At 38.0% G+C, this 72089-nt stretch overlaps 2 protein-coding genes and 4 long non-coding RNA genes across 7 annotated transcripts; 4 read left to right on the top strand and 2 right to left on the bottom strand.

Annotated features, from left to right (window-relative positions):
- Positions 1-8506: 8506 nt before the first annotated feature.
- LOC141629050 (uncharacterized) lies at positions 8507-17065 on the top strand. 2 transcript variants are annotated; one of them, XR_012537216.1, is made up of 4 exons: positions 8507-8722; positions 8820-8928; positions 14907-15015; positions 16798-17065. It is a non-coding gene; the product is annotated as an uncharacterized LOC141629050 (long non-coding RNA). The 2 variants fall into 2 exon arrangements; XR_012537217.1 differs by lacking the exons at positions 8507-8722; positions 8820-8928 and adding an exon at positions 14653-14809.
- A 22175-nt stretch (positions 17066-39240) lies between these two features.
- LOC141629047 (uncharacterized) lies at positions 39241-39645 on the top strand. The gene is made up of 3 exons (XR_012537215.1): positions 39241-39298; positions 39405-39518; positions 39607-39645. It is a non-coding gene; the product is annotated as an uncharacterized LOC141629047 (long non-coding RNA).
- A 1042-nt stretch (positions 39646-40687) lies between these two features.
- On the top strand, positions 40688-41259 carry LOC141629045 (uncharacterized). Its single transcript, XR_012537214.1, has 3 exons — positions 40688-40796; positions 40901-40981; positions 41082-41259. It is a non-coding gene; the product is annotated as an uncharacterized LOC141629045 (long non-coding RNA).
- A 479-nt stretch (positions 41260-41738) lies between these two features.
- On the top strand, positions 41739-42252 carry LOC141629042 (uncharacterized). Its single transcript, XR_012537213.1, has 3 exons — positions 41739-41833; positions 41957-42041; positions 42163-42252. It is a non-coding gene; the product is annotated as an uncharacterized LOC141629042 (long non-coding RNA).
- Positions 42253-45405: 3153 nt separating this feature from the next.
- On the bottom strand, positions 45406-58159 carry LOC141642539 (glycosyltransferase BC10-like). The gene is made up of 11 exons (XM_074451376.1): positions 57971-58159; positions 57569-57865; positions 54905-55021; positions 54700-54800; positions 54528-54599; positions 54313-54394; positions 52315-52395; positions 52131-52172; positions 47158-47217; positions 46485-46631; positions 45406-45973 (listed from the first exon to the last, which is right to left on the bottom strand). The coding sequence occupies exons 2-11, from the start codon at positions 57848-57850 to the stop codon at positions 45818-45820; spliced, it is 1140 nt and encodes a 379-aa protein (XP_074307477.1). The 5' UTR covers positions 57851-57865; positions 57971-58159; the 3' UTR covers positions 45406-45817.
- Positions 58160-61915: 3756 nt separating this feature from the next.
- LOC141642537 (leucine--tRNA ligase, chloroplastic/mitochondrial) lies at positions 61916-71019 on the bottom strand. Its single transcript, XM_074451375.1, has 19 exons — positions 70542-71019; positions 69430-69574; positions 69279-69335; positions 68788-69012; positions 68427-68650; positions 68262-68328; positions 68025-68179; positions 67510-67774; positions 67202-67396; positions 66658-66737; positions 65457-65519; positions 65231-65312; positions 64524-64601; positions 64342-64443; positions 64051-64223; positions 63777-63954; positions 63194-63271; positions 62739-62870; positions 61916-62502 (listed from the first exon to the last, which is right to left on the bottom strand). Exons 1-19 carry the CDS (start codon positions 70922-70924, stop codon positions 62260-62262), a joined length of 2925 nt encoding a protein of 974 aa, XP_074307476.1. The 5' UTR covers positions 70925-71019; the 3' UTR covers positions 61916-62259.
- Positions 71020-72089: the final 1070 nt, after the last annotated feature.

Here is a 72089-nt window from a genome sequence, read left to right as displayed (position 1 = left end):
CTTTACTCAAACTTTAATATGAATAAATCAGGTTCTGCTTACTCTTTGTGTTATCTTGAGTGCAATTCTGTTTACGATGATACTGAGGATGACCAAGACCCAGACTCGATCGAAATACCTCCCTACGTAGCCAAAGAAATACTACAGGAAGGGGAAGGGGGACCAGTAATAGAGGACACTGAACCTATCAATGTAGGAACCGAACTAGAACCTCAAGAACTTAGGATAGGGACTACCTTGAGCTCTACCGAAAGGGCCTATTTTCTAGACCTCCTAAACGAATTCAAAGATGTTTTCGCTTGGTCCTACAAAGACATGCCAGGGATCGACAGGGATATCGCCGAACATAGAATCCCGATTAAGCCAGGTTTCAAACCTGTAAAACAGAAGCTTCGACGAATGAGAACAGAATGGGCTCTCAAGATTAAGGAAGAAGTTGACAAGCAATTCAAAGCCGGGTTCATCAAAGTTTCCGAGTATTCTGACTGGGTAGCCAACATAGTACCCGTACCCAAAAAGGATGGGAGAATCCGTGTTTGTGTTGATTTCAGGGACTTAAACAAAGCAAGTCCTAAAGATGACTTCCCTCTACCGCACATTGACATATTGGTAGACAATACTGCAGACCACGCATTTCTATCCTTCATGGATGGGTATGCAGGTTATAATCAAATTAAGATGGCCATAGAAGACATGCATAAGACCGCCTTTGTCACTCAATGGGGAACCTATTGCTATACGGTCATGCCATTCGGATTGATCAACGCCGGAGCTACATATCAACGCACCGCAACTACACTCTTACATGACATGATGCACAAAGAAGTTGAGGAATACGTAGACGACATGATTGTCAAATCCAAAGATAGAGAAGGGCATATTGCGAACCTTCGCAAATTTTTCACAAGGCTACGAAAGTACAACATGAGGCTCAATCCTCAGAAATGCACATTCGGAGTAACATCTGGCAAACTCCTGGGATACGTCGTTAGCCAACGAGGTATAGAAATAGACCCTTCCAAGATCAAGGCTCTGATCGAAATGCCACAACCTCAAACAGAAAAAGAAGTCAGAGGATTCCTGGGAAAAGTGCAATATATAAGTCGATTCATATCGAAACTCACAATGATTTGCGAGCCTATCTTCAAGAAACTCAAGAAAACGGATCACACCATGTGGGATGATGATTGTCAGAAGGCATTTGATCAAATCAAAGAGATATTGGCTAAACCACCAGTGCTCATGCCACCACAACGAGATCAACCTCTTGGTTTATATCTCACAGTAACCGAAACAGCCATGGGTGCCATGCTAGCTCAAAGCGTAGGAAGTGAAGAAAGAGCTATCTACTACCTTAGTAAAAAGTTCTTGGAGTACGAGTGCAAATACACACAGCTCGAAAAGACATGCCTCGCTCTTGTGTGGGCAACGAAGAAGCTACGCCATTACATGCTTAGCTACTCCGTCAAAATATACTCCAAAATGGATCCAGTCAAATACCTCTTCGAGAAGCCCGACCTCAATGGACGCCTAGCAAGATGGACTTTGATGCTCTCAGAATTTGACCTCAAATACGTGCCTCTGAAAGTAATAAAAGGACGCACCGTTGCCGAATTCTTCGCAGAAAATCCCATCAATGACGCACAAAGGATAGACACTTGGTCATTTCCAGACGAGGATATACTCCAAACTGATGTAGACTCCTGGGACCTTTATTTTGATAGAGCATCAAACTTAAGAGGATTTGGAATAGGAGTGTTGCTCATTTCTCCTGAAGGCGAGCATACACCAATTGCTGTTAAACTCGACTTCGAGGTGACAAATAACGCTGCAGAATACGAAGCTTGTCTCATTGGACTACAAGCGGCAGTGAGCTTAGGCATTAAAAATATCCGAGTACATGGATATTCATCCCTGATCATCAACCAAGTTACGGGATCTTGGAAAATTCGAAGCGAAAGCCTAGCACCTTATCAAGCCAGAATAGACCAAGTTGCCCAATTCTTTGATCACGTGACGTATCTACACCTACCTCGGGAAGAAAATCAAGTCGCAGAGGCTCTCGCGAAACTTGCGTCTTTGATTAATATGCCAGATCACATGGTGGAAATGCCTTTGTGCACCGAACGACGGTCAGAGCCGGCTTATGTGCACCAAATCACCGACGAAGAGGAAATCGCACAGGAACCCTGGTTCCAAGCAATCCTGAATTTTAAGCTCAATAGTACATATCCACCCGATATGGACAAGAGGGGACAACGTGATATACGCCTACTAGCTTCCCAATACGTTCTCATGCAAGGAGAATTATACAAAAGAACACCTCTTGGTGTAATCTTACGTTGCCTTGATCATTCACAGGCGCGGAAAGTGATGGAAGAGGTCCATGATGGAGAATGAGGTCCTCACATGAGTGGGCCCATGATGGCAAAGAAAATCACACGTTTGGGGTATTTTGGACCACAATGGAATCCGATTACATCAAATACGTAAGACATTGCCACAATTGCCAAATCCTCGGGAATGTACAACATGTCCCTCCTTCATTACTCTATACGATGACATCTCCTTGGCCATTTTCTGCTTGGGGAATTGACATAATCGGGAAGATAACCCCAGCCGGAATAGGAGGTCACTGCTTCATCCTAGTGGAAATCGACTATTTCACCAAGTGGGTAGAAGCGGCTTCCTACACCAGTCTCACGGCTAAAAATGTAGCAAAGTTCATACAAAAAAACATCATCTGTCGATACGGTTGCCCACATGAGATCATTAGTGATAATGGATCACATTTCCAAGCTGAGACTGAGCAATTGCTAGCCAAGTATAAAATTAGGCATCACCACTCTTCGCCCTATAGACCACAGACTAATGGCGCGGTAGAGGCGGCAAACAAGAATGTTGTCACGATTCTCAAGAAAATGATTGACAACTATCGAGATTGGCCAAGTAAGATACCCTTTGCTTTTTGGGGGTATCGTACATCTGTTAGGACGCCCACTGGGGCTACTCCTTTCTATTTGACTTACGGCATGGCAGCCATACAACCAGTCGAGCTAGAGATACCATCCTTGCGTATCCTACTCGAAAGTCAAATCCCAGAAGCCGATTGGAAGAGGGATAGATATGAAGAACTCATCCTCCTGGATGAACGTAGGCTACGCGCCTTGCATAATGTCCAAACATATCAAGCACGTATCAAACGAGCTTTCAACAAAAGGGTTAGGCCAAGGAACATCAAAGAAGGAGACTTAGTACTTAAATCGGTTAGAGCTCTTCTACCTATCGACCGACGGGAAAAATTCAAACCTAATTGGGCCGGACCATTTCTAGTCAAATCCATACTTCCACGGGGTGCGGTTAGAATCACAGACCTAGACGGTAATGAGTTTTCAAACCCAACAAACCTTGACCAACTAAAGCGGTACTATGCCTAGATTAGGAACAAAAATGCGCCTCGCGTAACCCTACGTGTCGCTCTTGTGGCACTAAATAAACGGCCCCTGGCCAAGCTGAAATAAGCTAATGGCACTGTGCTCTTGCATTTTGACAAAATTTTCATCCTCATGTCATCAAATAAACTAAATTTGCACCTTCAGAGTAAGCAAAAAGCTCATGCTTATTTTCTAAGTTCATTACAAGCTCTTGCTTAGAACAATTATTCTTTTACATTTACTCGAACTACGCGCAAGGGTTTGATTTCATTTTTTTAAGTGAATACATAGGCAATCCTTCACAGGATACAACCCACTATTTTTAAAATGTGAATAGAAGGACATTTGCATTGCATTTGGAATTCGACAAGGATAATAAATAGAAAATCACAACGGTTTCATAATCATTTAACCTTTTTATTTCATTCATTCTCTAATAATAATAGTATGCTACATAATAAAAATAGAATAGGCTAGGATTCACTCGGGCTATTCCTCCATCTTCCCTTTGCCCTTGTCATTCTTGTCATATTTCTTGTCACGACCTCGAGCCGGACGCTCTTGCGCCACTTCGGACCTAATCACCAAAGGTCTTTCTCGAGGCCTAGACTTTCCATTCTTGCCAATCACCATATCTGCGACAGGAGAGGTCTTCGGTTTTTTCGAAGGATGAACGACTCGAAACCCGGCTTCTTCCTCTCCCTCAGTCAAATGCTTCTCTTTTTCTTTCTCTACCTCGCGCACCTTGTAGTCAACGGGTTCGCGCTTCCTCAATCTCTCGCGCTCTTCCGGAGTAGTAGCTCTCCTCCATCGCAGATAAGAATCCGACACCCACAAGGCATTTGCAGAAGAGCTCAAGAACCATACATTTCTTTGAGCCCATTTAATGGTCCACTCTCTTCGGCTTTCTGTAGTAAGCGCCACAGCAGTCTGCGGGACAGTATTAAGTTTAGGGATTGTCTGTTTCAGTCCCACTTGTCTCATCAGCCTCTCCGGGAGGATGCACACCATAAACTCCAAGCCAGGAATGCGCACGGACCGAGTAGGATCCAAAGAAGACACCCCAGTGACAGATTTGAGATGTCACCACGGCACAATCCACCTAATCAAGGGACCATCATCGCTCTTCAGTTTGTTCTCCCAATAATTGAAGACTCGGGTGAAATCCACCATGTAAAGCCTTGTCCTCATTGAAATGGAACGAGCATGATAGGAAGGAACATGAACTGGGGGCTCGATCAATCGGAGCCGTTCCATAAGTCAAACCTACCAAAAGCGGGTATTAGACATCAAAAAACGAAAAAAAAAAAAAAAAAAAAAAAAAAAAAAAAAAAAAAAAAAAGAGACGAAAACCAAAAAAAAAAGAAGAAAAAATGTGTCTTTTACCTGCAGAATGACGGGACTTCCCAAATACGGTAGGTCACGATTGGCTTTCCTGTTATCCAAGCCCAACAGGATCTCTCCTAAGCATAAATAAGCTGGGCTCCTGCGTAGCTCCATTTACTTAACAAGGCCCAGAAGACGGGGATCACCTCTCAAGTCTTCATCAACATGCCCTTGGAAGACATACACATGCAACAAGCAAAAACCAAATGCCCTCCGCCTAGCAACATAAGAAACGGTGGGGTCAGCCCTGTTGATGAATCGATCTATAAAGTCCAACATTCGCACTCCCTTCGAAGTCACTAGACAGTCCACCTCAAGTCTAGTCAACCCAAGCAAGTCTCTAAATTTGCTCTTGTACCCTTGTGAAGTAGAAGGAATGGCAGACAAGTGTTCAGGGTCCCACCCACCAATAGCGGCAATTTCTTCAGGAAATGGGCAAATATCGTCTCCAGGAAACGCAAAAACATAGTAATTCGGGTCCCAATAGTCAAGACAAGCATCCAAGAACGGTTTGACAACCTTGATGAGTTTTAAACTCAACAACGACCCAAGATTATAGGCACCCATATCATATTTCTCCATGTTCGAAAATTCGTTGGTCCATTCCTTCAAGCGAGTCTCTAAAGTATTCATGATGAAGAGTTTATTTTGAGAATTTTATGTAATAAGACGAAGAAGAGACAGAAGAATTGTATGAATAAAAGCTCCATCGACGTTTCTATTTATACTAATTTCTGTTTCCAAAAATCTGCCAGAACAGAACCACCTGGGAACAGGCGCAGCACATGCTGCGCCGCTTCAAAGGGACGCAGCTCATGTTGCGCCTCTTCCTCAGCTCAACTTCTGTGATTTTCTGCGTTGGATCTTTCCTAATTCCATGACGAATAATTTCCTATTCCTACGGGTTATTGTTTTGGTCAATACGCGAAAATTACCATGTTTCAAGTTTCCTAATCTCGCGGGCACGCATTTCGAGGCGACACCGACATTTTTGTCATTTTACCACACTTGCACATTTTCATTTTAGGAAATAATTTTCATTTTCTTAATTCATTTTAGGAAATAATTCTCATTTCGATTTACATTTATTTCATTTCTTCTAACTTATAGATTTCTGTTTTTTCTTTTTTTTAGGGGGTAACCCTCCCTACCGTCCGGTCATTTTCGGCAAATTTTTGCAAATTTTTGCATTTTTTTTTTGAATCTTTCGTTTTGCGCTAATTAAAGCCATATGTATATACAAATGTATGTTTTGGGTGATTTCTATGTAAATTTCAGCGGCATGACGGCATAAACCGTCATCTACCAAACCTGTTCAAAGCTAACCTTCAGGCACAAGCGACGCAACCCAGCAGCAAAGGCACTCAGGCCATCGTATATACAACCAAAAAGGGAAATGTACAACAAACTGGGGGCTCGAGCCCCGTACAAAGTCCAACATGTTCAAAATAAAGGTCCAAATGTACAAATGTGCAAAATACGGCCAACAAACAAACAAAAACTGCACAAAACTACTGTTGGTCGCCCTCCATCTCTGCAACCCTTGCCGCAAGAGCAGCAATCTCGGCGTCTCAAACCTCGAGCTCCCTCAACAAGCGAGTTGTCTCCTCCCGAGACTGGGTCAACTCTCGCTCCAGCTCGCGGTCACCCTGTAAACAACAAAATTGGCTCATGTCAATCGTTTCAAGAAAAATCGGAAAATCAAAATTCAAAAATAGAACAGTCACAAGGTTCATACCTGACGGCCTCGACCGCTGATAAGTGCCTCGACGGCAGTAGCTCGCAGCCGGTTGGCCACCCTCCATAACGCCACGAACCGAGACGGCGCGACCTACATTTTCAAAAAGAAGTTCTCAATAATTGAACAAACTCAATCAAATGTGTTCTTACACAAAAAGTTATGCAAAATTAGAGGCTTACCCTCCGAATCAGATGCTGCCAATCGTCCAGGCCAGCATCCCTCACAGCCACGTCAAAGTCACGCAGCTCGGAGATCGTAGTCCTCCAGGTCGCGTCAGTGTACTCGAGGGTCTCGGGGTACTATGGGGGCTCGATGCCCGCCGCCTCAACCTCCTGCAAAGCCAAATGTTTCTCATTAACCGATGATCTTTCATCATAGTTCTCAAAAAATCAAGTAAAGAGAAAGGGCAAAAAATGCTCACCACTACCGGCCAGTACGCCAGCCTCCCGTAGAGGAACGCCGAGTAGTCCTCGCCAGGAAGAAGGAGGGCGTCACCACTAGCGCCAGCCAAGTCCGCCTCCCTCTCTGCCTCAGAAGGCTCCCTGAACATTGTCCTAGGAGGATCGATGGGAACCGTCAACACGTCCCGAGAGCACTGACGAGCCAAGCGCTCGCCCAAGTACCACACAGGACCCATCGACGTCCTCAACAGCAACCGGCTCGAGCTCCTAGGTCGAAGGACCTCAGCCACAAAAGGAGGCGCTCCAGCGTACTCCGCCCAAGGCCTAGTCACCCACTGGGACAAGATAAACAAAGGAATCATTCTTATGATCAATTTATAAGCAATATAGAAGCAAATGAATATAAGTGAGATGCTTACGCTGTTTAGCTGGAGAGCGTTCACGTCCCGCTGGTAGACACCGTGAGAAGAATGCTTGCTCTTCGTCCTGCACATCACCCAATCCCTCACCACGGGATAGGCCTTCTCCAGCGGCTCCGTCCTCTTGGGCGCGAGGCCCGGGAAGTAGGAGTACACCCACGCCTGCGAGGCAAGATAGTCAATGATGATCTTTCGTAATTTGGTAAGGAAAGGAATTGATTTTGATCTAAATGAAGGTTCATACCTCCAACAGTAGTCCAGGTCCGACAGCGCCAGGAGAAGTCCTTCTCTCCATCAACTCCGGACGAACCATGGCCCTCATGAAGCGGATGAGGACTGCAAAACCAGCAGTGACCCAGTCCCAACGCCCTAGGGAGCTCAGGTCAGAAAGGAAAGGAAGAAGCTTCGTCGACAGCCTCTCGCCCTTGTCTCCGAGGTAAATCGAAGACAGAAACCACCAGAGCCACAAACGAGCCCTCTGCTCAGCTGTACAGGGAGGAGGAGCCGTCTCCCTCCCGTCAATCGTCACCAGCGCCGGGATCTTTCCCGCAAAGTAGTCTCGAACTTAGGAGCTGGGCACCAAACCCGCTCTTGTGACCCCTCAGCGACAAGTTCCAGCCGATCAACCCCCTAGCCTCGGCCGAGTCCACCCTCATGGCAGTCTCCGGCCACTCCACAGCCTCAGTCCCACACGGCAGGCCAGAAATCATGCCGTAGTCCTCCAGAGTGTAACGCCCCGTAAATTTCGGACCGTTAATATATTTCGAAAATAATTAATTAATCAAGTAAAATTTGACAATAATGTATTTAAAGTAAAAATAATTCAAAGAAATATAATTTTATTATATTTTGAAGAAAAGTATTTATTTTGATAGTTTTGAAATGTTTAAAAATAGTTTAAACCGTGTAAAATCTTTTATTTCGAAATAAGGGCGTATCGGGGGGAGAATGACAGTTCGTTTGAACGTTGGGTAAACGAATTTGAAAATGGGTCGTATGAATACTCAATTTTATTGTAATCTCGTGTTTAAAGACTTTGGACTTGACGGAATTTGCGTTTGACTTACGGATTTAATTATTATTGAAACGAGTCAAAACCGACTCGTAAAAATCCCGACTAAAAATCCCGCACTTCCTTTTTCCTCCTTTCTTTTCCTCTTACACGGCTTCCCCTTCCTTTTCTTTCTTTTTTTCTGGTTTCTCCTATCTCCATCATCTCACAAAGACCAAAACACCATTTTTGGTAAAATCAAGCTCAAATTCACCATATCTCCTTCGTTTCTTGTCCGTTTTTCGTGAAATTTACCTTTCCGGAATCCCCTCGCCGAGATCTACGACTTAGTATGTTCTAATTTCAATTTTGATTAAGTTATTTTAAGACCAATTTTCGGAAATTCGGTATTTTTGATTAATTATTGTGTTTTAATTGTTTATTTAGGTGAAGGATTGGAAGACGAGTTCGGGGGCTCGTATATTGTAGAGGATAGCGGCTAGTGTCGTTAGGGTTTGGGTTTTCAAGGTGCTAATTGCTCATTTTCTAGCTTAAGGTAACATATTTCGAGTTACTCGACGAAAGATCGTCACATGTTTTTGTTTTTTGTATGTTTGGTGAATTTTTGTTTGGGTAGTAATTTTCACATGTTAAACTTAGTTGCATGCAAGCTTAATTTGTGCCTTTTGGTAGTTTAAATTATCAAAGTTGAATTGGGGACAATTAATTAATTTTCAGACGGTCTTATAATGTATAAAAATGAAAAAAAAAAGAGGAGAAATGGTGCGCCAGCGGGCCCGGTAGCAGCCGGCAGGCCCACGGCAGCCCCGGCCGGTCTTGGGGTTGGCCCGGGTTGGTCCGTGCTTGTTTTGCGGTTTTTCGTACAATATTGGTCATTTCGGGTTAATTAATATTAGAATAGTATAAGTAACAAAAAGAGTAGTAATTTGAATTGAAGTATACTAGTAACAAAAATTATGTTAATGGAAAAATTGTGCTTATATTAATAGTTATCACATGTTAGGGTAGTTTACAAAAGGAAATTTGTAATTAATAGGCTCAAAATGAATTTTATAGATATAATTGTAATGTTTTGTTGATTGTGCCGAAAACTGAGCCTTAGTCCCTTTGACTGATGCGATGTCAGTTAATTGAGTGATTGGTCAGCCGCAATTTGACCCGTACCTGTCGCAGGGCTGGGGTTGCGGGTAAAAATTCGGTTGAATGAATTAGATAATCGGCCTTTTCTTGTTTTAGGCCATTTATTATATCTCTATTTCACATGTGTAGTTAATTGAATTTAAATAGCTTCTTATTTAGTTAGTTGAAATTTTAATAGCTTCTTATTTTGTAGAAATGGCCCTAGTTTCCCCTAAAGCCTTTTATATTGTTATAATTGCTAGGATTGGAAATTAGTATTGAATACTTATTGAGGAACTGTTGGGATTGTATGCTGTAAATAGACATTTATATAGCCTTTCACATGATAGAATATTAGATTTTATGTTGGTAAGTAGGACTTTTTGCCCTCTTAAGGTTAAGTGGGTGTCTTACTTGACTTGTGTGGTGAGTTTTGTGTGGTGTGGGCTAAAATATTCAAGCTGGGACTAGCTGTGACTAGGTCCTAGGTGAGTATTTCGGCCTTCATCATAGATAGGTCTTTATAGTCTTTGACGAGTATATGTTCACTGCTTGATAGCCTTTGTGTTCCTGACTAGTGGATGTTTATCCAAGTTGGGGCATGACCTCAGGTACTTATTTTGATAGTATGGGGTCAGCTTAAGTACTAGCCGACCCTTCGGTGGTGTCCTTAGGGTACTCACTTCACTTTGTTTTAAAAACGATTGTGAGTCTTGGGTGCGGTGGTGTGTATCCGCATGTCTAGGTCTCGTGATTTTAGGCTAGGGTTGTGTTGTCTCTTGGCCATGTTTTCTTAATAGTAACCGCTGAGCCAAGATACCGGTTCGATTACCTTCCCTACCTCGTGGTATAGACTTGAGTTACAAAGTGACTATTGACGGTGCTAAGAACTTATGCCTGACTTTGATATATTGCCCTTTCTTGTTTGATGATTCTATGAATCATAGAAGGTGAGATGCAAGCCGGCTATGGTTGATAGAGTTTGGATTACAATTTGTTATATGATTCACATGATAGTTAGTTGGGTCAGTTTAGGGGTCATTTGTTAGAATACATGATAAGTAAATGGTTTATCAAATTTTTTACATGTTACACTACATGTTACATTAATTTTGACGATTCGTGGCTGGGAGGACTCGAAGTTACTCCCCACTGAATTGTGGCTTTCGTGTTTGTATAAAATGCGATTGACAGGTTGTTGATGCTTAGTTGGGGTCACAGACGGCTAGTGAGCAAGGAACCTTGGACCTAGTTTTGGCTATTTTATTAGTCAACCTTTTACACTTTTGGTTTGTATATAATTTGAAGGGACATATGTCTCCCTTTTTATTTTTGGTTTGTATCCATATATTCCCGCGTCTTTAGTTATATATGTAAGTTAGTTTATCAGCTGTTGCAGGGTTATGACACTCTTCTTGAGTTGGAATTGGTTGTGAATGGTTTAGTTAGAAAAATTTTTGAAATTGTAGGTTTTTTGGACTAGTTGAACCATTTACAAACATATCCTACCAGTTTTTCTGTAGAATTTACGTATATAATTAAGGCTAGATTTAAGGGTGTCATAGTTGGTATCAGAGCCTATTGCTCCCGATGCACGTTTATGCACCCCACTTAGAATCATTTGACCTTTAAATAATAAACTTGAGAGAAGGGTAGGATGGGTAGAATTAAGATTTTATGTGGTAGTCTGTTTGTGATTGCTAATTGTTAGGTTTGTTGATTGTTAGTTATTAGTTTTGGTGCCACTAAAGGTTGGTTATGCCAAATGTAGAATGCTTCCACTTTATTGATATTTCTTTTCGTATTCAGTGTATCTTACCTTAATCTTCCATTTTCGTTGGTCATTCGTCTTTCAAATTCCTCTTATCTCGCCTAGGTAACTACCTTTCAATTCTTTCTCCCGTTTCATCTTAGGTTCGTCTTCTTCTTATAATAAAGTCCATGTGGACACGTTCCTTTTATACCGCAGGATAGTTCCCTTGTCCAAGAGAACCCAGTTTTGAGAGAATGTAACTTTGGAGGGCGTGAACGAGTTGAGAAATTGATTGGTTAAGGTTTGAGTGGTATAGGAGAATATAACTTGGGATCCTTTGGTTAATCTTGTTAGTTGTGCTTAATGTGAGAGTTTAGTGAGTTGAGAAAATACCTTGGGATTTATGTCTATAGAGAGCTTGTTTGTTATAGATGATTCAGTATGGGTACTAACTTAGAACATAGGATGGAATGAACCTAAGCTACTCCATTTGAGAGTCTCGATATTTCTTGTGGAGAATTAAAGGTATGATAGTTAGCCCTAATCCTTGTGGGCCTTGAAAGGAATACAATAGGACATTGATGTTGCTTAATGGATTGGTATTGTACTTTTGAATTAGTTAGTTTGTTAAACCTTTTAAGTTGACCAAATCTAGTATAGAGTAGCCCTTGTTGACCTTATAAAACATATCTGAAGTTGGGAATTTTGGTGGAATGTTGTTCGATATAGTTCGTGAGTTCAAGGATGTGATTCCAATTTATGGTATCGGAAACTAGAAGTATTAAGTGGTGAGATGATGGAGTAAACAAGCCAGGGTACTTGGAGATGACATAGTAAGTGAAGTTCAATGACGAGAATTGTAAAGGAGATACTTTGGGACATGGATGATAACAAATGAATTTGTGTGGTGAATTGATTTTGGCTCTTAGAATCAATTGAGTTGAGGAATACTTACCATTGTGGAGTCCTTGTTAGTCTTATAATTTGGTAGACTGTTGGGGCTTGGTTGAGCACCTTAGTGATGTAACCTTATCATATCGATCATAAACTTTGATGAGTGTTTGGTAAGCGGTAACCCTTTCATTGTGCCACTTCTATTCTCCTTTCCTTCTCCCTAACGTTCGTTGAACCTTGTTTTTTATGCCGAATTTTACTTATCTTCTTCTTACCCGAGGTATCTTCTTAACTTGAATACCTCTTATTTATGTCAACCGTTATCTTTACGGACCGACTCCTTAGTTTCCTAATTTATCGGATTCATGCACCCTTCGGAAATGTTTTACCGTTTCTCTATCACTCCTTATCTCCTTAGTATAGTTGGTACCTTGTTGACCATGTTTGTGGAGTTAGTGAGAAATGTTAAAGGTGGGATTATTAGTTAGTTTTAGTGAGTGATATTGATTACTACTTGAGGTATGGCATGAGAGTGAGAGTAAGCTACATTATTGGGAGGTTTTAGCACTTGTTTTGGTAACTAGAAAGGGTAATGGTATGGATGACACCAATTGTTAGGCTAAGGAACATAATTTCAATTTATGGTTTTAGGAATTCTGAGGTGATAAAGTGTTGTTACAATTATGACCTTGTACCTTGAGAATTTGATGGTAAGTAAGTTTAGGATATCAAATTTGAAAGAATACACCTTGGGGATGTTGATGACCAGAATGGATTGGTGATGTGATGTGGTATTAGTTGGCTCTTGAGAGTTCTTGAGTTGAGAGAGACTTAGTATTGAGAAGAATTTGCTAATCCTATAGTTTTATAGACCTTGAGGTCGCATTGAGTACTTGAGATGATGGGATGATATTGTAGCTGAGTGTAGATCCGCTTTTGGCAATCCTTAATAAGTAAAAGGATAGAGAAACTTGAGATCCTATTGATTTTTCATAATTTGAGGTTGGTATGTTACTACCTTGTTTTGAAATGAGAACCTTGTGGAATATTTGAGGAACCTTCTCTTGGAGTTTAGAGCATGGTATTGGGACTCTTGATTGAAGGTTTACTTTTTGAGGAACCCATAGTTGACACTAGTGAGATACAAATACAGCTTTGTTGGAAGTCTTGACCTTAGGCTTGTGAAAGTTGTTTCGGGATGTTTGAGAATTTGGAGCGAAGAGATCACACTTATAGTGAAATATCTTGTTCCAGGGAATATGTTAGGAAGAAGTAACATAAGCGATTGGGGAGACTCTTGGGAGTGATGTTGTTATTGGAGATATGAGTGTCCGGCGTTTCCTTGGTGTCTAATCTCCCTTCTTCCTTGATCATGAGCGTTACCGCTCATATCTCTCTTCCTTACATCATCATACTCCTCTCGTAAGTTTGATGTTGGTAACCTATGAAACTCTATCGTTGACATCCTTGTAATTATGACTTCAATTCTTACCCCATAAAATTCATCATAGCTCTTTTTGATTAGTTAAGGTTGAATCATCTTAATATACTTTGTTTTATATGCTATCTAGGTTATTTTCCATGTTGTACAACTTCTAAATTTTCAAGCCACCAGTTTTGATTCATTCATAAAAGTTTATGTTACTTCTGCAAACCTAACCTATTTTTAAAGATTTGAAAATGAAATTTTGATTTATTTCCATAAGGTATTCCTTTTCTTACTTTTTTTTCCGAGTTACTAAGCCTTGTATAATCATAATTAGTAAAGATAGTATTCTTACTATAGAATTTTAAACTAAAAGTTTGAAAATGCTTTTATGATTTTCAATGGCTTTAACATTAGTGAATGTTAAATCTCGTTGTTGGAGACGTCCCAATAATGGATTTTCTCATTTATTGGTGTAGAAATATTTTTATATCTTGATATGAATATGGATGTTCTTGTCTGATGAACAAGAGTATCACCGTTTCATTGAAAAGATACCTATATTTTCTTATAACTATAATTTCTCCTTCTAAGTTTCGAGGGCGAAACTTTTTGAAAGGAGGGGTGATTGTAACGCCCCGTAAATTTCGGACCGTTAATATATTTCGAAAATAATTAATTAATCAAGTAAAATTTGACAATAATGTATTTAAAGTAAAAATAAGTCAAAGAAATATAATTTTATTATATTTTGATAGTTTTGAAATGTTTAAAAATAGTTTAAACCGTGTAAAATCTTTTATTTCGAAATAAGGGCGCATCGGGGGGAGAATGACAGTTCGTTTGAACGTTGGGTAAACGAATTTGAAAATGGGTCGTATGAATACTCAATTTTATTGTAATCTCGTGTTTAAAGACTTTGGACTTGACGGAATTTGCGTTTGACTTACGGATTTAATTATTATTGAAACGAGTCAAAACCGACTCGTAAAAATCCCGACTAAAAATCCCGCACTTCCTTTTTCCTCCTTTCTTTTCTTCTTACACGGCTTCCCCTTCCTTTTCTTTCTTTTTTTCTGGTTTCTCCTATCTCCATCATCTCACAAAGACCAAAACACCATTTTTGGTAAAATCAAGCTCAAATTCACCATATCTCCTTCGTTTCTTGTCCGTTTTTCACGAAATTTACCTTTCCGGAATCCCCTCGCCGAGATCTACGACTTAGTATGTTCTAATTTCAATTTTCATTAAGTTATTTTAAGACCAATTTTCGGAAATTCGGTATTTTTGATTAATTATTGTGTTTTAATTGTTTATTTAGGTGAAGGATTGGAAGACGAGTTCGGGGACTCGTATATTGTAGAGGATAGCGGCTAGTGTCGTTAGGGTTTGGGTTTTCAAGGTGCTAATTGCTCATTTTCTAGCTTAAGGTAACATATTTCGAGTTACTCGACGAAAGATCGTCACATGTTTTTGATTTTTGTATGTTTGGTGAATTTTTGTTTGGGTAGTAATTTTCACATGTTAAACTTAGTTGCATGCAAGCTTAATTTGTGCCTTTTGGTAGTTTAAATTATCAAAGTTGAATTGGGGACGATTAATTAATTTCCAGACGGTCTTATAATGTATAAAAATGAAAAAAAAAAAAAAGAGAGAAAAATGGTGCGCCAATGGGGCCCGGCAGAAGCAGCCGGCAGGCCCACGGCCCCCCCGGTCTTGGGGTTGGCCCGGGTTGGTCCGTGCTTGTTTTGCGGTTTTTCGTACAATATTGGTCATTTCGGGTTAATTAATATTAGAATAGTATAAGTAACAAAAAGAGTAGTAATTTGAATTGAAGTATACTAGTAACAAAAATTATGTTAATGGAAAAATTGTGCTTATATTAATAGTTATCACATGTTAGGGTAGTTTACAAAAGGAAATTTGTAATTAATAGGCTCAAAATGAATTTTATAGCTATAATTGTAATGTTTTGTTGATTGTGCCGAAAACTGAGCCTTAGTCCCTTTGACTGATGCGATGTCAGTTAATTGAGTGATTGGTCAGCCGCAATTTGACCCGTACCTGTCGCAGGGCTGGGGTTGCGGGTAAAAATTCGGTTGAATGAATTAGATAATCGGTCTTTTCTTGTTTTAGGCCATTTATTATATCTCTATTTCACATGTGTAGTTAATTGAATTTAAGTAGCTTCTTATTTAGTTAGTTGAAATTTTAATAGCTTCTTATTTTGTAGAAATGGCCCTAGTTTCCCCTAAAGCCTTTTATATTGTTATAATTGCTAGGATTGGAAATTAGTATTGAATACTTATTGAGGAACTGTTGGGATTGTATGTTGTAAATAGACATTTATATAGCCTTTCACATGATAGAATATTAGATTTTATGTTGGTAAGTAGGACTTTTTGCCCTCTTAAGGTTAAGTGGGTGTCTTACTTGACTTGTGTGGTGAGTTTTGTGTGGTGTGGGCTAAAATATTCAAGCTGGGACTAGCTGTGACTAGGTCCTAGGTGAGTATTTCGGCCTTCATCATAGATAGGTCTTTATAGTCTTTGACGAGTATATGTTCACTGCTTGATAGCCTTTGTGTTCCTGACTAGTGGATGTTTATCCAAGTTGGGGCATGACCTCAGGTACTTATTTTGATAGTATGGGGTCAGCTTAAGTACTAGCCGACCCTTCGGTGGTGTCCTTAGGGTACTCACTTCACTTTGTTTTAAAAAAAGTTGTGAGTCTTGGGTGCGGTGGTGTGTATCCGCATGTCTAGGTCTCATGATTTTAGGCTAGGGTTGTGTTGTCTCTTGGCCATGTTTTCTTAATAGTAACCGCTGAGCCAAGATACCGGTTCGATTACCTTCCCTACCTCGTGGTATAGACTTGAGTTACAAAGTACTATTGACGGTGCTAAGCACTTATGCCTGTCTTTGATATATTGCCCTTTCTTGTTTGATGATTCTATGAATCATAGAAGGTGAGATGCAAGCCGGCTATGGTTGATAGAGTTTGGATTACAATTTGTTATATGATTCACATGATAGTTAGTTGGGTCAGTTTAGGGGTCATTTGTTAGAATACATGATAAGTAAATGGTTTATCAAATTGTTTACATGTTACACTACATGTTACATTAATTTTGACGATTCGTGGCTGGGAGGACTCGAAGTTACTCCTCACTGAATTGTGGCTTTCGTGTTTGTATAAAATGCGATTGACAGGTTGTTGATGCTTAGTTGGGGTCACAGACGGCTAGTGAGCAAGGAACCTTGGACCTAGTTTTGGCTATTTTATTAGTCAACCTTTTACACTTTTGGTTTGTATATAATTTGAAGGGACATATGTCTCCCTTTTTATTTTTGGTTTGTATCCATATATTCCCGCGTCTTTAGTTATATATGTAAGTTAGTTTATCAGCTGTTGCAGGGTTATGATACTCTTCTTGAGTTGGAATTGGTTGTGAATGGTTTAGTTAGAAAAATTTTTGAAATTGCAGGTTTTTTGGACTAGTTGAACCATTTACAAACATATCCTACCAGTTTTTCTGTAGAATTTACGTATATAATTAAGGCTAGATTTAAGGGTGTCATACAGAGTGACTCCCACCTCACCAAAAGGCATGTGAAACGTGGAAGTCGTATCCCAGAATCGGTCCAAGAAAGCGCGGACCAGGCTAAGGTTAGCTCGCAGCTTCCTCTTCGCGATACCCCTGCAGGCCTGCACCAAAGAACCGAACGCTCCGCGCTCGATCATGGCGCGCTCCTCCGCCGACAGCTGCTCGTAGTACTCCATCGCTGTCGTGTAGCCCGAGAACGACCTAATGTTCTCGGCCTCCTATTATGATTTGAAACAAAAGTTATCTTTAGTTTTGAATGAAAATAGGGAGAGATATGAACAAATGAATGAAAGAAGATGGGTGATGAGTAGTGAGTTCCTATTTACCAAACTCTTCACCGTCCTGTAGGACAGGTGACCCTCTGCAGCCCACAGCAAGTGCCTACTCTCCCAGGTCTCAGCCCACGCAGGAACTCCTCTCAGCTGACGACCTCCTCGTCCAACATTGGCCTGTCTCGGGGCCTCCTCCTCCTCGACAGCCTCCTCCTCATGGACCTCGTCTCCAGCAGCCATCACCGCGGCGGTGAAGGCATGCTCTAAAGCCTCCTCGACAGCAGCAACGTCTATCTCCATGGGAGTCCTCCCAGAAGTAGAAGCCTCATCACCTGTAACATTAAAGCAAATTTAGGTCGCGTCACGTGACGACAAGCCTTAGTTAAGGGATTTTCGAGCCTTCGGAAGCCCTGAAATCGCTCTTTTCTCGCCATCTTTGGCCGTATTCTCACAAACCCGATCACTCATGTGGTGATTTGGGTCAATTCAAGCCTAATTTGAAGCCTAGTTTTGGGTTCGAGTCGAAATTTCGGCAGCATTTCGTTATAACGGCGATTATGCCCTAAGAAAAGTGTCTTGAAAAAGCTGTCACAAACCAAAATTCCGAGATGGTAGGAAGTTTACCCATCATCCAAGGATCCCAAATATCAAGTTTCATCACAAATGGGCAATCCTAAGGCTATTTTCGAAGCAATTTACGGTTTAGCTGTGAAACCGTCTCAAAATTTCACTCAAAGGCTCAAAACTCAACGAAAATTCGAGACAAATACATGGTTATGTTCCTTATATTACCAATTATCCATTTCTAATGACAATTTGACAAGACAAATGCATTTGGGGGAAAAGCCCCAAATTTTCGATCAATTGGGTCATAAACCCTAATTTTTTCGTTCCAAAATTGGACGAATACCGAAGATTAATGCAAGAATGAGACACATACCTCGATTAGTCATGATTAATGCAAGCTTTTGGATCAAACCTTGGCGGAGATGGTGAAGATTTGAGAGATAAATGTGTGAATTATGTTTCGAAATAATGAACATAACCCCTTCTGATTATCGCGTTTTTACGCAGGAAATACACTTTGGGGAATAGACGCATCAGGCGCTGGGCCTCTTCCAAGAGACGCAGCTCTTGCTGCGCCTCTTCCTTGTGTTCCCTCCATACGAATTTTCAAAAATTCGTTATGAGTTCGTTATTTGTGGGCCCATCTTTGTTGCGCCTCTTCCTCGATGCTATTTTATACTTTTGGTCCGTTTGACGATTTTCTTTCGTTCCGGCCCGCATTTTTCAAGCCAGCGGCAGGCTGTTGCATATTATTTATTGCTTCCAAGACCTTTGCTTGTCGCAACAAGCATTTATTCCTTCACAGGTGTTTCGACACGCCTTCGTTATAACGAGAGTAAGTGGATATACTTTCCCTCTCACGACATGGAGATTAATTCCCGATCATGTTCCCCAACGAGAGTAAGCGGATACACTTCCCTCTCAAGACATGGAGATCAACATTGTTTCCTCTCAGCAGTTCCCGCCTGTGTCCTGCCACTCGCAATTATTTCTCGAAGACTACCCAAGCAGTCTTCTCTCAGCAGTTCCCGCCTGTGTCCTGCCACTCGCAATTATTTCTCGAAGACTACCCAAGCAGTCTTCTCTCGGCAGTTCCCGCCTGTGTCCTGCTACTCACCTTATTTAGCTCCCACGCTTGACCTTAACTCAATAGCTCCCATGCACCTCCGGAAGCATCTCGAGAAGAAGTTTCAGGTATGGTTTCTTCTTATGGTCGGCGAGCCTCCTTACGTAGTCTAATGGACTTTAAACGACCCTCCCCGATAGTCGACAGACTCTAAAATGTTCCCGACGACAGGTCCTTGGCTCAGACCCCTTGAGACGCCTCGCGTCGCCATAATCGTCAGGTTATAATCTTCGATTGACCTGATGGCTATACTTTGACTTTCGCCTTGTCCAAGCCTCAGTCAAAGTGGGGGCTCTGTAGATACCTCATTTCTGCACCTCTCGCAAACCACCCGGTGATGATTGGGCCGCATGTTTGCTACGCGGAATGATTTGTGACAGTTCATAAGTTTATCGTCAAGTGATTGCTCAAATATTAATGTCTACCTCTTAGTTGTCACCTACGTGCCGATACGGTCGTTTTGACAATAATTAGAGTACATTTGGAGTCCGGACCTAAAACCGTCTTCATTTTCTGATAACCGTTAAAATCCGAGTCAGAATGTTCCAGAATGTTCCGGATATTTCTATTCCATATTTTACAAATATTTCACAATCTTTATCCTTTGGTAAACAATTTCCCGTAATATTCACATAAAATATTAAGGAAAACCAAATTATTCCGTCCTACCATAACTTAAACACGGAAATCTTTCTTCCGTAGGAGGAAATCACTTGGGAACAAACGCAGCAGGTGCTGCGCCTCTTCCAAGAGACGCAGTGGATGCTAAGCCTCTTCCCATGTCCTATTCTGCATAATTTTCGTATTTTTTTATATCTTTCCGAGATTCACTTCCAAAGACTCTCCGAAACCCTAATTCCTTCACGTGAATAGTATAAATAGGAGCCTTCGCTCCTCATATTTCTCACGCGAGTGTCCGCCCTTCTCTTCTCCCTTTGCATTCTAGACCTTTGTTCTTACTTTTTGGCGTCTACGTGCTTGAACATTCGACCACGTAAGCTCGGATCCTTTTGAGTACCAGCCTCGTTTGCATGACCGACCAATTTGACCAACTCCACATCAATCAACTTAATTAATCTTAATCGTTTTCCTCTTACGAGGGCACTTTCGTTACATTCGCGTCGAGCATCACTAATCGATATCTTAGTCCTTCGGTTTCGTCAAACATGTAAGTCTGAGGGTGTAAATCTCTCTTTTATTATTGTATTTACTTTTTTGTATCACTAATGTAAGGTTTACGTCGAAAATACCAATTAAAACCGATTTCTAATGCTTTGTTTAAAACCCTTTTTTCGGATTACCAGAAGACAAACCGTCGAGAAAGGACGCAGCAACTGCTGCGCCTCTTCGAAGGAGCGCAGTTCCTGCTGCGCCTCTTCGTGAGGCTGCCGCAGTTCCTGCTTCCTTTCTTCTTCCTTCGTCCTCTGTAATTCGTCAAACTTTTATTTGTTTCGTTTGTTTTCTTTAATTCTTCGATACAATAACATAATAATTTCATATGTATATTATTTATCATTAATTAACACGTTTAATCCATCATTAAAATTCGACTTAAATCCCTTATAATCTCATATTTGCGGGTTTTCGTCATTAAATTCAATCCGGGTTGTAGGAATTCAATTTGTTCATATTGAGTTTCTGGAATTCGATCTTTGATATATTTTCATCTGTCTATTATGTTATTCGTCATTAATTTGTCATCAGTTCATCTTGTTTAACCTATTTTATTCACCTATGTCACTAATCAATCATTCATTCATGTAATTAATCCGTCTTAATTCCGTCTTTTCCGTGTTTTATTGTTTTATGACCCTTAATCACATGTAATTAACCCACTAATCACTTTCATCCGAGTAAATAATTTAATCAATTATTAAATTTACCAACGAGTATTAACAACACGCAATTCCGGCTTCACAGCCAGAATTCAGGTCAGGAACAGACGCAGCTCTGTTCCGGGTTGAATTCTGTCCCTGAACTCCGTTTTTGCCTTGACTTAGTTATTTAGTTTACGTATAATTGACTAATAATCGTATTATCATCTTATGTTTTGTTCGTTAATTCTTTTGATTCTTCTTTTTTTTTTCTCAAATTATCCGTTTTAAAGGTATTTTCGACATAAATCGCCTAATCCTTTGTAATTATTGTAATTTTCTTTATTGTATTTATCATTATTTCTTGTATCATTTGTGTGTTTTCACATGTAATCGAACATTAAATCCTATTTCGACCCAATTGTTTGCTAATTACGTGTCAACCGACTTAGTTAATTTTCACATGTTAGGATTAAAACTTGGATGTTGCATTGCATGCATTTAAACCGACGATATATCAAGTATAAATGATGTCCCTAATCATTAGTAGAGGCCGCTATCGAGGCGGGCGGGGTTAGGTGTTCGATCAAAAGAGCTTCCTAATACGTACCCTCACCCCTTACTCCAGATCTCCGTGAACACCCGTGTTCATTGGCATCCAGGAGAGTCATTCTAGACATAGAATGCTAAGGGAACGATTGCTTAGTGTTCATGTCTTTACTTTGTGTCTTGGCATGACACGAGGTATTCGAACGGTTCCAATTTCCCATAAAATTGGTGGCGACTCCAACAAAAATGCAAACGCTTGTTCTCTTCCTCCCAAGCGCCCCCGTGGGCCCCCGCTGTCCACACATAAATATTGAACATAAAACCAATAACTGAATATCTAAACAATGTAATACAGCGGAAGTCTTTAATACAGATAAACTAGTGATGGTTAGACTAGACTCAGTCTGTTCTTTCTTACGTCAGGCCCCATGTCTGTCAGCCCTAGCATCCAACTTACATATTATTACCTGCTAAGATAACTGCTCCCCATTTGAACGGAAATAACAAATGGATCATAACAGGTCGCCAAGTTAAAAAGTTTAGGTGACGATTTGCACAACACACACACACACACACACACAGGTCAACCAAAGGTTGAGTAGTGACAATCTAAGATAACACGGTTACAGAAATACAATTATAATCATATCAAACAGAACCACCAATACTCATCGTACCACCAATGCAACTCGTACCACCAATGCAATTCGTACCACCAATGTAACTCGACCACCAATGTAATTCGTACCACCAATGTTACTCGTACCACCGATACTCAATATAACCAACACACCAAACTTCATCACCCCGCTCACCCTTCATTCTCCATGTTATAATTCACAAACAAATACATACATACATACATACATACATACATACATACATACATACATACATACATAGATTCGTCTTGTAATACAACTACTGTCAACAATAAGAGCAATATATTAAAAACCAATGACAACCAACCAACAATAACATGAGCATTACATAAATTGCATTCAAATAACATGAGTTGAGTAGAACAATCCCTACCTTTTCGCTAGTCTTCACGTGCCAATACACACAAGTCAAATTATAATGGTCTTCTACAAAATCAATGCCTACAACATATAATATCATACAATCATCAACCAATTCAAATAATTCAATCGTACTTATCTTATTCCCTCAATCCCAAATCTTGGGTTAGTCTTAAATCAATCTAGGTCGATAATAAGGAATCTACTACCTTGATTAATGATTAGAAATATGAACTAGAGAAGTTACTATGAAAAAGATGTAAACTTTCTTGTTAAATCAAAGATCCCCAATTTCAATTGCAATCTCTCGTTCAATCTTACTAATTTATGAAATATTGTGTGAAAATTCATAAAATAATCTTAAAGGGTTTTAATCTGGTCCTTAGAGAGTATTTATAGAGTCTAGGAATATTAGAGTCGGTCTAGGAAAAAATAAATTAATAATATAAAAGAACTAGAAAAGTCGGAAATAAGAAACAAACACGAACTGTAAAAACTGGAGGACACTCGATCGAGTATAGGCTCACTTGATCGAGTGACCCAATATCTAAATCCCCCAAGTTACGGCTTAAGCAAAACTCAATTCTGAAAAGGACACTCGATCGGGTTTAGGCTCACACGGTCGAGTGACCTCACCTAAGGCAATTTCAGCTTCACGCGCTGAATTTTGAGTGGCCACCATTTCTTCGTTACTCATCGAAATGAAGCTTGTGACCATGTGTTAGAAATCTAAGATAATAAGCTTTCTCCTCCAACTTGAATCACTTTCAATTCGAGCTCTAAAACTCTAGATATAACAATTTGAAGTTCAACCTAATACGAGTGATCATCGATCCAATTCATTACACTATTGTTCAAGCTCCCCTACGAGTTTTCCATAGTCTAAATCGTATTTTGATGCACACAAAATATCTTATAACCTTAAAATATGACGGGGTGGTACAAAGGCACTCTTTATCACCTTCATAAATGAGACCAACATCACATGTACTTTTAAGGTATCGAAAATTCTCTTCACAGCCTACCAATGTTCCTTACCAAGATCAACCATAAACCTACAAACAACACTAACTGATCACGCTAGATCAAACCTAACGCAGTCCATAGTATACATTAAGCTACCCACTTCACTAGAGTACGAAATTTAGGACATACTCTCTTTCTTCAGCTAACTTAGGTGGAAAAGAAACATGCATATGTGCATTTGCAACACTAGGAGTATCTATAGGTTTTGCTATAAATATACCAAATCTAGATAGAACCTTCTAAATGTAACCCTTATGTGATAAGAAAAGCTTCTTTTTTTGCTTTTATCCCTATATAAATATCCATTTACAGAATTTTTCTTACCACACCCAAATCCTTTATCTCAAATTTAGTAATAAGGAGACCCTTCAGTTTCTCAACATCCGGCTTGTTCTCGGCTCCTATCAACATATCATCTACATATAAAACCAGATAAATTAAAGATACATTCTTTACCTTTTTGTAATAGACACAACAATCATACGGACTCATGATGTTGCCAATCTCCATCATGTAGCCGTCAAACAGACAAATGGATTTATGGGGAGAGATATTTTATTGATATTGAGGAGTTACAGATTTCAAAGTTTATATTGTTATGATATGCATAACTGCTATGGTAAGGATTAGAGAGTTTATATAGTAGTCTCTAAGACCTAATATCTATAAAAAGACTGAAAAGGCCCAAAACTGAAAACTCTAGCCTAGACAGATATCAGATGTTGTTTAGGTCAGCGAGACCCTGTCATAGTCGTTCGAAGCGACGACTAACAAATTCAAGGCAGAAATCCAACATTAATATTTTCGGATATCAATATTTCACAATTTGCTTGGATGAATCTGGTTGGTACATTCTCATTGTCTTTTGCCTGCCTCCTCCCTTTAGTCGGGCTAAAAACATCTAGAGTCGCTTGTCGGCACAATATTGTTATTCTATCACTTGCTTAGTTTTTAATGATATAATAATGCTAAAATTTACAAAATAATAGGAGAACATACTAAAATGCAACCCTAATCCCCTAGCTTATGTGGATTAAAATCACAAAGTAGTTTCCTTAAAGCTAGACTTAGGCTTTTAAATAAGCCGAGCACGCTCGCCAAGTCTCGAGGTCTACTGAGTAAAAGCTCGGCTCGAGATCGGTCAAGCAAAGCTCGAGCCAGAGACCAGTTGAGCCAAAACTGAACCAAGCTCGAGCAGAGTAAGGCTCGGCTTGAAAGTTCGTTTGAACTCGTTACTTTTTAAATTATTTAAGTTTTATCTATTATATCAATTTTATGATAAATTAAAAAAAATATTAGTTTAATACCCTGTAAGTGTTATTTTAATCTAATAAAACAGTAAAAATACTAGTTTGAATTGTAATTGTAACTCAAAAATTACGTTAGAACTAAAATAATGCTCGAAAAAATGAAACTCAAGTTCAGGCTCAGACTTGATTTTTACAATGAGTCGAGCTAGATCATAGGTGAACTCGAGCTTGGCTTAGCTCGTCTTAGTTCCACGCTTAAGTCATGTTCTTTCTGGCTTAGTTTCAGCTCATTTCAGTTCAGTTCAGCTCTATTTAGTTCAGCTTCAGCCAGTTCAGCTATCTTTTCCAAAACTAACTCTTACTTCAATTGCATTCACTTTAGGTAGTGTTTGGAAACGCGGAATTGATTTCATTTTCATGATTTTAATTGTAGAAATCCAAATGTTTGAATTCAACTCCAAATCCAATTCCAAAATAGCGTTTGGGAAACCCATGAAATTGGAATTGGAACTGGAATTGGATTTGGGCGAGACGGATATGGGTCGTGATCATCGAATGTTTTATATTTGAAAAATAAATATTGTCACGGAAAATATTTGCGATCGGAAAAAATATCAGAAATAAAATATTGCGATGAAATTTGTGTCACAAAATAAAAGAAGTAATGGATTTGAAATGACTACTATATGGTAGGTATTTGACAACCCCAAATTTTAACTAGCTTGGGAGATAAAAGCATTCATTGTCATCTTAAAAGTTCGATTTTTCGAAAATTACCATTGTAAATTATTTTTTTCTGTTTGTGTCACTCAAGAATATATGTTAACAAACTAATTGCCACGTTTTCAACATTTAACCTGCTACTGCAGGTAATTTATAGGTTCTTTCTTTTTCTTACAGGTAAATGATAAATGAACGGAAAAATTGCTTCATTTATGGTGCTACATATTGTATGGCTATATTATATTTTAATTCCGATGTTTTTCCTTTTCTCAATAAAATATAGTAGCTTTGTATACTTTTGAATACTTCACTCAGTTTCTTAATTTTCTAAATGGAGGCTCGAGATTGATTATACTTTTAAAGTTCAACGTAGTATGAGTGAATGTTTTTCGAATATTTAAATTTTTACAGTTTGACATAAGAACTCAGTGGAGACGGTCTCTCACTAATAAGTTGTTGAGAGACAACATTTTACATACGCTTTTATGTATTTTTTAACTATTTTATTATTAATTGTGACTAGAAATGACTATTACATTTGGTACTTGTTTGCAAAATAATCTTACTTTTTTTATCATAAACTGTACGAAGTAATTATTTTTATTAGTACCTCATTTTATTCTATACGTACCCATTTTATTAATTTAGTGCGGTTTTTAATCTAAGTTACAATTAATCTTTCAATAAATTTATTTAGAACTCATCTATCAGGAGACTTGCTTACATTTTAATATTTGAAAAGTGTACAAGTTATCTAAACGTCTCAAATGCACGTCTTTTGAATATGTTAAAAAGTAAAATTTGATTTTGAAAAACATTGAAAAGCTAGCAACTGAACCATGCCATATTACGTCGCCAAAAATACTTAGACTTTATTTGGTAAAACTAGCTAAAACCTAAAAAGTTACCAGAAAACTGAAAAGGCAACTGATAAAGTAACTGAAAAGTAGGAGCCGAAAAGGTAATAGATTATAAAAAAATATTTGTCAAACTAGTTGAAAGGGTAGCTGATTTTTGGTAAAATAGTGTAAAAAGTATATGAAAATTATTTAATATTATAGTTTGAAGGGGTAATGAATGGAAGATAAATTTATTTCAGGTACCTGAAATCTCAAATGCTACTCTAGGTAGCATTTCATTTCAGGTATTTTATTTGACCAGATAAGCTACTTGTCAAACACTTGCAAAAAAAATCAGGTAGCTGAAATTTTGGTCAAATAAATTACTTGAAGTGTCGTGTCAAATGGAGCCTTAATATTCGTCACTTTGTGGTCTCCATTCTCGTTTTATTTGAAAATGTAGCAATGTAGACGATTTAATATCTAAAAAACTGGCAAAAAAAAGAATAAAGATATTATTTGATAATTTGTCTTTTAATTTAGTGTAATGTTAAATACAACCTATTGGACTATATTATTCATTTCCCTCTAATTGAAGGAAATGTAAAAAGACAAAAAATATATGTAATAGTAGGTTAAAAGTTTAAAAGTGACATTAATATAATAATACATAATCTTGTGTGGCAGTAATAGAAAAAAATATTTATAATAGCGAAATTAAAAAAAAAAAAAAAAAAAAAAAAAAAAAATTATAATGACAGTGAATGCTTTTGTCTCGTTCAGGAACATGACAATGTTACAACTTTTTGTAAAGGTCAAAGTGATCATCATCCTCAGTATGAAGAAATCGTTTCGAACTTGGAAATTTTGGGTAGTCACATCAAAGATATGATGATCATGTGAGGTTTCTAACTCACTAGCAGTGAAGATAACTGGATTGCCTTATAATTAGGTATGATAATGGATAGGATCTGGATAGGGTTCTATAGGACCCGGATTTAGATCCTTATGTGTTATGTCTATATTCACGGGATCTAAATCTAGTCTATATCCACAGGATCTGAAAATCTCAAATCCATATCCAGATCCGCAGGATATGGACTAGATCTGGATCTGTCCCATATCCATTTTCAAATATTAGAATATTAATTTTTGGGTAATACTACAACTTACCATACTATTTTTTTTATATTAGACTACTAATGTTAAAAATAAAGTTGTCAACCTATCGAAATAAAGTTTCATAAAATAAACTAGCGATAACAAATAAATTTTTGCAATTGAAAAATGTTAATGAGAAAGAAATCATAGCTTAGGGTAAGATTATTGATAGTCTTGAGACAAGACTTTGATAAGTCTTGAGACAAGACTCACTCAAGACTACCAATAATCTACCCTAGTCTTGACAGAGTCTTAACAAAGTCTTAAGTTGAGTCTTAGAAATTCAAGACTCAACTTAAGACTTTGGGTGAGTCTTGACCCCACCTTAAAGAAAAATTATCTAATGGGTGGGCAACATGTGTCCTTTCTTTTTGTTAAAAAAATAAAGTGGAATGGAAAAATAGAGTCTGAGGTAAGTTTGACGGATAATGTATAAAGTCTAAGGTGAGTTTGAGATGAGTATGAACAATAAAGAAATAATAAAAGTTAGTGGAAAGCTGATGTGGCAGAGTCTTAAGACTTGGGAGAGTCTGACTGGTAATCTCACCCATAGTATATGAAAAAACTATAAAAAAACAATATAATTTTACTATTTCTTTAACTTATTTTTTAAATTTTATTTTAGTATAGAATAAATATGGATCTAAAGTAGGATCTGGATCTCGGCCATATGGATCCATATCCGGATCCGTTTTTATGCATATGGATCGGATCCATATCCATATCCACTTGATCCAAAATATTGAGATCCAAATCCGACCCATTGGATCTAGATCCCAGAATCTAAGCAGGATCCGGGATTCATTGTCATCCCTACTTATAACTCTTTTCGTCTTTCTTCCCATTTCCTTATTATGTCTTACATACTTTTTGTGCTAAGAAAATGTGGTTAACATGAAATGAGGCGGTTCAGAGACAGAAAAGTTAGTTGAAGTATTATTACGAGTAACGTTTTTTTGTGTAATGTTGGGCTTTGCTAATGCTCCGAAATAATAGATCTCTTCTCGGCCGGTGCCAACTCTTTTGGCATAGTTGATGTCATGAGACTTATTTTTTTAACAACTTGATGACATTAGGCTCTAGGCATTGCGGTTAAGTTAGCCATGGCGGATAATTTAATTAGTACACCAATTCCGACTATGGATGATGCGAACTGTGAGGCAGAGGCAAGCCTATTGTTTTCATGCCCGCTACATATCTCATAACCAGATCGTGTACATGCCTTTCGACGCCATGTGCCCACCTGAGTCGACCCCCATTCCATCAGCCCTCTTTCCGCAGCCTTGAAGAGTGTGTCCTCACCGCCTACCTCTGCTCTCGGTCCGGACTTAAGGCGTGATCACCGAATTAAGAAGCCAAATAACATGCAACTGACATACACATTCATTTCATTTAGCATATTGTCTAACTTATTCTCATTTCCCACTCAAATCCATCTTCTAATTAGTCTCTTTGAGTATTTTGTTTTTTTTTTTTTTTTTTGACAATCGGGTTAACAAGATTTACATTTTAATCGCACGCTGAGCTATCCTATGAGCGGCTTTATTACAAATTCTAGGAACATAAGCAAAAGAAATGCAATGAAAGTTTGCCGCTAGATCGATTATATCGTTAATAGTATTCCTAGTCCAATGTTTGAGTTGAGAGAACCGGAGGACTTGAGCAAGAAATTGTAGACAATCAAAAAAAATGTTAATATGAAGGATGTTGCGCGAGAGTGCCCACTTTATAGCTTCCCTGATTGTCATAGCTTCCGCTTGTTCAGCATTCTCAGCCCTTCCTTTGATACAGAATTCAGAAACAACATTAGAATCAAGAATGATGCATCCACCAAATCCAGCAGCAAGCTACTTAGACCACGCCGCATCCACATAAATATGAGACCGAAAGCAGCTCACATAACTCTGAATCAAAGGAAATGATACTCCATTCCTAAGTTTAGTCAAGTCCTCCTCCATAGGTAGGGCTGGGCACCGGTCCAAAATCGGACCGGACCGGACCAGAACCGGTTTGGACCGGAACCGGAATCAGCAAAATTCACGGACCGGGACCGGACCGGATTACAAAAATTCCGGTCCGGGACCGGACCGGAAAAATTCCGGTCCAAGACCAGACCGGACCGGTTGGACCGGAATTACCCACTTTTCCAAATTCCGGTTCAAAAATTCCGGTCCATTGGACCGGATCGGACCGGTTGGACCGGAATAAAAATACAATTTTAAGAAAAAAATGAAAATAACCATAATTCCGGGCATTCCGGTACAAACCGGTCCGGACCGGAAAATACCGGACCGGACCCGAAACCGGAATCTTGAAAAATTGTGGACCGGAGACCGGACCGGAATTTTTAATTCCGGTTCCGGTCCACTCGATTCCGGTCCGGACCGGTCCATTTTTCCGGTCCGGACCGGTCCATTTTTCTGGTCCGGACCGGATTATGCCCACCCCTATCCATAGGTATTTGGGAAACTATGGACCCCGATTCCCCATCTTCAACAGAAAGAGCTAAGTTAAGGGAGTCTTGATATAATAAGATAGCACCAATAGGGGAGCACTCGGTATTATCAAAAATCTTTCTGCACCTTACCACCCAAATAGTCCAAAAGGTACACAAAAAGGAGAGGCAAGCCTCATGCTTATTATCAGCCTTAAAGAGAACAGATAGCCAATTGCAAACCCAAGACCGGAGACTCAAATTACCACCTGATTGTGCCTTAATCCCCAGGAGACTTCCAGCCCAAACTCTATTAGCAAATGAACAGTCCCGAAATAGGTGGTCAGGTGATTCCGTTTCTTGTGAATCACAAAGCACGCAAGTAAAAGGACCATCAAAGCCTCTCCTTAGGAATCCTTCCCCAGTGGGCAACGATTCAGTGAGAAGTTTCCACATGATAATGGTCCAGCTTTTCGGCCCTGGAAGGTTCCATAGGATTTTCTGGAAAACACCCATATACACAGCAGGAACTCTTGAACGGTCCTTCGGGGAAGCTGAAATGTTCCAGGAATTTTGAAGAGCAATGTGATAGCCAATCTTAACTAAGTAATTTCCGGATGACGAAGCCGACCAATAGAAGTTGTCGCCGCCTTCAGAGCATGGAATCGAAATAGCAAGAATGTCATTCATGGATGGTTCATCAAAAGACATAGACACGAGTCTATGGTCCCAACTGTTACTGTTACAAATAAGATCTTTGATTCTCAAATTACACAAGTTGGGTGAATCCATTAGAAGCTCTACACATCGTGGTTTCGGCACGGTGCCATGAACCAATTTAGTATTCCTTACACCAAGATCAGAAGATGGAGAGATGTTCCATGCTAAAAGAGGTTTGATGAGTTCAAGGCCCCAAACAATACCTTTCCATCCCCACGAAGAATTACTCTTTCCATCATTAAAACGCAAGTCACCATCACGCCACTTTAAGCCATATTTAACACCAATAGACTTACTAAGAATAGAATCTGGGTGCGTGAGCATCCTCCAACCAATCTTTGCTAGGAGTGCTTGATTGAACTCCTTCATACGTGTAATACCCAGACCACCATTCCCTTTGGGTTGGCTTAGGAAAAGCCTACTACACCAGCTAATAGAAGGAGATTTCTTATGACCCGCCCACCAAAAATGTGACAAAATAGCATCCAATATTTTTGTCACACTTACCGGTATTTTAAATACTGATAGAAAGTAAACAGAGAGGGAGGACAAGACAGAAGAAATCAACGCCAATCTGCCCGCCGGCGATAAAAGACTGCAATTCCATGAAGATAATCGCTTCCGAACCTTATCTATGATAAACTCAAAAATTTCCCTTTTACTTCTATTCCCACCTGAGAGTCCCGCGTCCGTAGGAATAACCAAGTAAGAGCCTAAGTTAGTGCCACACGGTATGTTGAAGGTTTTCAAACATTTTCGAGCAAAGGATAGACTAGAGGACAAACTTATCGTCATAGAGGACTTATTTATCATTAATAACCTGGCCGGAGGCATGATAATAGTCCTTAATAACTTTGTCCAGGCTTTCGCAACTCTTAGAACTACCTTTAATAAAAAAACATAGAATCATCCGCAAAGAGCATATGGGAGATAGGGATACTGTTTCTGCTGACCTTTATTCCTTGTATAAGACGTCCTTCTCCATACGTAGAATGTTTAAAGAGAGAACTTCCGTACACAGAACAAATATATAAGGGGAAAGAGGGTCACCCTGACGAAGGCCGCAACTCGGGTAGATACGTCTTGAAGGAACTCCATTTACCAGTATTTCATAAGATACGGTCGTGATACACTTCATAATCAGCTGAATGAAGTTAGGAGGGAATCCCATCAAGTGCAACGTACCCCTGATAAAGTTCCAGTCCAACCGATCATAAGCTTTACTCATGTCAGCTTTGAAGGCCATCCTACCCATCCTACCATTTCTAGATGAAGAATTTTTTTGTAATATTTCATTTGTAATTAAAATATTATCACCAATATTCCTCCCAGGAACAAATGCATTTTGAAAGTCACCCACTAGTTTTCCCATGAACTTTTTCAATCGGTGAGTGATACATCTAGTAATGACTTTCATTATAACATTGCATAAACTAATCGGTCGGAAGTTATCAACCGTTTCAGGGGCACTAGATTTCGGGATAAGAACTAAGAAGGTCTTATTCAGGAATTCTGGTGAACTATTACCATTGAGAATAGCCAAGACAGTCCCAACAACATCATGCTTAATAAAATGTCAACACTTATGGAAGAAAATAGCAGGAATACCATCAGGTCCCGGAGATTTTAACGGACCAAGTTGAAACATAGCCGAACGAACCTCCTTAGGAGTAAAACGAATGCTAAGTGCATCTCTGTCATCAGGAGACAGGAACTCTTTATTAATACTGAATAAATTTTTCACAGTAGGGCGGTACTCATCAAAGGTGATCTGATTCTCTCCTTCCTTAAAAAGGCTAGAGTAAAATTGAAGAAATAATCCCTTAATATCCTCACTGTTAAAATTTCACTCCCCATTTTTCATTTTAATCCCAGCAATATAGATCCTGCTTGCCCTTCCCTTAACCCAATTAAAGAAGTACTTGGAGCATGTATCTCTCTCTGTGTTCCATTTCAACTTGGCCCTCTGTTTCCAATATTTAGCCGAGACTTTGGCATACTCCACTTGACTAGCATATGCAGTAGTGAAAGTTCGAGTCACTCCCTTCGTCTCAATTTCATGGAGCCCTTTTACCAAAGTGTCATCAAAATCACTCTATTTATTATTTCATTCTTTTCTCTTGGAAATAGACCAAAGACGCATACAATTTCTAGCTCTTGATAACTTACGTATCATTCTGACAGTAACAGAGCCTGAGACAGGGTCAGGTCATTCCTTGAGTACCAAGCGAATACATTCCTCATAATCCAGGTTCCAAGCCTCCATACGATAAGGTCTTCTACCATTACAAGTGATTAGATCTGTTTCAAAGATAATAGGCGCATGATCTGAAACTTGAATAGGAAGATGAGTAATACCAGAATTCGGAAAAATATCATTCCAATCCCATGAGCCATAACCCTTATCAAGTCGTTCCAACACTACACTATGATCTTCCCTCTTGTTACACCAAATAAACCTTGGCCCTTTATACGGATATCCATTAGAAGATGCTCAGCCTTCCATTTATTAAAAAAATCATCTCCCGGAATCCGACCTTTCACTACTACAAATACAGGCAACCACAACGGCCCTTTAACAACGCTTATTCACGAAAATCATCAAAACACGTTGTAGAATTTATTCCGCGAATTTTACCAAACTTAATTACAACGGTTATGTGTTGTTAACCGTTGTTATTGGTTATAACAACGGGTCATACTTAAACAACCGTTGTTAATGAAAAAACTAATAACAACGGTTAATTTTTAACCGTTGTTAATGGTTTGGCGCCAAATTAGTGAAAAGTAATCACAACGGTTATATTAGAACCCGTTTTTAATACGTTTTAACAACGGTTGTAGACTCAATAACCGTTGTTATTAATATTATGAAAATCTTAAGAACAACATATTGCTTTATTCTGCTATACGCTACAAACACAAACACAAGCTAATACTGCTACTATATCATCCTCCATTCCTCCCTGATCGTCTCTCTGTCTTCATCTCCGTCACTGTTGTCACGTCTTCTCTCCCTCATCGCGCGTGTTTATCAATCAGGTATATATATGTTTCTTAGCAACGCTTATAACTAGATATAGGATTTTTTGGGTTGTTATCAATGTTGTTAGGATCGGGATTCTACTTTGAATCGATGGGGAGGGTAGGATCGAATCGGTAGAATCGGATCGTAGAATCGTACGATTCTACAAATTCACTAAATATAGTTTTTTATTTGGTAAAAATATATAATTGAGTATCAAAACACTTATTTATACCCAAAATATTGATAATTAATGAGTTTAGTATCATTTCATGAACATAACTCTACAAATTAGATAAAATTTGGATTTTACGATGTCATTATATAAAAATATATTTTAATGTGCTTACTATGGAGTCGGATCGTAGGATCGTAAGATCGTAAAATCGTATTATGATTCTACCTCTAGAAATCTTCAAATAAATAGGATCGTAAGATTCTACAAACACGATAGAATCGTAGGATACGGGATCGGTCAAGCATTTTTGGATCGTAAAATCGTAGAATCATAGGATCGAATCGTGATTCTGACAACAATGGTTATTATCTAATTTGTTGATAATTTAGCTTAATTGCTTTCCTGAATTTCGTTTATTTGTTTGCCTATTATTGTATTTTCTGAATTAGTTGCCTATTATTACGAATGTAGAATAATGACTCGAACTTGGATGATTGATGCAAATATGAGTGACCGCACCTACAAGGATGGTTTAGCTGAATTTTATGAATTCGTTTCGAACAATTTGAAAGGTTCTTCTAGTATTGCATGTCCTTGTGAAAGATGTGGTAATATTAGCTATATGGCTTTTCCGGACGTTAAAATACACCTAGAAAAGTGGAGATTTAGTCGATCCTATACACTTTGGATTTTTCATGGGGAATCATTAGAGGAAGAGAATAACTCTGAAGAAGATGATGTTGAGGTACACGAAAGGCTAACTGATGATCCTGAGTTTGCCGAGTTTTTTGAGTTGGAAGAGTTGGAAGTAGAGAAGTTGAATGTTGGGTCTATAGATAATGAAGAGAATGATGATGAGTCCATTGCTTTTGAAGATGTAGGTGATGACACTAGTAATTGGGATGACCTTAACAACATGTATGAGAAGTTGTGTGAGTCTGAAGAACCTCTTTATCCTGGTTGTAAGTTCACAAAAATGTCGGCTGTGGTGAAGTTGTATAATATCAAGGGGGCAAATGGGGTGAGTGACACGTGTTTCACTAGTTTTTTAGCCTTGATAAAGGAGTTGCTTCCTGATGGTAATGTTCTACCTATTAAGACATATGAGGCGAAAAAACTAATAAGAGGAGTGGGTATGAAATATGAGAAAATACATGCATGTCCAAATGATTGCATATTGTATCGGAAATTATATCAAAACTTAACCAATTGCCCTAAATGTTTGGAGTGGCGTTATAAGGATAAGGAAGGGATCCCGGCTAAGGTGTTGTGGTATTTTCCATTGATACCAAGAGTCATAAGGATTTATGCGAATCCCGATGATGCAAAAATGTTAACTTGGCATGAAACAGGAAGAATAAATGATGGAAAGCTAAGACACCCGGCAGATGGTAAGCAATGGAAATCGTTCGACGCTAAGTATCCCGAGTTCGGCAATGAACCTAGAAACTTACGTCTAGCGCTGTCCATGATGGAATGAACCCACACGGAAACATGAGTAGCCAACATAGTACTTGGCCGTAGTGTTGGCTATTTATAACTTACCTCCATATGTGTGCATGAAAAGAAAGTATTTGATGTTGTCGTTGTTAATTTCCGGCCCTAAACAACCTGGAAATGATATAGATGTATATTTGGAACCTCTTCTAGATGATTTGCGATTGTTGTGGGATAGTGGGATAGAAGTATTTGATGCATATAAGAACGAAACTTTCAATTTGAGAGCGATGTTATTGTGTACAATAATTGACTATCCGGCTTATGGCGACCTTTCTGGGCACACAGTTCATGGGAAAGAGGCTTGTCCATTGTGTGGGGAGGATATCGAGTCTAAATACTTGAAGTCTTCTCGTAAGTATGTGTATATGGGAAATAGGAGGTTCTTGTCTCATGACCATTGTTATCGGAAGATGCAGAAAGCATTCAATGGAAGACAAGAACTTCGTCAACCTCCTAGAATTTTGAGTGGGCATGAAGTTTATCAGAAAGTAAAGCATATTGAGATAGATTATGGGAAGAAGAGCGGCTCTAAATTGTCTACTCGTGGGTATAAGAAAATATCCATATTTTTTGATAAACTTCCATATTGGCCGACTGGAGGTCGCATTGCCTCGATTTCATGCACATTGAGAAAAATGTCTGTGATAATATTATCAATACCCTTCTGAATGTTCCTGGTAAAACAAAGGATAACGCCGTAGCTAGGAAAGATATGAAAATGATGGGTATTAGGCTAGAGTTGGCACCACAGAAGAGAGGTAATCGTACATTTTTACCGCCAGCATCTTTTACCCTTTCACGGAATGAGAGAAAAGAGTTATGTGCATGCTTGAATGGAATTAAAGTGCCACATGGTTATTCGTCGAACATCAAAAGCCTAGTGTCGATGCAAGACCTAAAACTCACCGGGTTAAAGTCACATGATTGTCACACTTTGATGCAACAATTACTACCTGTGGCTATTCGTTCCATTTTACCTGAAAAGGTAAGATATGCTATAACTAGATTCTGTCTCTTCTTCCAGTCCATATGCGAGAAAGTCATCGATCCCGATGATGCGGATTCATTGCAGGACCTCGTTGTAACCTCTCTTTGTCAGTTGGAAATGTATTTTCCACCCTCTTTCTTCACTATCATGATTCATCTGACCATTCACTTGGTTAGGGAGATTTTGTACCTTGGGCCCGTGTACTTGAGATACCAGTATCCTTTCGAAAGATTGATGAAAGTCTACAAGGACTATACATCTAATCGGTATCGTCCGGAAGGTTGTATTGCTGAACGCGCTATTTTAGACGAAGCTCTTTCATATTGTTACGCTCATCTCTCCCCTGAGGAGTTGATTGGCGTTCCTAAGAATCGTCATAGTGACTGGATGACCGGAAAAGGTATTAGGGGCCGGGTTGAAAAAATTGTGACACGTGAAATGGTGCATTTAGCACACATGTATGTGCTAAACAACGAAGATGAGGTGCAACCTTATATTCAACAACACAAAGATGAGCTCAAATACGATCACCAAAACAAGACCGAGAAGTGGATTGCGAACGAGCATACGAAGACGTTTCCAGTGGTTTAGGAATATTGTCTTACGATGTACTTGATCAAACTGGTGATGACATCTCTCCTAGGTTACTACGTCTTGGTTTAGGTCCAAATGCCAGGGTCACCTTTTACAACAGTTTTGCCATTAATGGATATACTTTTTACACCCGCGAGTAAGATGAGGTGAGCACAATGCAAAATAGTGGTGTGAGTTCTGAATTTGAGGCAATGCACTTTGCTACTTCAACAGATAAAAAGCCTATTTGGGGAAAATGCCTTTATTATGGTGTTATTCAAGAAATATTGGTACTAGATTACATTGATTTCACAATGCCTTTATTTCGATGTAACTGGGTTGATAACAACATCCATTGTGTCCGAAAGGATAAGATGGGATTTACGTTGGTCAATCTGGGTAAGGTTGGCAATAATAAGGATGATCCTTTCATAATGGCATCCCAAGCTAAACAAGTGTTCTATGTCACCGATCCTATGGATAAGAAGTGGTCTGTTGTACTGTCTATAAGGAAAAGAAGGAGTAGTCCATCCGATAATGATGATGATGATCAGGATGTCGTTTTTGAGAGAATGGATCAGTCTACCACTGTATCTTATTTCGACGATGTTGACACTGATCATGAAGACACTGAAAGCATCTATATGCGTGATGACCATGGTGAAAGTATTTGGGTTAACGAAGAAACTATGTCATCCAAGAAACGTCCCCGATCCTGAGATAGTTCATCAGGACACATACAGTATGCATGCATCTTTGGTGTAAGTTGTCTTATTTTCTTGATCTTATTATTAGATGTGGATCTTTGGTGTTGAAATTGTTTGAATAATGTTGCAGTATGTATTGTTACAGTTTGGACCGTAATGGAATTACTGATAATTTTAAAAAAAAAAAGAGGTTCAACAATAACAACGGTTATATTTAAATTACCCATTGTTAATACTTTCAACAACGGGTGTAGTACCTCTACCCGTTGTCAATTATTTTTTTTGACATATTTCATTTTGGCGCAAATTTGGTGAAAATATATTACAACGGGTATATTTTAACCGTTGTAATAAACTTTTGACAACGGTTTACTTTTATTGACCCGTTGTTATTAACATATAACAACGGTTCTTCTTTGAGCACCCGTTGTCAATAGTTTGTCTTAATAAAAAACTAATATAGAAACCCATACAAAGATGCCATACACAAACACACACAACATTATTATTAGTTCAACCGTTGGTATCCTGAGTTAATTCTTCTCTCTTCCTCGCTTTTTACATTCTCGTCGCCGCTGTCGCCCGCTTTCCGGCCCGATTCCGTTGCCTTCCCTTATCATCCTGCTCGTTCTCTTTATCATCATCATCAACAGGTATGTTCACTTTAATTTTGTGTTTCGTCATTAGGGTTTTAAGACGATCATCTTGTTTCTTTTTCATGCATCTGTTTGTTTTTCGTCTTCTTTGTTATCTTTATCATCCCGCATCATCTACTTTACTCCTCTTATCAAGGTTTAGGGTTTTAGAAGCTCAATCTGTTGTTTTAAATTTTCATTCCTATTAGGGTTTAGGGTTTTAGATAATACTCTGCATGTACGTTGTTAAGTTGTTCATTTACTATATCATTCATATTTGGGTTTTAGGATTATCATGGGTGAAAAACGTAAAAGAAGTCAAAAGAATAATGAGCCTGGTGATAATAAGCCTGGTGAGAGGGGTGCTACGAAGTGCAAGAAAGTCCTTGCAGCTATAGCCGCTAAACAGTAGCCCAAATAACATGGAGTGAGATGGGTTTCCCTACTGGTCCAAATGCGGGTCTTTTCTCCAGTTGGATTGGTGCTTGCACAAGACAGTTTGTGCCTATCCATTTAGATGATGTTAGAACTTTGAATCGAAAATTGGCGGAGTTATACTTGGCTCGTGTAAAGGAAGGCTTTATTATACCCGATAAAAGCCATGATGAGTATTTAATGCATAAGGCAGCGGATGTCCACAGGCAGTGGAAGTGTGGCGTTGCTAGGGATTGGTTGTATATGGACAAGGCAACGGGGGAGATGCGTAAGAGCCCACCGGAAAACAAGTGTCCCACCATCAAGCAGGAAGAATGGGATCTTTTCAAAAAGATGAGAACTACTGAGAAGTTTCAGGTTAAATATCCTCGCCTTTTAACGATTTACCTATCATTTTTTTAATTAATGAGTCCTTTATATAATCTTTTTATTATCTCATCTACTTGCGCTTTTATATAATTATTTGAAGGCCGTTAGCAAAAGAAATCGTGCTAACATTTCATGCAAGAAGGGGAAATTCTATGGTTCTCGAGGCGGTTACAGAAAGATAGAAGAGGACCTCGTAAGTAGGATGCATTATTGCCCTGTGAGACTTTATTTTTTTAATCACACTTGGACTTGCATTGATACACATTTACGTGTATAAATGTTACCATGTTAATGTGTAGGTGGCAAAGGGAGTGAAAGAGGTGGATCGGCATGTAACTTATAAACATGGGCACACGCCTAAAGGATCCCGGTCGTCGCATGACAAATATGATGAGGAAGTTTTGGCCAACATAGTAAGCATTATTTTATTAAGACGAGTTCATTACTAACTTTATTATTTTAGTCACAAATATAATTTGAAGTTTATTTAATATATTATAGGATAACGTATTGAAAGAGGTAGAAGAAGGGAAATTCACTCCCAAAGGGTCGTAATGACGTTCTTGCTAGAGCGATCGGCCGACCCGAACATCCAGGTCGTTTGAGGGGCGTCCCGTTACGGGTTGGAGTAACGAAATATTATGGGAAAACTGCCCGATAAAGAAGAAAAGGAAGACTAAGTCCTGAACGCCGACATGGTAACATTTATTCTATTATTTTCATTTAAGTTCAATTCACATGTTATTGTTGGGATAAAAATTGCCGACACATTACATTCTTGGCAAGCGACTTGATTAATGGCATCCGTACTACTAAAGCTGAATGCTGGAGGTAAGCTTTCCGAAGAAGAAGTGAAGATGATGGAGGATGTCATTTCTAAAGGGGGTAATAATAAGGTACAACAGATTGGTGAAGAGGCCGCTACTACCTTGGCAATACATGAGAAGGAAGTATCGGTCAACGAGATTCGAAAGATCGGTACCTAATAATGCTTCAAGTTGTAACAACTAAAGCCGATCAGGTACCTAATACTTCCTTATTTTTCTTTTGTTTTTTTTTTTTTTGGGTAAGATCGGGGGTGTGTTCACCGCCAACTTCGACATGGTGCCATTGAATTGGTTAATTTTATTAGGTAAATAATGGGTCCGAAAAGGAGATGCAACTTGATGAGAAGACGGTGATGGAAAACAAGATACATCCCCTTCAAGTCAGTTCCCTGTTTTCAATAAGGTATGCATGAAGTGTTTAATTAGTTAAATTTATATGAATGCTGAAGTTTGTGCAAAAATCGGCCTGAGACAAAGCGTTTTTGCAAAATCTTTTGAATTTTGAAGCGTTTTTGCAAAGATATAATAATGTATGTGTATATTCTTCAGGCCGTAAACAAGAGGCCAATTATTCTTGCTTGACCCTAATAGAATCGAAAAGCCACATGTGCGTGTTGGCCGGGTCTCGTAGAAAACAAATCTGCAGCGGCGAAATCGTAGTTCATGGCGAAAAACTTTTGCCGAATCATAGAATAGTAGAGATAACTACAGTCAATCCAGGCCATGAAAACTTTCACCGCTGTCCCAATTCGTGACGACATTACCATTCTGGGAGATGCGCTTGGAAGTTTCATCCAATGGCCTGATACTCACATCTACTTGGCGAAGATATCTCCGCCGCCTGAGCAGCGGAAAGCAGTTGGGGTTAGAAGAAATACCTTTATATATATATATATATATATATATGTTACATTTTTAATTGTTGAATGTTTTTATATGTTAAATTTATATGTTTTTTTTTTTTGTAGGGAACAAAAAAGGCGGCTTTGGCGGATAAGCCTAAGTCCACAGACATGCCAACGACCTCGACTTCACAACAACTTGATGAGGTATGTATTTAATTAACTTCTCCATTTTTTTAAAAATTAACCTCGCTCCCTTTATTTATATTTTGTCTGTATTTATAAAAAGCATGGTAATTTTGTGTAGGGGACAAAATCAAAGACTCATTCTTTCCCGGACCTGAAAGTTAGGACTTTAAACTCCACACAATATAAAGGGAAGGATTACATGCAAAAAGTAAGAACGGTGACGATGAAGAGACTGCATGAGGAGGCTGGCCATCGCATAGCCACCGAGCAATTGATAGTTATTCCGCTCGAGGAGGATATTCTAGGGGCTGAGCGCCAAGCACATGTATCATGGGATATTCTAGCCGTATGGGCTGGCCTAGACCAGATTGATATCCAACACATATTTGTTTGGATGAAGTAAGTTTCTTAATAAATAATTTCATAGTCTAATATTCTGACTACTAGATAGTGTTTTAAATACCGGAATTAATACCGTAATAATGTAGGATATTGAAATTGAGAGTGATCCCCGAGAAGAATATTCCATCTGATCTATACGGATTCCTGTGCCCCTATGTTTTATCTTTATTTATTCCGGATTTCTCGTTCGAACAACGGGTAGATTATATTGCTCAGCAAATGGCGACAACCAAGAAGCTGATTTTTGGCGCTTATAATGAAAAAGGGTAATAAACAAATTAATATTACGTTTCCCCCTACAATTGCATTTTCATACCTAATATATGTACTTGTTATTAATAATGATGATGTCTCTTGATGTAGGACTCATTGGGTGCTAGCAGCCATCATGCCGACAAGGAATAAAGTTTTCTGGTTGGACTCTTTACATCATCAACCAAGCGAGACTTTTAAGCACTTGATTAATATGTAAGTTTATAATACTGATTTATTTATAATAACATTTTCATTTTTTATTTATAGAAAAAAGCTCTTTCATATTTTTGCCCCTAAAAAAATTAGTTTCGCCTCCTTTTTTTTTTTTTAAAAAAGGGCCTTTAAGAAGAAAAGAGCAAACGAGCAGGATCAACCCACGGAAGATTCTGATGTTGGCCCTGATTTTATTACGATAACAGGGGTACGTGCTCAAATACAATAACATTAAGTGCAAAATCTGTGTTTAATACTAATACAATACCTAAAGTTCAAGATTCTGACGATGTGAGCCTTCTCTCGTCTGTTTTTTTATGTAATAATAGGCCCCTCGCCAGCCAGATAGCATACAATGTGGATACTACGCTTGTCGGTTCATGTTGGAGATTATTAGGCGAAGATATCTCGTTATTCCAGAAAAGGTTAGTAATAATTTAAACATGTGTTTATTACTTTTTTTTAAATTAGAGCTAATGTTGTCTTGCTTGCTGCTATATATACCATGATGTTGCTAATGTTGTCTTGCTTGCTGCTATATATACCATAATGTCTTCTCTTTGTTTTTGCCGCAGATGCAATCAACCATCTACAACAACATTGAGCGTGACTCAAGTGTAGATATAGACGAGGTAAGAGACATGTGGGGCAACTACGTCTTAGAATATATTAGAAATGCATGATACTCAGAGTTTAGATCAACTTATTAGTAAATTTTTTGTTGAAGTTAGGGAATGATTAGTTCATGTAAATTCAACTCCTTGTAAGTATATATATATATATGATTGAGTCATTTGTTGTGGTTGAATTGAATCTATTGAGTTACGATGAACCCAAATTGTGATTTATCTTTGTCTTTGGTATATGGTGTCTTTGACATATGCAGGTTTTTGAATGGCATAAAACAAATTTATTTTTTCAAAACATTAGGAGGTTGTAATAAAAACGGTTACTAAAAAAAACCGTTGTGAATACCTTTCACAACGGTTAATAAAAATAACACCGTTGTGAATGACATTCACAAATACCCGCGCATAATATTCAACAACGGGTATTAAACAAAGAACCGTTGTTAAAAGTCTTCACAATTTTGGAGGTAAAATTACAACAACGGGTATTAAACATAGAACCGTTGTTACAAAAAATTTCAACAACGGGTATGTATCATAAACCCGTTGTCAAAAGACTTCACAATTTTGGAGGGAAAGTTACAACAACGGTTATACATACGACAACCGTTGTTATATTATTCCCTCCAAAATATTGAAACACTTTCCACAACGGAGAACACCCAACAACAACGGCTTTTAACCGTGGTGAATACTTTAGACAACGGTTTCACTAAATAAGCAAACCGTTGTAAATACCTTCTACAACGGCCGCTTTAACAACGTCCGCTTTTTTATTTTACAACGGTTTTTACCCGTTGTTATAGGCTGTATCTGTAGTAGTGTTTACTACCCCCCCATTTATCTTCTTGATAGTCAACTTGGTTAAAGTCCCCTATAAGTAGGAAAGGGTTATCAAAAGAGCGAATATATTGACTAAGATCATTCCAAACAGCTTCACGTTTATGAGTGACCGGTTCGCCATAGATAAGATATAAGTACCAAAAACTCCTGTTGCATTGCATGACTTTGATAATAATGAAGTTTTGACATGCAACAATACAATCGAAATTGGCATCGGATCTAAAGCCAAACCATAGGCCTCCTTTGGTTTCATGAGCATCAACACCAAAACTCCGAGAAAACCCAAAAGAACGAAACATAGGATCAACCAAAGCTACTTTACATTTAGTTTCAGCTAAGAACATAAAATCAAAGTAAGTACTCGAAAGGAGCGCCCTAGTCTTTGCGATTGTAGGGGCAAGGGGATTATTAAATCCCCTGACATTCCAACAAAGTCCTTTCATGAAGAGGAAAACCACCACAAGACCAACCGACACCACACCAAACTCATATCGACACAACCCAATGAATCACCCCAACACTATACCAGCCCAAACAGGCTCACCCGAGGTGGTCGAAAGAAAGCAAAAGCCATCCAGAAGTCTCACACTAGACCGATAGAAAAAGGAACGAAAAGGGCCACCACAGACCCTTACCAAATCAGTCCCAGAAACGCACAACACATCCAGCAATCAATAGAGAAAACCAATAACAACCCGCAACTAACAGAGGGGTTAGAAGACATAAACCTCAAGACTACATCCACCACCCAAATGTCAAAAGAACACCAAAGAAACAGAAACCTCTAAGACAAGGGCCATCACACACCCTTAGCAACAAACAAGGAGTAAAGTATTGATCAAAAACCCCGCAAAAGACACTCAATTTCACCTAACGACACCTCCCAGGACCACCGTCGTACAAGCAGCAAGGCCGATCAAAGGGCTGACAAAGACAAAACTCTTTCTTTTTTTGACAAATTTTTCTTTTTGACAATCAAAGACAAAACTCTAGTGACACCAGAAAACAAGAAAAGTCAGGCCAGACCAGGGGTGGGGGGAATGGGAGGATCACCCCTAGGTTGCACATACGGTTTTCAGTGATAGAACAAGGGTACGTAGGGACGGAAGTCCGACACAGATGGGGCATAAAAGGCAGACCCAACAGACGGTCCGAAACATCACTTTTTTTTTTTTGACAATCGAAACATCACATTTTACTACAAAGGAAACAACCAAAAAAACATCGCACGCCATCCATGAACACCCAGGCCACGAAAGTCCGACAACCCATCGGGCGAACACACCGCAACACACACCAGACACGCACACCAAACCTTCCCAGGACCTCTACTACCAAGCACAAACACAGGGAACGAAAATCAAAAGTGACGAAGAAGGAAGGTCCTGACAGCGAAACTGGCGAATAGCAACAATAACAAACTCGACCACATCAAGCTTGACAACAACAAGCTCGAAGAAAACAGGTACATAATCCGTTACATTAAAATGAATGTTCAGACCGACGGATGCCAGTAGAATAAGGAATGAGGGATATGCCTTGAAAGCTGGAGATCGTGGTGCAAGAAAAGACAGCGCTAAAGCCACAATAGCGACAGACGAGTTGAGACGAGGATGGACCGCACTTCGCACACCAAGGTGAACCGCAGCCGGGGCAGAGAAAAACGAATGTAGGTGAATCATTCCGCCGGAGATGAGCAAAGACGTCGCCCCATCTCTGGCGGATGGCCGGTCGGCATAGGAGCGAGAGTTAGGAATCATTACATGGAGTAGTTACTTTGTTCAAATAAGCCTCTGCTCTCAGTCCAGACTACTTCAAGTAACTTATTTAATTAAAATTTCACCTACATTATCTCTGCCAATGCTCTAATTTGCTCAACTGTTGCACATCCCACAACTCCCTCCATTCATTTCATTTCCACACACTGAAATATGTGAGGACACGATAACAACACACATGAGAAATACTGAACCGGCAAAGGCCGAAGACTTGAAGAGTAAAGTGCAGATTCCAAGTTTTTGTCCTAGAGTATCTCTTCTTAACGTAGTAACACTAAGCTGTAACATGAATCTGGAATTTAATTAACAGTTATCATAAATCATAAGAGCCTGTAACACCGTCTCACTGCCAGTCTGCCACAACTCGATGAGACCATCAAAAGAGGTCAGTCACAAATATCTTCAACAAAGCCCAAAAAGCTACTGATACATACATACAAAATAATTGGTTTTGTGGTTTACTTGCCGAATATCTACTCATCTACTCCGTATTATTAAACTCTAAAGCCGCAATTTAATCGAGATTTTTTTTAAAAAAATACTCTACAGTATAATATGCTCTTCCTTATAGAACTTTTGTACTTCAGAAAAATCTTATACTTCGCTGCGCAGATGTTGCCTCTAAGATTGTTGCTGAAGTTTGAATCTAGGGTTAGGCGTGTTAGCGCCAAATCTGGACATCTAGCTATCTAGCATGAAGATCTGTAGAAGGATCAAGAAGTAAATGGCGAGAATCATTGTGCTCTGAAACCAACGAGATCCTCGCTCAAAAGCTGCTTAGCTGCTCCTTCTGAAAACTTCCTTGCGAAAAGAAAGCAAGGAACAAGTGTAGAATTGGTTCGGCACCACTCGGTTCTGTACTCTGTCTCATAGTATATCTTTTTGTTATCCTGTCAAGAAAGATTAAAGCTTTACACAAATAGCTTGGAAGAAAAGACTGTTAATTTTATTTAAAAAAATTCATAAAAGATCTCATAATAAGATTATTACGTAGACCTAGAAACTGACCAAGCTGACCTGACCATTTTTAATGGTCCGAAACTGCTCTTACCCTAAAGGACACGATAACAACACACATGAAACACACATTTACACGAAATGACCCGGCTCCTAACAAACCCGAAATGACCTGTACTGTACCCCAACTAATCCGACCTGTTCCTGACCCTGACTGAATGACCTGTTCACAAGTCTAACACTGAGATTGACCTATAGTATCAAATAAATAGGGCAGGTTTATTTTTTAGTGGGTTGATGAATATATGAATACAAGTTAGAAGTTAAATGGTTTGTCTCACATTATATTAAAATGAGACGGTCCATCCAGACTCCAGAGACTAATGATGAGGATCCATGTCTAATTAAAAGTTCATAGTTAATGCAATAACATGAATATCACACCTTTATCTTGTTAATAAGCTGGGGAGTAGCAGCTGAAGAGGTGAAAGTAACAGGATGCCATCCCGTCCCTTCCATTTTCGAGGCAGTTTCATTCCACTCAGTGTAAGTTAATGTCCTCCGTTCAAGTTCGCTATCGAGCCCTTCCATCTGTAAGGCAATTCCACATTCAAATTTTATAGTATGTCATGGTACAAATGGAAAAGATATCCATGACAAATATAACAAGCTGTTACAGACAACACATGGCTGACACATGATTTCCGAACATCAGGAATTCAAGATAAACTCTAGTACTCTAGTGTTCCATTTTTCAATACATGTTTGTGTCACATTTTGAGACACTTCAATATCTCTGAAAGATACAACTAAATATTATGAAATGTATACTTCAATTAAAGTAAATTTTGCTACAAATATAATGATATAGGAATCATAAGTTCTATTAAAATACTTTATTAGTCCCCCGTCTCAACTCGATTCTTTACGTTTTTATTTATTTGTAAGGAGTATCTTAATCAAAAATAAAGAATCAGTTAAGAGACAAAGGAAGTAAATTTAAAGTCAAACCAAATTCTCAATAAGAAAAAAAAGAAAAGCGTTACATATGGGAGAAAAAAAAAAGTATAAAAGTTTCCACCCACGACAGAAGCAAAAAAAAACAGAGAACACTTACAGTAAGAAGTGTCTGAAGATAATGTTCATCTGGAATGCAGTTATGCTGCTTCTGGAGTTTCTGCATTTGAAATACACATATGATCACAACTCAGATTAATGCAACAGGGAAGTCGGCTTTTATTAGCCGATGAAACCAAAATTACTCATGCTTGAGGAGTTGAGGTTCATCCCACAAGGCCGACTTTGTAGGCTGTAGTACATGCTCGAGACGACTTCACAGGGTATGACGTTTGAATTCAATGAAAATTATCAAGAAGCATCATACGGGTATTTCATTGATGTGGTGATGTGTTTTGTCCAATAATAACATTAGAATGATGCATTAATCCATGTTCATATCCAAGTGGTAATGGTTAAGTCAATAGACACAAAACCAAATGGCTAAACAGACACACATGAAAGTATGAAACACCGAAGTAGTCCTAAGGTAGTAAGGTGCCACAAAGTTGGTACTTACAATTTAATTTCTTCTAGCTCTGACACAGTTGAGAGCCAAAGTTGTATGCTAAATGCTAACACAAACTCGAAACGGCTTCACAGGTTAAGTGTCGGAACTAAACGAAATTGCCGGCAAGCCTCCTAGAGGTCTTTGACGAATGTGGTGGTGAGTTAGTGGATCTAACAATAAATATTACTACCCCGCACATAAGTGTTCACCCCATTCCAATAAAATACCCCTCACATATATTAGAGAAATGGGGTGAACACTTATGTGCGGAGGAGTAGGTTTTTTTGTCAAAAACATTTACCTCACTTCCATAAACACTACCTAACATTTTATTTATTTATTTTTTTCTACAGATTTTTTTCTTCTATTTTTTTCTAACTTGCCTCATTTTCCACTCATTTTCTTACTTTTCTCTCAATCTTACATTTAGCTCCCTATTTCATTTTTCTTCTTTCGCCTCTAATTTATCTCATTTTTCCCAAACTTTGTTCCTTCATTCCATCGATTTGCCTCTTTTCTTTCTCTAAACTTTTTTTTATTCATTTTACCTCAGGTTTTCCAAATTTACATATATTCTATATTTCATTACCTTGCATCTTATTTGTCAATTTAATTTTCTTTACTTTTACCTTATAACTTAACTTAATTTATACTAAGGGGCTGTTTGGTTTGGGGTATTCAGGAAAATGAAAGGGGATCAAAATGAATGATTCCCTTTGTTTGTGGTTGTTTGACCATTTTAATAATCCCTTTACCCCTCCCTTTCTCCCAAATCTCTCTAACTTGTTACCAACCCCCAACCCCCAACCCCCCACCCCCAAAGCCCAAAGGTATCCCATTCCCATTCCCATTCCCTAGTATACAAACCTACCACCATCAGTCACCTCCTCAACCACCACCATCCACCGCCACTGGTGTCACCCCCTTTACCTTACAACCTCACCTCCTCCGCCACCACCACCGGTGTCACCCCCTTTACCTTACAACCTGTCGCACTCAGTGACACAAACCCTTGTCACCGACGACCGTGTCCAGCTCCAGCATACCTCGTCGGACTTCCGACGCACCCCAATTCTTTATATTTCAACTTTATACCACTATATTGCTTTTCTCAATTTTAAAATACTATTCTCTTTCTTCTACTTCGCATCATTTTGGACATTGTTCTCTATCTTATTTTATTCCTTTAATTTGATCTCACTACCCTCTCTAATTCATCTATTCATTCCATAAATATAAATTTGTCTATTTTCCCAAATTTAGTTGGCTTATTTTTCCTCTAACATGTGTTTACTCTACCAAGTTTATTTTCCCTTCCTTGTTGCAATAAACAAATTAATATTATGACAATTTAATTGGAATTGATATTATAAGAGAGAAGTTGATAATTAAACTTTTATTTGCTACTTAACAATGGGAAAAATATTATGAAAAACTTTTATGGAATAAAAATAAGGGAAATGGATAATATAGAATTTTAGGGGTAAAAAAATCGAATTAAATTGAGAGAAAAAAAAAATTGGGGAAATAAAGATGGTTAGATAGTTTGGGAAAAAGAAAGAAAATTAGATAGTTTTAACATAAAAATAAACAAAGTTAGGTAGCTTTTTGCAAAACAAATGCAAGTTAATGTCGGACAACAACAACAACAACATCAGAGCCTTAATCCCAAAATGATTTGGGGTCGGCTGACATGAAACATCCTTTAGAACCGTCCATGGGTGAACGCACACTTCAATGCGAAAAAATAGAAAAGTAAAAGTGGAAAACAAAAGGGGAGCGAACCATAATACAAAAGCGAGGTAAACTTATAGGTTTTAAAATCGAAGTCTGGATTTCTTTTATAAAAACTTAGAATTTAAATTGAGATTAAAGATTAAAACGATTTTGAAAACCGAAGTAAAACTTAAGGGTCCGGAATATCTTAAAAGTGAACCAAGTAAAACAAATGCAAGTTAATGCCGGAATCTTGACTTTATTCGCCGGAGAAGTGTCTTTGGTTGTGTTTGACAAAATAACGTGCATGTTAGGTAGTTTATTGCAAAAAAATAAAATGTTGGGTAGTTTTTTTGGAAAAGAGCTAAATGTTAGGTAGTGTCTCGACAGGTTAAAGTGGTTCATTACGTGGTCCTTGATAACCCCCATGGTAAGTTAAGTTGGTAACTGGTAATGATTAGGTCGGTCGAGACACCACCTAACGGTTAAATCACTGCACAAGACAATATAGTTATCTTTGTGTGTCAATGAGTTCTGTTCTACTAAATTTAACAATCACCACAGGTGGTCCAACAAAAGCAAAATTCAAATGCTATAATGCACGCTTGTTACCAATTTAACGTTGTCGGAATCGAATAAAAATTGTCAGGAATTTCAGGTGTCGCTTATGGATGTGATTATGGTCACTTAAAACGATAATATAAAAAGAAAAAAAATAAGTGGACAGTCACTCCATCTTCCATATGCCCGAAATGATGAAGATAAGATTGGTCGACACACTACTAGATGACTAAAATGGGCACACACACTCAAGACGGCTTCACGGGCCACGTTTTCAATATTAAAAGAAAATTGCTATGAAGCATCGTGGTTGTGGTAATTAATCCAAAAACTGTCATCTTCGATTTCCCTTGTGATAATGGTTGGGTGGTTCGAGATAATGCCAAGCCATTTAACAGACACACAAGACACATTGGTGGTCCTAAGGTGTCTATGAGTTTTCCGTTACGCATGAGACAGCAGGTGAGAGACTGAGGGTGATACATACAAATCGATTGCGAAAGCTATATTATGCACGCTCAACACAACTTCATCATGAGGCACGGTGTTGAAATCGAATCAAGGAATAAAAATTACCCGGAAGCATCCTAAGAGTCATTCATGCGCATGTGGAGATGAAATTTATCCAACAATAACCAATTTGGTCAATCACTCAATCTTCAATATGCACCAAATGATAATGGTTGGGACACTAATAGACCACTAGAATGGGTACATACGCGATAGTACGATACTATAGCAAATTAGAGATTCTAAGGTGGTGTCTAAGAGTTGGTGTTGACAACTGTGCTCATTTTGATGTAGTTGCCTAGGTGGTGTATATAGCAGCCGATTTTGAAGGTTATATAACACATCCTCGAGAAGGATTGAATGAATATTGCTCAGAAAAATCCAAGAGGTCTTTCATGGATGTGGTGATCGTAATTAACCCAATAAGTGCTTCATTACTCCGTCTTCCATATTCCAGTGCTAATGTTAGGTAGGCTGAAACACCGCCAAATAGTTAGACTGATACAACACTAGAGTGGTCCTAGGGTTTATAATTTAGTGCGGACAACTTGACAAGTTTTGTTTATTTTCACAGTCTGCCGGAGTAGTTCCAAAAGGTCAATTTTTAAGGCTATAATGAACACTCTGTACTGCTCATGTCAGAATTTAATAAAATTGTGGAAACACATCCTAGGGGTCTTTCCTAAAGTGATGGTAATTAAGCCAATAACAAACAAAAAGGTGGTTAATCACTCCATCGTTGATATCTCCAAATTATAAAGGTTAGGTTGGTCAATACATTACTAAATCACCAGAAATACACTCCCCATCCAAACCTAGCTGGTCCATGGAGGCTGATATCACATGGCACGATGTTGGGAAATTGTGAGGAAGCATCCTAGGGGTCTTTCATGAATGTGGTGATGGGAGTTGTCCAAACTCCAAACCATCCAATAAGAATCATTAAAGAGGTTCATTACTCATTTACTCCATCTTTGACATCTCCTTTGGTAATGGTTAGAACAGTCGAGACATTGCCAAATAGCTAAACAGATACGGCTTCATGAGGCACGGTGATGAAATTGAATGAAAATTGTAGGGAAGCATTCTAGGGGTTTTTCATTAATTTGGTGATAGCAGTCAATGCAATAACAAACATTGGAGGGGTTTATCACTGCATCTTCGTATCCACGTGGTGATGGATATGCTAGTTGAGACACTCCCAACGGCTAATCCGAACACATGCGACGCTATAATGATTCTAAAATGTCTTAAGAGTTGGTATTAACAGTCTAAGCTCACTCAAACATAGCTGCTCCTGGGTATTGAAAGGACGATTTTGAAGGCTTCATGGGATATGTCGAAATTTAATGAAAACTGTCTGGAAGAATCCAAGGCTCTTTCATGGATGCGCTGATGGTAATTGATCCAATATTGAACTTTTATAAATTGTTCATCACTTTTATCTTCAAAATTCGCCTAAGCAATTGTTTGGTCAATCGAGACACTGCGTGCCAGCTAGAGAGACACGTGCAACCCCGTAGTTATCCTACGGTGACATCCATCCACATATGACTCCCTAATAACCATGTTTAACTATAGACTCTTAATACAAAGGGATTTCGAAAAGGAAAGTACACTTTGTTGGTACAATGTTTTTAATGAGTGATATGAGCACCTTAAATCTCAATCGTCTGCTAGCTAATCTGGGGTATGACATCTTAGACTGGAAATATAAGGAATGAAAACAAACTTACCAGATTCAGCTTTCCATTCCTACCGTTGACAGGAGGACGTCGCTGTACCAAAGAAAAAAATCATTAAGCAGAAAGAACATTCAGTGTTAAACTCATCTGCTGCAGTGAAGTGATTGAATAACCCAATGGCATACAACACATGGACATATTAAGAAAGTCAAGTTTATATAAAAAGGGAACCTACCTTACAGTACTTTCTGAAGACCGGAAAAACAAGATCATCATCAACCACCACTTCAGCATGGCTTCGAATAAGAGTGAACCACTAAATTCGACATGTTAAAATAAGAAGTAAGAGTAACGAAAGAAAATTGAGGTTGAAACTTGAAATACTGAATAACCATCATGCTATTATTTTTGGAACATTCACTGCATAATGATCTATATGACCTTGTCAAAGCAAAACAAATGAAATTGACCCAAAACCAAGAAACCTTTATTTAAAACAGGTCAGTTACACTAAATAAAAACTTCCAAATTAAAAGCATGCAGAATGGTATCATCAAGTATTTCCATAATCTACACAAATCATCATACTCCCTCCATTCAACTCCACTTTGCAACTTTCTATTTTGCGCACTATTCACAAGCGGACATTCAACTTCAATTTTCTCTCGATACATAAATGAAAATATATTCATGTGAGATCTTATTTGATTCGTCTTTAAGAGTACATTAAAAATATCTAACTTTTATAATTTTTGCAAATACGCAGCTAATGATATTTATCGTGTAAAAGCTGCGTTGGCAAACGTGATAAAAGAAACTTGTAAAGTGGAGTTGAATGGAGGGAGTATGTGACATTGTGACGGTTTAATAATATTATTATTAAGAGTTCGACCTATATAATGGGTAATTGTTACTTTATGAGAAGTTAGTATTGGGATAGACGGATAGTATGTAAATGGTTCAGTTTTTTTTTTTCACTTAAATGGGTTGATCTCACATTATATTAATGTGAGACTATCTCATAGGAGACCGCACCATCTACGATATGCCTTGTACTTTTCACCTAAAGCAAGAATAAAACTGACATCATATCATATATTTAACCATTATGCTTGTTATGGATAAAGATCATGTGCATCTAGAGTTCCAAGCACTTGACAAATATTTAACCAAATGATGGTTAATTCCCTTTTCTATTTTTTCCCTTTTCTATTTTTTCGTATTTTGAGGTGTGCGTTCACCCATGGACGGTTCTAAAGGATGATTCATCTCAGCCGACCCCAAATCATTTTGGGATTAAGGCTCTGATGTTGTTGTTGTTGTTGTTCTGTCTTGTTAATTGAGTCTCCATATAACATGACACCATAATTCGCTAGCAATCAAGGATTCAAGGCGTCAAATCATGGTTTGAGATTTCATCACGGAACCGATCAACATGGGCTGAAGTCAATCATCGTGCCACAAATGTGGTGGACACAGCCTCTAAAACTGGTCATGATAATCTTAAAACCAATTGTAACTTGGTCACAGTCAACACCATGCATTTAATTGACTACAATAAACTACTCCCTCTGTCCCGGTCATTTGTTGTCCTTTTCCATATTGGGGTGTCTCAATGAGTTGTTGTCCTTTCTATTTTAAGAATGAACTTGATGAACAATTTGATCATTCACACTCAATTTGTTCCACTTGTCATTTAGTAATTGGCTCATTTTTCTTTTCTTGGTCTTTGTGCCAAAACAAAAGGACAACAATTGACCGGAACGGAGTATATTAATACTATGGCTTCATAATGTTATAACACAATGAGGTTTCGCTTGGAGGCACACTGTCCACTTTCCATGGCACACACTATATCCAGTTATCCACTTTAATTCACAATGAAGCTACCTGAACAAAAATGTAATTCAACATTTCACATCATCGGCAGTCAGATTTTTTGTGAACCCCATCCATAGGAAATGAACATCTTGATATTCATTCGCATGGTGTATTAACATACACTGATACACATTAAATACATCCTAGCTACGTACTGGAAAAAAATACATCCTAGCTACAAGCAATGCATTAATACTAGATACTACAAAAACTAGTACCAAAATCCTGATGCTGACAACAGTAGCACATACACTAGTGATCAATATTCAGAAACTGGCAGCTGATTACTCTATACTCCAAAAAAATCAATGTGGTTATTGTTGAGAATACAGAAAAAGAAGATCATGGTTACCTGTGATCCTTTACGCCAATCATCTTTTGGTATTGCAGGTGACATCTTTGTGTTATAGCGATCATCCTTTTTATCAAGAAAGCTAGCATAAACCCAAGCCAAGCCATAGTCAATAAAAGCTAACAAAACAAGCAATACAATTTAATTGACTTGTGAAGTCAAAGAATGCTGACCAATATCTACCAGTCTTTGGCTCAAAGATTCTAAGAGTTTACCTGTCTACAAAACTTTTAGAAGATCCGACGACATAGTCGTATATAAAGCTGAAATTGTACAGAGGAACACAGCTGCATAACCAACATAAGTTCATCAGGAAGCTATCAAGTAAAGGGCATGCATTTAAGTGATTCAGATAAAAAGAAAAACAATGTATCCAGTGATAATAACCTATCTGAGAGAAGAACAAATCTTTGGTTAGCAGGGTCCTTTAGTGCTGCGTCAAGCAATAACCTTTCTGCTTCAATCATACTGGATTCACCCCATGCTACCTGCCCTTTAATTAGGTCAGCCCAACAACAAAACACCCCCAAATGCATAACAAAAAATACACCGAAATATTCAAAAACAAGTAGAAAGTAGTTTAGCCAAGAACCTGAATGCTATTCCTCAACTGTCGACCATAAAACAAAGGTGACTTGGTTGTTGATTCATCAAAAACAAACCCAGGCTGTGAGTGTATGTATATTGAATAGCTCGTCGTGTCCACACCCTGCCACACCACAATAACATATACTTACTCTTTGAAGATGGAGATATCTCTTTGAATTTGAAACTCTATAGCATCTCAGTCAAGATCTTCATTGAACGGAACGATTATAAAACTATCTTAAATTAATTTACAGTTCAATGTGTGGATAATAAACCTGATAGCAGCTCAAAAAAGAGGTATTCCCAGTCTGATCATGGAGACATTTTCATGACTAGACATCTTTTAACCAATTGACAGATAAGCAATATTAATGATGGTAAAACATCCAAAGATTGGAAAAGACAATTTTCTACATATATAGCAGTATACTCTCATAATATACCAAAGCTAAACCTTTTAATGTACCAAATATTTTCTATGTAAGGGTTAAAAAATAAAATAGCTTTTAGTATATAATCATTCCCGCCAAACAGACAGGAAAATAGTATCAATGTGACTCGAAAAAAATTATTTCCTCCAACCACAAAAACTTCAAACAAAGAAACCTCCAATTAGGGTGTTATCAATTTTATTTTGGTGTGAAATGAGGAATAAGGCGAGTAGAATATAAGAAGAGGGATATTGGAATCTACATAATGTCGTCCTGATTAGACTAAAATATCACAAGAAGGTTACAACAACATTACTCATATGCCTCAATGGCTCCCCTGAATTGCGGAGGGGTATTTTAAGTGAATTAAGGTTTTTTATCCTCATTAAAAACAATATAGCCTTAGTCCTAAAAGAAGATTGAGGAATCCTGGGAAGCAAATCATTTTGTGTAACTATGGTACTCAGACTAGTCAACAAGGTATCGGATGTGAAATGTTAGGGTCTGCAACACAAGGAGACGTAACAAGTGTTATGACGAATTATTAGACACAGACACATTTTTTTGTAAATTATTAAACTAGTCATACTCTATGCAAGAGAGAAATAGCAAATTTAATTATCCTCTTTGTTTAACTCCACATGTGAGTGTTTTCGGGCATTCGCTGCCGGTCCCAAGCCCGGATAAAGGAGGAGGGTTGCGGTAGGTCTGTGGCAGCCAGCATAAAAACTTAGTCACATATTATGGACATGAATCGGAAAGGCGTGCGTTCACCCATGGACGGTTCGAAAAGAGGATTCATGTCAGCCGACCCCAAATCATTTTGGGATTAAGGCTCTGATGTTGTTTAACTAAATACTTGCCTCCCTTACATCTCCCTACTCCCTTTCAAGCATCTATTTTACTTGCCATTTAAAGTTTAAAAGGCGCGAGTCAGCGAGGGACCCTTTTTGCACTATTCAAATTTTCAAAATATAATTTTGTGCAAAAATACCTTGTTTGGATATTAAGGAGGGCTAACATGTAAAGAAGTAAAAGAAAGGATAAAACGGTAAAGTGGGGTAGGGAAAAATAAGAAAAAAGTATAGTAGTGAGCCTCGCTAATTGTATCTTGTCTACAAGGCGCACTTAAGGGGCACCGAGGTGTTTCGGTTAGTGTCTCACTCAGCCATAGGAGCAAATATTAAAGCTAAGTATCCTATCTAATTTTGGCTTGTCGGACATGTGTCCTAAGTCATGTCAATCACGAGTAGCGTAATAAATGTGTGACATGGTGGCCAAGTGAAATTTCGAAGCGACATAGATGTGTAACATTGTAGTATTGTACGGTTATGTTCCACGTCAAGAGACTTCAGAAAGGTTTTATAGAAACGTTAATGTCTTGGAGCTTAACTGCTTAGAAGACCCCGCCTTAACTTGTAGGTAGTGATAATTAGACCCCTATCGCTAGTAAGATGAAGCCCTACCAAATGAGTTACACCACGGTTTTCCAAATTCCACAAAGCTTGACATAAGTCCATAACCAAACAACAAATGAACAAAAATGTGTTAATATAGTAGCGCTAATGTCTCTTCTCAAGTCCAACCCTACCGTATACCTTTCAAAAAAACTTTTAGCATGTGATGTTATTATAAACCCACCTTATAAAAAACCTAACGTTTGCTTATACCTCACACACGCAGATGCCACACCAAAGAAAACCAAATAGGGTGCCAGAAACAAACACTGGAAAATGAAAAACAATCAATACATTCACATTTCCATACTAAGTATAGTACACAAACACTCCTCAAGTTCAATTTTAACTAATTACTTCCATTCAGAAAGGTTACGCCTTCACCAATTAGAAACAACAAAACAGCAACTATATTAACCACGTGCCTCAAAGCTTCCGCAAATTGAATGGTAACGAGGTCGAATGTATGCAACCTAACCATTGCGAACGTGTTATTATGAAAAATGGAAATTGCTTCTAATGCCGCTTAGTTCACCCTCAAAAGGAGGGTAATCAATCAGGGTTCGCCCCTCTTATGTACCAAGAAAAAGAGGGTATTTAATGTGAGCCATTTTGCTTTATTCCATCTTAATCGAAACGAAAATCAAAGAATCACCAGCCTTTTATACCAAACGCAAATCATCACCAAATACACACATTACACAGAAATAAACTGAAATTCTCTAAACAAAAAAAAAAAAACAATTTCCAATAAAAATTATGAAAGGTTTCAAATAAAACCTGGAAAAAGGAAGCCCAAACAAAGTCAAGAGGGAGATGCCGGCGCGTGAGAAACAAAAACGCAATCTTCAGAGGTCCATCAAATGTGGCTTCCACTCGCCGAGGTCTGCGCGTGGTGGAAATCATGTCCAATGACGATGATCGAGTTTGTAACGTCCATAAACCAAACAAACAAACTGCAATTATGGCCGCCAACATCGTCACCTTCCATTTTCCTCGCCGCCGCAGCAAAGTCGTTGTTCGACTACGCGCCGCCGCTATTTCCGCAGTTGTCGTCGTCATTTTCACCTCCACCTCCTGTCATTTGGATTAACAACACAATTTATCACAATTTTGTCATTAAAAGTATCAAGAATTACATAATTACGAGTGGTAATTATAATTAAAGGAGAGAAAGATTACATTTGAAGTCGAGGTTCATCAATGGAGGAACTACTGCATATGATAATTAAATTATGTAAATGGAATTTCGCAATTACGAGGGCTAATTGTTTAATTATGAACTGATGGTATGAGACTATGAGGAAGAGGCGAAGAACAAAGTGGAGTTTCAAGTTTCAACAGCAGATTATTTACTTTATTTCCCGTTTTATGTTTTCTTACTTAAATGCTTTTTCGCTGTATGTTTCTGTGTCCTTGTCCTGTAGTATGTGTTGAACCGAAATTGGGTTTAGCCAAGTCATTGTATATTTGGGTTGGGTAAAATCGGTTTCTTAGAGTCCAATCGTTTTTTCTAAGGTGTGTCCTAATAAAAAGCTAAATAAAGAAAAAAAAATAAGAATATGAGCAGAAAATTATTTACAAACTAATACTCCCTCCTATTTTACATAAACTTCCCTCTTTCCTTTTTCATCTATTCAGAATACTTTCCCTATTTCCTTATTTAGTAAAGTTTTATACTTATTTTAATCACCTTACCCCACAACAATACTCCACCTCAACCCACAACAATATTTATTTTAATCAACTTAATCCACAACAATACTTATTTTAATGGCATCACCCACAATAATACCCAACAAGGCAACAATACCTTTCCTCTCTCCAATTAACAACCTCCACTATAATACTTTACCTTATTTTAATCATCTCATTAAGTCTAGTGCCCCCATAAATAGGGAGGTTTATCTAGAATAGGAGGGAGTATTAGCCAAATGAAATTGGTCTAGTGGTTGTTCAATGTTTCTCTAAAGAATTAAATCGAACTTCTGACCACTTGTTAAAGAGATGAGATCATGAGAACCTTTAGCACTCACACCAGCCAACTTTGGTTTAGCTTTTTAATTTATTGTTAGTAAATATAAGCTAAATACTTCATCCCAAATAATTTGTATACTTTTTTTAAAAAATATTTGATTGATTAAACTAAACACAAATTCTCACTTTAGACGGACATTATCAGTCTAAAATTGTAGACAAACAACAAGTGCGATGTCACCAGTTTGTCTTATTATGTAAGTGATGACATATTTGACCCGTCTACAGTTTAAACGAATATACCCGTCTAAAGTAAGACTAATTGTAAACTAAAATAGCTACTTCATTTTACTCAATTGATTGAACACCAATTCTTATTTAATGTCGTTTTAACTTAAACGGCTCTCATATTCAATAAAAATAAAGGTGGTAGTAAAAAGAGGTTGTGACTTGTGATAAGTCTTAAATTAAGACCGTCTAGAGTAAAACCAATTTTTGATTGAACTAAAATAAGTACTCCCTTCCATCTAAACCAAAGATAACACTTGCTTTTTGGTACTATTCATGGTCGTAGGGAATCGTTGATATTACTCTTAATCTATAAGATAAAATATAATCATGTGAGATCTTGTTTGATTTATCGCCATGAATGTTATAAGAATATCATTTTTTTATAATTTTTAATAATGTGTACAACAACAACAACAACAACAACAACAACAACAACAACAACATTACCCCAGTGCCTCAATGGCTCCCGCAAATTGCAGGGTAAGGAGGGATCGGATGTACGCAGCCTTACCCTTGTGTGAGCAACACAAATAGGCTGTTTCCAAATGACCCAAGATGAAAATTGCGTCGGGAACTGCATTGAAGGACCGCTACTTCACAAAAGAAAAAAGCACAACCACTTTAGTGAGCCATTTTGATTTATTTTATTATAATCGATAACCAAAGAGTAATGAGTAGTTGACTCCATTGAAAATATGGAAATTTACATAGTATAAAAGATGGGTTCTTTAAAGAATTCCTATTGGTTGTTACAATTTTTTTTCTTTTTTTTTCTGACGTGGGGACCGCCATGATCTCTAAATAATTAATTACACTCTTCTTTACCATCTTAATTTTATTTAATTAAGATTACATTTACACAAAATCATACATTATACAATTACACATTAATAAATTACAATTATAAGAAAATTAATAAAATTTTCAAATAATCATCCTCCTACTTCTAACCTGAACAAATAAAATGTGAACAATGCATATTGATTAATCATCCGGAATGAGTTGTTAAATTCATTGTGTAAAAAAAAAAAAGTCAATATGACTATTATATTCCAACATCACAAATATAGAGTATATAAGTTCTTAACATTTTAACAACAAAATATATTGATATATCATTTTTTAAAATTTTCGTACATAAACAATATAGTAGAGGTAGATAAAAATAAATTGTAGAAAATAGATTACTCCGTAAGAGAGTTTTTTTTTTTTTAAATCGAAAATATATAAACTTTAAAATAAATGAAAGCAAATATAAAAAAGAACTAAATATAACATAACCAGTATAATACAAGTAGATTTGAAAAAGTTCCCGTTCCAAATCGAAAAAAATATAAACTTTAAAATAAATGCAAAGAAATATAAAAAGGAGGAAATATGAGTTTCGTATCATACTTATATGAAGTTCTTCCGATTATTCACTTTAATTAGCTTTAATGTTAAAAGTCAAATCCTTTAAATTTGAATTAGATGAACATATGGAAAAATATTCAAAAAACAGAAATAATTAAAGACAACTATTTAAGTAACTTTTTTAAAAAGGTTTGAAAGACATCATAGTTATTCATAATAATTGAAGAATAGTGAAAAAAAAAAAAACGGAAAAACAATGAATACAGTAAAAAAAAAAAAATAACAATACTGCATGAAAGAAAAAGAAATCAATTTTAAAGAAATCAATAGTCGGAAATACATACAGATCGATCTTTTTGTATCATACATATAATTTCGATAATTAAATGCAAATGTCGTTATATGAGGTGTGAAGTAAATTTTGAGGGCATATTTGATGTGAGAGATTTTTCAATCGGAACTTGAAGGGACTATAGAAGGAGGCCTCCAAGTGAGAATGAGGGTATAAGATGAAATTGAGAGTGGACGGATTTTCATTTTTATTTAATATTTGAGGGGAGTTGGAGAGATGATGGAGGTGATGACGGTGGTAGTGAGCCAGGAAGATATTAGACTCTCGTGCTTTGGAAAAGCACATTTTGAAAAAAATACTACTCACATATACAACTTACGTGCAATGTCCCCGAGCCCCAACCAGGGTGATATCCTCGTGATAGTGGTTCGAAGCAGCGACTGATAGATTGAATCGATTATTTTAATTATATTAATGATGAAAACCATTGTCGTAGATGAAAACTGTTTTTTCTTTAATTATACGTACGTTATATGTAGGTTAGTTACGTTAATGATGAAAAACCGTATTATGTCATCAGAATGAAGACCGCTACTGAAATTATGAAATTATATTACGTCAACTCTTGAATTATGGGCTTATTTATAATGTTACGGCATTGCACATTTAATAACACTCATTTATATGATCATGTATCAATAATAACACCTGTTATTACGACCCGTGTATTTTTTGCACGGGTTTAAAACTAGTTTTTAATAATGTGTAGTTGTAAAACATGCATTGGTAAGTGTAATAAAGCAACTGTTACATTTAGTTTAGTTTGGATAGAAGGGAGTACAATATTAATTCAAAAAACTTATATTTAATTCAAATGCACCTAGTAACCAGTGCCAGCAAAGAATGTTGAATGACACCATCACACGTTGAGGCTATAGCAATACAGCAAAACAATTTGTAGGCCAACTACACCCAACAAACCAAGACACGATCACTCCAAACATTGTGTTCAACCTAACATAATATATCAACACAAATCCATTCTAAGCTTGTATTTTGACAATCTTAACCAAACATTTTGAGATTTATACCAAATTTTTCCTACTTCACCATGTATACATTGTCAACAATTCCATGTTAGAATTACTTCCTACGGAGTACTTGTTAAGCAATTGACGACTTAGAGATTAACTTGGTATTGTTCTAAACCGAAGTTGAACTCGCAACATTTGACTTTGTGATTAGTAACCTATATACGTAAAACATTAGAATCGTGCCTAGAGTATTACAAGGGTACACATCAATAATTTACCTACAAACATAAAGATGTTGCAACTACACAAGTGTGACAACAGGCCACATAAAAGAATGTAGTAGACAAAATTGTGTTACAGATCATTAGCTCTTTTAAAGGCGCTTCCACCATGATGACCAAGGAAGATGTCCTCAGCTTCTTGGGCGATAGGGTTGTGTCCTTGAGTGTGATGGCTAGAAGATGGTTCACCGCTTCTCTATCATGTCCATCTCCCACGTTAAGGAACAACTGAATACATCGGAATTACGTCTGAACTACTTTTGCATTTTGGGGCACCACAATCACATTCAAGATCTTACCGGGAACAAATATTTTCTTCTTTATGGTTTTCCCATCTATATACTTCGAGAGCTTTTCGTCCATGGATGCTAAGCTGAACGCTTCATCTTCAGAACACGTTTCTTCGACCTGGATGGTTCCTCGAGTCTTTCCGTTGACCTGAACTGGAAGGACTATTTTGGAGTCTTTCAAGTACAAGGGATCCGCCTGAATTACACAAGTCCATATTTAGATAACTAGTATCCTCGTGAAAAGCATTTTAGACAAGTATTTAGTTTTGGGAGACCGTTGTATGTATACAACCAAACTACGACCCCTATGATGAAATGAGGAATGAAAAGTGCAGCAAGACGGTTGAACAAGTTTTTGGTACTCATACTACACAGGAACCCTGAGCGAGCACCTAGTTCTGGAAATTGAGTGTGTAAAGAGTTGGACCATACCTTTGGGAAAGGCTCATATGCCAGTGAATTTGAATTTCCAAGCCGAAACCAGAGCTCTTCAGCCACATGAGGTGCATATGGCGATAGCAGCTTTACGAATGCCTCCAAAATTGATCTTGGGTGATTGTCCCACTACAAAGGGTACAAAACAACAGCAATTAGAAAAAACGTGCTAAGAATCTGCTGGATTGTACCATCGTTAAAGAAAGGAAATAGGTTAAACTCAACAAAAAAGATTTGGTTGGTTTGACAGTATAACCGTACAAGATTGTCTCACAGAAGACATTACTGAAACATTTAGTAATGAAAAAGTGAGATTCTTCACCATAATGTTCATCAGTGAAATACAATGGCTATAGCCTGTAAGTCCTATAACTGAAGGCCAAAGGTGTCCAAAGTGGTATCACACAAGTCACGGCTCATGAGAGAAGAGGAAAGAGTTTAAGCAAGCAAACCTTGTATGCTGCATTGATGAACTCCATCATTGCTGAGATACCCGTGTTAAATCGAGTTCCTTCAATTTCCTCAGTAACCTACATCAAACAAATCAAATTTCTGAAAATTGATTTCTCTTAAGAATAGTTTATCAAAGTCTCCTCATTGATTCAGCATAACAAGGAATAACTAACACTCCGTAAAAAAACACCAGAGCTCTAGAATCCAGCACTCTGGTTGCCTATAAACTCAAGCTCGGAAATTAAAGGTGGACACCAGTTACGGTACTTGAGCCTGCTCCAAATCAGTATATTTTATTCTTATTTTTCTACTAATATTGAATCAGATTTTTAATTGAATTAGGTCTTGGCGTCTAAAATGTCTAATGGTAAGGATTGAGGTCATGTATACGATACGTCGCAAGTTCAAATCTCCTTCGCTCGTATGGGTGACCTTGTACCGGCTTTATATGATTGGATCTCCTCTTACTTTTTCAACAGAAGTTAACACAGTATATATTGCAATGTTTAACTTCAAAATGTTAAAGAAGTTATCAGTAGTACTTCGTATTATATATGAAGGATGAAAAAAAGAATATCAGACCTTTTCAATGCACTTGTGCAGCAAACGTAATTGTTCTAAGGTGGGTTCTTCATCAACGGCCACTGTTCCACCTCTACATGAACCATCAGCTAGAGGCAAGCCCACAATTAGTCTCCATACTCTAGCCAAAAACCGATGAACACCTTCAATTCCACTAGTATTCCATGGTTTTACGTCTCTGAGAGCCAAATACAAGAAAGAAGAAATTATATATAGAGTAACTTGGAAACATAAATCAGATAACGGACTAAAATCCTTTCAGTCAAAAGCAAACCTCAGTGGTCCCATGAACATCTCATACAAGCGAAGTGAGTCAGCACCATACTCAGCAACTATATCGTCAGGGTTGACAACATTGCCCCTGCTTTTGCTCATCTTATGAGCCCGAGCAATCAGACGAATGGTAGGATTCTCTTTCAATACAAAAGAATCACCCGACTTCATAACCTTCATCCAAGGTGAGTAATATTCAGTCAAAATTGTGATATGAGATGACACGTCCATTAATAGCGAGCTCTTAAAAGAAGGGAGGTGTAATAGATATACTCATATACAAGGAACGTACTTTTTCGTCGGGTATTAACTCTTGAGAAAGCTCACTCAAAACAGTAGCTGAATCCGCAGATACAAAATCTCCATTTACGTTTCTAAGTGCCGTATATTGGACCTGGTGATTAAGTATTAGAGTATTAAACAAATAAATACTAAAGCACAGTTATATATATTTAACCTCAAAAAGATTCTCACCTCCCCCAAGATAATTCCCTGGTTTATGACACACTTGAATGGTTCCTTGGTCGACACAACACCAACGTCATAGAGAACCTGCAAACAAAGGCCGGAAAAGTATAAGCAAAACTAAACAAGGTATGTCGTGTAACAGTATCTTCATACCCAGTTTGCCACAACATTTGTTTATTCCTCCAAAGGTTTCAGTTTCTCACTAGTAAAGATTGTCAGAGTAACTTCATATCAAGGTTGTCTCAAGAGCTCCTGCACAAGACTGGGTTGCATGTATCAGTTTACTATACCCCTATGTTAGACGAAACAGAGAGGCTGTTTAAGAATGATAAATAATGATGGTTGCGTTCAAAATTACATCTTCGGTACTCCACAAATATAAGAAGTGCGAGGCATTTTTCTTTATACCATCATGCTCCAAGCACAAAGAAAAGTATTTCTCACGAACCAGTGTAGTCGATATGCATGTTAAAATGAAAGCTTTACCAACCAAACCAAGACATTGGTTGTGACAGCTCGATCACAACAGTGAAATCTGAGTGTCACCAGGATTTAACTCTTCACATTTCTTAGGAACTCCTAAGTAATGGTTCTGAAAAGGTATACCACATTTCAAGAACAAGTGGCAGAAGTTACATAATAAAGAAAGAAACCTCGAATCCTGGTCTCCAAATATCTAATTGCAACAGACTGAAAGTGAGAATTTAGATTACCTTGTGCCAAAACCTTGCATAAAGTAAGTGCAAAACTGCATGCTCAGCTCCCCCAACATACACATCAACTGGGCTCCAGTATCTGGATGTAAAAAGCTTTGTAGAAGGTTAGTTGCATAAACTGCACAATAAATGTATTCACAATTCGGAACATAACACTTTACAAACTTCCAGAAAAGATATTTTCCACAAAGAAAATGCAATTCTATAATCTTAAACATCTTACTTTTCCTTTTCCTTGTTAACCAATTCCTTTGAATTCCATGGATCCATAAATCTTAAATAGTACCTGGATAGTGGATATGGTTAGGAAATATGTTACAGCTTGCAGAAGACATACAAAATGTGACAAAGTGACACTCATGCATAGCGTTCTACTTTTTTTTTTACTGCTATCTGAAATAAGAATTTGGAATTCATGACTAGTGAAAACAAAGGGCGATGACAACAGCATTACAAATTGTCTCAAGGGCTCCCGTAACAGAGGGCTTAAGGAAGGGTTTGGTGTACGCAACTTTATTACTGTTAGCAATATAGAAAGGCTATTTACAGACGATTCATAAAAAAAAAACTGAGTTGAGCATTGCATTGAATGACTACTACTTCACAATAAGAAGAATCACAGACAATTTAGTGAGTCATATTGCTTTATTTCATCACACTCAAGAAGTCAAGAACCAACGTATAGTGAGTCTTTGGCTCCATTGAAAATGGAAATCAAAGACGAGTGAAAAAATTAATTGGTGGGCGTACTAAAACTATTTATAACAGTCAAACCCAACTTGACAGAGTAAGAGATAAATTTTGAGAATCAACAGATTGTTCAGCTACAGGAACATAGTTAAAATTGCAAAGCCAACTCCACAGCAAACAACTAACTTCCTTCTTGATCGTATTTATAATATTCATATACTCCCTCCGTCCCGGTCATTTGTTTACCTTTTCCATTTTGGGGTATCTCATTCATTTGTTTACCTTTCTATATTAGGAGTGCTTTTTTATGTATGATTTGGTCATCCATACCCATCATGATCCACTTGTCATTCAATAACACTAACAACAAGTGGTCCCCTCTATCTCCTTAATAATTGTGCCAAAATCAAAAGTAAACAAATGACAAGGACAGAGGGAGTATGTTGCAAACTTGCAACAAGCCGGCATTTTTTTGTGAAGGAATGTTTAAGGATTGACTTCCAGAAGTACAATGAAGAAGGACGTTAAAAACAAAGGATGTTCTCAACATAAGAACTAACAATAAGTTGGAAGTTATTTTATCACATCATGGAGAGAAAAGATTGAAGATTCAAGGCACTATAAGGATCAAATAGAACATAATATTGGTACCATCTAAATTGCAGGGTACTGTACTAGTACAGCATGTCCAATAAAAATGGGAACAAACAAAGCTAAGTGTGAAAGGACTTTACCAACAAGAGCCAGCCCACTGAGGCATCGTGTTTGTATCTCTCCGGCCATGTTTTCCAGATAAAGGATCCATGGTTTGTACCTTTAAACCAAAAATAAGAATAAATAGACATTTACACAGTAATGTAACTAAAATACTGGTCAACTGGCATAAAAGATTTTGTAGAAGTGAAAAGTCAGAACACAGCTAAAATGTAAAATGGAAGTTGCAAGGGAAGGGCGAACTGGCATCCGATTCATGCCTCCACAGGGGAAGGGTGGGGGGAAATAAGTATAGGCAACGGGGGGACCTTTGTTTCCAGTGTCCTTTTTATATTAATATATTAATTTATAATACAAAAATTATAAAATTCAATCATAAATTTTTGGAAAGTACATATAAAAAAGTTAGTTTTCCAGAGTCCCACGACCCCATATTTACTAGGTGGATCCACCTATGACTCAATGAATATAGGTTTAGCCTTACATGTATTCTAAATTATAATGAAGCAGCAGGAACGTAATAATAACAAGAATCAACTAGCATAAAGACAAGTATACACATACCCAAGATGTAGCTTTAGATAATGGTGGATCGCCTGTACCAGTAGGAGTAAAATCATCCAACTCCGGAAGCGTCAGAGGCAACTCACTTTCGGAAAGGGGAATCGTCTCACCAGTGTCATCTAAAAAGATGACAGGTATAGGTTCTCCCCAGTATCTTTGTCTGGCAAAAAGCCAGTCCCTTAACTTAAAGTTTACCTGGAAAACACCACCAGTAGAAAATTCAAGCACTAAGGATAGTGTAACTCTGATCAATGTGGACCTATTCACCATATAACATGAGTGATCAAGTTCAAGAAGACCTCGCATACCTTTCTCTTACCATTTCCAGTTTCCTCCGCCCACTGAATCACTTTTGAAGCAGCTTCTTTGCTAGACATGCCATTGATATCAAGCCCTGTTTCTGAACTAGATGAATTTATGAGGACACCTTCACCAGGAAAAGGCTTTCCTGGTTTTCCAGAATTCTCATCTTGTGGCTTAACAACCCAATTAATTAAAATATCATACTTTGTAGCAAATTCGTAATCACGTGTGTCGTGTGCAGGAACGGCCATTATAGCTCCAGTGCCATAGCTGCATCAAAACAGTAAAAGAACTGAAAAAAATAGCCAACATAAAGGTTATACATGCATTCAACGATGCAAGCACACAAGACACCCAATTATTGATTGTGATTAAGTCAGCCATGCCCTTTGATACAAAACGTACTTCCTCTGTATTTAACGTTCTTCCCATTAGACTATTTGAGGTCACTGTTTCAAAACATTGACTGCAAAAATGTTAAAAATTATAAAAAGATACAACAATATTAAATTATTCACACCTTCCTAGAACATAATCAGCCACCCAAATGGGAATAGCGACTCCATTAGCAGGATTCTTCGCGTAGCAGCCAGTAAAGACTCCAGTTTTCTCTTTTTGCAGCTCAGTCCTCTCAAGATCACTCTTCCTTGAGGCAAGCTCTACATATTCCTCCACCTTTTTGCAAAAAAAGAAAAAAAATATAATTTTCTGATAGCAAGTGAAAACTGATTTACATTGGTGAAGCAAACTGACATACATGTTTAGCTTGGTCGGCAGCTACTAGAGATTGCAATAAAGGATGCTCGGGTGCAAGAACAAGATAGCTGCAAAATATAGAATTGAAAAACAATAGCCAATGAAGATCAACCCTTGTGTGGATCATAAGAGATTAAGAGAAACAGGAACATGCAAAGTGTCATACGTTGCTCCAAAAATAGTATCTGGCCTGGTTGTATAAACAACGATTTTAATGTCCCTTTCTTGGGCTTTGATATCAAGCCCAGTAAATTCCAGTTCAGCCCCTTCCGATCTTCCTATCCAATTCTTTTGCATCTCCTTCAAACTTTCAGGCCAATCGAGCTCTTCTAGATCCTCAAGAAGGCGGTCCGCATAAGCAGTGATCCTGAGCATCCACTGCCTCATTGGCTGCCCTTAGAAAACAACTATTCACAGATTATGAATAACATTCAAAGGAAATTAAAGGAAGACGAGTATAGACAAAAGACACACGAGGACCTCAAGTCCTCAACATACTAGAAACTATAAAGTACAACACATCACACCTTTCTTATAACCGGATGACCACCACGCTCACTAACACCGTCGATGACCTCCTCATTTGCCAACACGGTGCCAAGAGCTGGGCACCAATTCACAGGAACTTCAGCCTGATAAGCCAATCCCCTTTTTAACAACTGAAGAAATATCCATTGTGTCCATTTGTAGTACTCTGGTTCAGTCGTAGAGATTTCACGATCCCAATCGTATGAAAAGCCCAGCGATTTGAGCTATGAAAAAAGATGTCAAACCAATGAGAGTTACACAAGAGTTACAGAGAATTTACGTCTTCTTGAGAAGATGTCCTAGCACACCAGTTTTAACCCAGTCAAGTCATTGAGTGTTGGTACTCACACCTATGTTGGGAAGGGGAAGGGGGATGCTATAGAAACACTGCCTCTAATATGGTAAAAGTTTTTGGAGTGCACAACACAATCAGATGACCTTACTGAGACCAATAGCCACACAAAGGCAAACAAAAGGATAAATTACTGACCTGTAACCGAAACCTTTCAATATTCCTTGCCGTCGTGATTTTTGGGTGAGTACCTGTCTGCCATACATGCTCAGCTTATGACCTGACGATTTGTGGCAAAATGGTAATGTGGCCAACATTAAAGAAACATTATATTCAGACCAAAACATACATCAATAGCATACTGTTCTGCTGGCAACCCAAATGCATCCCATCCCATAGGATGCAAAACATTGAAGCCCTGCATCCTTTTAAACCTGGCAAGAATGTCCGTAGCTGTATATCCGAGTGGATGACCAACATGCAACCCAGCTCCACTGCAAAACACACATTTTCCAAAATTCCGTAACCTTGGCTTAAAATCATTAACACACCACAGATGATATCGAGCTCACAGGCGAAAAGTATTAACTTGGTTTACAGCAATTTTCAAGAGGTGAGTTTTAACTTGTAAGAGATTACAGAGATCAGGTGGTGGACTAGCTAACCCCCTAATAATGGCCCTTATGATGGCTAAAATTAAAGATGCATCAGATTCTGTAATCTCACTAATATCCAATGTTCAAACTTCAAGATGACAGTTTAAAAAGTACATGGTGATTAGCACTGTATCACATACGTGACTTCTCCCTTTCTAATGAAGTCGCGACCATGGAACATCACCTTACACACAAGGGATGTTTCTTCACACCACCCTAAAGTCTTGGTTGGATGGAAAAATTAGGAATGAATGAGAGAAGAGGGCAAGGAGTAACTTCACCTCCCTCTTTTAAGACCTCTTTTCCCCCCACCTCCTTTTTTATCTAAACAAAGCGTCGAGTAATGCTGATTAGATAACAAGACCCTTTTCAGTTTCCACTCCAAGTCAAGAGCTAAATTAATAAAATTTACTTGTGTGCTTCTACTTCCGCTGCCAGAAGTATATTCAATTGCAAGCATCAAATCCATGACATAATCCCAAGCACAACAGTTTCATCAAACAAGCGAAACACGGAATTTCGAAACTCTAACCATATACTCCTACTAAATAGCTAAAGCATATGACATTGATCATAGTAATTGTCAAGCTAGACAACAACACAATTTCACACAAACATTATCCACCAATATGCAAAAATACATTGAACTACAACAAATCAAACAAAAGACACAAATTCAAAGCTCAGCCCATTTCATCAAACACTTCACAATTGAAATTTATCAACATCCCATCATCACCTAAGACAAGATAATACATTCTAAACTTCAATTAAAACTATTAGATAGAAAGAGAGGCACACACACCTAGGGTAAGGAAACATATCAAGAACATAATACTTAGGCTTAGAAGTATCAATATCATCATCTGGGGTTCTAAATGTTTTATTAATTTCCCAATATTTTTGCCATTTTGGTTCTATTTCATGAAATGGATAAGCCCTTTTCACCATTAACTCCTTCTTCTCTTCATCATTGCTTAATTCTACTCTAATCCCACTTATTCTTCTTGTAAAACTACTTTTTCTATGCTTTAAATTGATTCTGGGTCTCAATGAAAATGCTGGTTTAATGCTGATAGCACTGGAAGAAGGAAAATTGAATGTAGGTTTATTAAAGATGTGAACTTTATGAGAATTAAATGATGGGTTTGTAAGAATTTGAAAGGGGGGATGAAGATTAGTGACCATTTTTAGAAGAATAAGGGATTGAAGGTGGAGTTTCAAACTGAGAAGATAATGTCAATTCCTGGGTTTTTTTTCTCATGGGGTTTTTGAGATTGGTTTAATTATTGGCGGGTTTTATTTGTTGGGCCGATTCTTTGACGGCATACGGACACGGACGCAAATACGGATATCAGACATGATTACATGAACAGCAACTCTCCTATAGGACCGTCCTATAGCATAGGACTGGCCCAAAAGGATAGAAGCCCAAAAATAACACCTCTAAGTTAATTAGTATTCTATTTTTATTTTAACAACACAACATTTTATGATAAAAACTAACATATTTAAATATACAATTTATTAATATAAAATTTTAGGTTATCAAAATAAAATATTTTTTTTATAAGTATATTAAGGACTTTTGGTTATTTGATTAAAAAAAGGGAGCTTTAAGTAATTGTTTGGGCTTTTGGATTATGGGCTAGTCTTATGCTATAAGACAGTCTCATACAATAATTTGTGTTTAACCCATATATGTAATACGGTAATTTTAATTTTGTGGGACATTGGAGAGGGGTCAACCCATTAAATTGTTTTTAGTACCCTAAATGAGATTCCTAATTATCGGTATGGATACTGTGGACATGGCCCACCTGCGAGCCCACTTCGATCTGTGGACATGCAGCGGTCTTTTGAAAGCCACGCTCGGCGGCGTAAAAATGTTTTCGACCGGATCGTTTTAGATTGGTCGGTTTCGTCTCGGTAAGGGTCTCGAAACGATTAGAGATGTTCGGAGTAGCCACCAAGCATTTGTGGGATGCTTGGAACCCGTTCGAAATCCACTTTATACCTCGGTCAAATCGAAGCACAAAGCAGCGTTTGACATAGGTACTAAAGATAAGGAAATCGTCCCTCTTTAGTATCCTATCTCTAGAATGACTCTTGTACGCCCTGGATAAGGTCGTCCACTATCCAAAGTTTCTGAGTAAGAGGTGAAGGTACGTATTGGGAAGCCCTTTAATCAGACACCCAATCCCGCCCGCGGTAGCGGCCTCTACTGATCGATCTTGGTTGGTTGAATGCAAAAGTTGATAAAACGGTTTAAATGCATGAATGCGCATCCAATAATTTAAACCTAACATGTGAGAGCTTTCTCGGTTGATTTAATCCAAGTATCAAGTATAAG

This window comes from Silene latifolia, chromosome 2, assembly GCF_048544455.1.
Source record: "Silene latifolia isolate original U9 population chromosome 2, ASM4854445v1, whole genome shotgun sequence".
NCBI lineage: Eukaryota > Viridiplantae > Streptophyta > Magnoliopsida > Caryophyllales > Caryophyllaceae > Silene > Silene latifolia.
This window is presented reverse-complemented; position numbering and strand designations above follow the sequence as displayed.

Excerpts from the sequence above, each read along its gene's own strand:
- LOC141642539 (XM_074451376.1), bottom strand. The coding sequence starts at position 57,850 with ATGACGACGACAACTGCGGAAATAGCGGCGGCGCGTAGTCGAACAACG. Across the intron at positions 55,022-57,568 it reads TTTGGGCTTCCTTTTTCCAG|GGTGTGGACACGACGAGCTA; the intron begins GTTTTATTTGAA and ends GTGGTGTGGCAG. Across the intron at positions 45,974-46,484 it reads AGCTTATTAACAAGATAAAG|GATAACAAAAAGATATACTA; the intron begins GTGTGATATTCA and ends CTTTCTTGACAG.
- LOC141642537 (XM_074451375.1), bottom strand. The coding sequence starts at position 70,924 with ATGGTCACTAATCTTCATCCCCCCTTTCAAATTCTTACAAACCCATCA. Across the intron at positions 67,397-67,509 it reads CTGGAAATGGTAAGAGAAAG|GTAAACTTTAAGTTAAGGGA; the intron begins GTATGCGAGGTC and ends GGTGTTTTCCAG. Across the intron at positions 65,313-65,456 it reads GTTAACAAGGAAAAGGAAAA|ATACTGGAGCCCAGTTGATG; the intron begins GTAAGATGTTTA and ends TTTTACATCCAG.